General features: G+C 42.3%; 1 protein-coding gene across 5 annotated transcripts; it reads right to left on the minus strand.

Annotated features, from left to right (window-relative positions):
* Positions 1 to 5538: 5538 nt before the first annotated feature.
* pwwp2b (PWWP domain containing 2B) lies at positions 5539 to 44237 on the minus strand. Of its 5 annotated transcripts, XR_008724649.1 has the most exons (5): positions 43813 to 44237; positions 42616 to 43030; positions 38662 to 40299; positions 13008 to 13097; positions 5539 to 8602 (listed from the first exon to the last, which is right to left on the minus strand). XR_008724649.1 is itself a non-coding variant. In XM_055646647.1 (4 exons), exons 2-3 carry the CDS (start codon positions 42789 to 42791, stop codon positions 38676 to 38678), a joined length of 1800 nt encoding a protein of 599 aa, XP_055502622.1. In that variant the 5' UTR covers positions 42792 to 43030; positions 43813 to 44237; the 3' UTR covers positions 5539 to 8598; positions 38662 to 38675. The 5 variants fall into 5 exon arrangements, 4 of the variants coding, with proteins under 4 accessions (XP_055502622.1, XP_055502621.1, XP_055502624.1 ...); XM_055646647.1 differs by lacking the exon at positions 13008 to 13097 and having other exon boundaries at positions 5539 to 8598; XM_055646646.1 differs by lacking the exon at positions 13008 to 13097 and having other exon boundaries at positions 43813 to 44236.
* Between the last annotated feature and the right edge of the window lie 27852 nt (positions 44238 to 72089).

Genomic DNA, 72089 nt, shown 5'->3' on the forward strand with positions numbered 1-72089 from the left:
ATATGGATTCCCTCTGGCTGCTCCAGTTTCCTCCAACATCCCAAACGGGAATGAATTGCTAAGTTAACTGGCTATTGTACATTGTCCCTCATGTGTAGGTGGGTTTCAGAATACCAGTATGGGGTATTTGATGGGATTTTGAGGGTTAGCATAGACTCTCTGATGGGCTTAAGGGCCCTTTTCTATCATTTACATCTGTACAACATAGTTAGATGGCATGATAAAAACATTACAAAATAATGAAATGGAATGGAAAAGTGGCCCAGAGGATGAAGCACAAAAAAGGTTTAGAAACACACAAATAAAATGTAATGTGGATAATCAAAAGAAGAGGATGCCAATTGGGATCAAACACTTGAAGCAAAATGTATGGCTGCAATACAAAATTAATATTCTGTATTCACAAGGGAATTAACAAACTAGTCAGCAAGGAACAAGAGATTGAATACTTCAGCTGTTGAAAATGTGAAATAAAACAAAAAATGATACAAAGGTTCAGCAGGTCAGGCAGTAAATGGAGAAAAAAAAATATTTAGTCAATGACTCTTCAGCGCTGAAAATGAATAGATAAATTGGGTGAATCAAATGCTTTTGGAAGAATGCTTGTTAATTGTAGATGGTTTATGCATGCAACCTATAATGTAGCTACCTCAATACCACTAACCACGCCCAGTCATCTCAGTATAACTGTGATATCTTCCCCTTGCTCCTCCCTTGGTTCCATTACGCCTGAAGACTAGATGCAGTCAGTACTGGGACGTGCTTCACATGTGCCTTTATTAAAGACTCAGTAAAGTTACAGTGTCAGACTTAACTCCTTTACATTAATCATGGCCAATTTATCTAGAAGACTATGAATGAAGGTACACGATTAAGGACAGTTAGAAGGAACAGGCTGGAACAACAAAAGGCAAACTAAACTGGATTCAGATGCTGGAAATCTGAAACGGGCAATACTGAAAATATCCAGATGAGGCAGTATCTGTGGAGGCAGAAAATCAGAGCCAACATTTCAGATGGATGGATGACCTTTCATGACAGAAACAGGAAAGGCTACCAATTTGTTGTTGTTGAAGAGGGGGCAAGAGGGGGCACTGTCCCTCAAGCTTACCCATTGAAATTGGAAAATTAAAAACAATCATAAATCAAGCTCAGAATGTGGGTGGGTTGAACAATTAAAGTGGCAGGCAACTATTAGCCTGGGGTTCTCTATGCAGACGGCGGAGGTTGCAAAGTAATCATGCAACCCGTGCTCAGTTTCTCCAATGAACGCGGAGCAGTGCAGCACAGGAACAGACCTTTGACCCACAATGTTTTGCACAAAACATTGAGTTAATCTCCTTTGCTTGCATGCGATTGACATCACTTCATGTCCATTGCTTCTTAAATGCCACTCAATTTGTCACATCTGCTTCCTCCACATTGGACAGATTTCCATGCACCAATCATTGAGGAAAAAAAAAAGCCCCACATATCTCCATTAAACTTTTACACTTCCAATTTGGAGCTATGCTCTGACATTTCCACCCTGGGGAAAAAGATTCCGAAGTCTACCATATCTATATCCCACTTTATACTTTGACAGCCTTCCTCAGTCTGCAACTCCATGAATTGTGGGGTTGTCTGCCACAATATCCATCTACTAGCCCACCTGGAACCACCAGTCCCTTTGGGCCTACAACACGCATGACTAGCACTCCAGAACCCCCCCCCCCCCCTCCTCCCAAATAAAAAAAAGCTATGAGTATTTTAAAAAAATCTTGAGATGAGCCCTTTGTCCTTTCGCCTGTCAAACACCACAATGAAATAATGCCCCCCCCCCTAAAAACCCCCCCTGGGCGCGAGTCAGTCACTCTGGAAGTTCGTGAGGGAGAGTCTACAACCTGTGAGTCTGCAATGTACTTGCCCTAGCCCTTAATTGCAATGAGTTGTTTGGTCTGGCCTGCACTCCCCCCCTACTTGGCCACCACCGTGATACTGCCAGCCCACCAGCACCGAGTGGAATCGATGCCCATAGACTGATCTGCCAGGAATATTGCCCATTGGGGGATCTGCCAGCCTACCAGCCCACTGAGCTGCCGCCTGTGAACATGAGCTGCTAGCCAAAGAATCCATTTGGCCCACAATATCCATACTAGCCCTCTGGAAACCAGTCCCTTTGGGCCACAACACCCATACTAGCACTCCAGAACCCCCCCCCTTCTTCTTCCCCCCCCCCCCTCTTTCTCTCCCTCCCCCCCCCCCCCCCCCCCCCTCTTTTCCCTCTCTCCCCCCCCCCCCCCCCCTCTCTCTTTCTCTCCCCCCCCTCCCCCCCTCCTCCCACCCCCCTCCCCCCTGGCCACCAATATTGGAATCGGTGGAGAGGTGGAATATTGCATTGGGGGACGAGCCCTCCCGTGTGAACATGTCTAGTCAACATTTATACTCAAGTTATTTACAGATATCACAAACAAAAGAGTTCCCAGCACAGATCTCTGTGGAACTCCACAGGTCACAGCCTGACTAATGCTTTTCCATCACAACCCTTCTAGTCAGAAGACAATTCTGAATACATCAAGTTACTGTTAATCCTGGGCATCTTAATTTTCTTGATAAGCGTAACTGTGGGGGGCTCTATCAAATGCCAACAACATGCCCTGTTCTACCCTTATTGATCACCTGTCTCCATCCTAAAAAAAAAATCACATTGGTAAACATGGTCACAATATCGTAGTCCCGAGGACTAATCCAAGCTCTAAATTCACCTGCTTTCTTCACGATTCACTTTGTGCTGAAGTAACACACTTCAGCCCATCAGCTGCACCGTATTCCTTCGTCATTCCTTTGAGAATTACTCTCCTTAACGTTCCACCTTTCCATCAGTCCTTCCAATTGCTGACCTACTACTCAGCTTCCAACCTACTTGCCGCTCTAAGACCCCTCCCCACCCCCGCATAGCACCAGCGAACCCCTCTCTGGAAGAATATTAGACCCTTCCAGTTCAGGTACAGCCTGGTCCTCTTGTACAGGCCACCTCTGCCCAGAAGAGACACCAATGGTCCAAAAATCTGATACTCTGCCTCCTGCATCAACTCTTGAGCCGTGCATTCCATTGTTTCATCTTCATATTCCTACCCTCAGAAACACTTGGCACCAAGAGTAATCCAGAGATTACTACCCGAGATTCTGCTTTTATAACCTGTTGCTTAACTCCTGATAACCACTCCACAGAACCCCATCCCTTTTCTTATCTAGATCATTTGTGCCACCGTGCACAATCACTTCTGTTTGTTCCCCCTCAAAAATGTTCTGCAGCCACTTCCTGAACCCAGTGAGGGAACACACCATTGTGGAGTCCTGTTTGCTGCCACACAATCTCCCGTCTGCCTCCCTAGCCAACAAGTCACCAACATCCATGGCTCTGACCGACTGTCCTTCCCTACTGCGTCTCAGAACCCAGCCCAATGCCACATACCCGACTGCTGCTGCTCTCCCCGATGAGTGATTTCTGCCCCCCTCCCCCTCTTGAGCCAATGCCTCAGCACTTACCATCAAATACTCTCGAGCCAAAGCTACAACACTTACCCTCAACACTTCACCTAAATGCAGCCTCTGGCAACACAGCCACTTGGCTACACCACCTCATCTTGTTGCCAAAGAGCCAAACCAATGGGTCTCTCTTTTTTAAACCTGCTTCAGAGCTGGAAATTGACCATCTCAGCACCTCCAACCATGGGATATGATCATCACAGTCAGGAGCTGCATTTATGACCACACCAATTTACCCTGAATAGAATAGTTCGCCGAGGGCTGCCAAGACTCAACCACATTGCCAAGAGTCTGGGAGTCAGATTTCATATGGCCAGCAAATTCCACACACAGAAAGACATTGGTGAAGCTGTTAAAAAATAAAAAGATAACCAGGTAGCGAGCTGGCCGCAGTTTTATATTCCAGGCTTTATTTAACCAAGTTTGATTGTGTTCGAATTATCTGCTTGGATGGCTTGTTGACGAAATTGCATTTAGTACGTCGTACAAGAAGCCTTAGGACATTTAACAATATTAAAGGCAATATATAAATGGATCCCAGCCACCATTTAATCCACCGCGATAATCTGACAGAAGGTTCACTTATTTCCCACTCAAATCCATAAATATCCTACTAAGGACTGAATATCTAGTTGTCTAGCAATTTAAAATGAATCTTTTTAACACAGCATTTTTCCAAACATGAATATTCCCTAAAAATCTTGTATCAAACTTTCAGAATATAAAGTCACCTTTCACACGGCAAAGTGTGATACAACATAAGCAAATCTAAATCCTTTTTTTAGCCAAAGTCTGAACAAATCATAGCTTCCATCCCAATTACCGAAACAGCAGCTTCACAGCAGAAGCCACATAAGGGGAAAACAGCTCCTAGCAAAAAACAAAGCATCCTCATTTACAAAGAAATATGCCTTTGTAGTGAAATAAATTTCTGATCAGTTCACATCAGAGGCAAAGCAATGCAAAATAGAATGCCAATTGTGGACTCCAGAAAATGTACAAGATAGTCATCTACATGCACAGTAATCGATGCAAGAAGGAATCTAATCATAGATTTTCTGGCCGTTGGCTGACAGTGCAAACAAAAACACTGCATTTTTCCTGTTATCATAGTGCAAATGAGTGGGCGTGCAATGGAGATTTTACACTGAAAAGAGTCACACTTGTTCACAATTTAAGAGATACCAACGGCTACATTTTCTCCTATAGGAAGATTTTAATTTAAATTCCCAACGACACCAGCATGTTTAACAGTTACTCTTCTTTTTAAAAAAGTATTCAATACACAAGACTGTTCACTTACAGAAAGGTTTCTGGACAAGTTTTCAGCATATAAAGTTAGATGGGCAAACGTCATCAAGTTAGACTACACAGATATTTAAAAATAAGTAAACATCCTAACATTCAACCTTGGAGACGCACCAGTTGGAAAAAGCCAATGGTTCGCCAATAGGAACAATTGCCATTTCCAATATGATTACTCCCCTGATGGCCACACTAGGATGCCTCAAAGTTAAGCAGGTACTTTTTTGCTTCATTTAAAGCGCAGTTACCCCCCAGTAGAATCCTTTACATTTCACCTTTACATATAAAGACGGAAATATTTGTCGAGACGGATCAAAAAAGTTGTTTATTTCACCAAATTGCTAGGAAGCCAAATCCCTTCAAAAAGCATTAAAAACAATTTTTTAAACATACCATGTCCCATAAAACCATCTTTTAATGTATCCTACTAACCATTAAAAACTGGTGAAATGGATGTGGAGGAGAGTGGGGGGAGGGGCAGGGTAGAGGAAACGAAAAAAAAAAAATCCAGAAAACTTCTAATTGTATTTTGATAATCATGAGACTGAACCTCATCTCATTATTGAGTACCACCGCATTGAGTAACTTATTGATGTTCAACGCTTGCCCACAAGTCAAAAACCATGGCATGATGCTAGTTTACACATAGAAACACAATCAAATGGAGATCAGATGCAATATTATCAAGAATAAAAAAAATACAAAAAGTGTTTCAATAGACTTTATTGCTGATTAGCTTTTCACCTTGCTGTTGCTACTCCCAATCAGCAGTTTGTACAGTGGAAGTGCACTAGTAAATACACAAATTCAATCTGTTGGAAAGCAAGTCATACAGAGGCCGAATACAATTCACTAGCATTTACAAGTACAGCAGCGCACATTTTAAAATTAACTGATACAATCACAAAATATGTTTTCCTGTACAAGGTTTGTAAACTTATCGCTCACTGCAATTTAGTATCCAGGAAATTAAATCCAATTTAAGACTGATGATTTTCAGTGCAGGGTCTTTAAAGTTGAGGTTCTATGCTGTCCAATACATGTCACAGCTTGTTATTATTCCAGGGAATTAGTTTATGTTATACTTAAATCCATTTGGTTTGCTCATGCTAATGCAAGTGGAGAAGTTTAGATGCCTGTCTATAACTTAACACACACCTTTGATCATCACAGCATATTTTAATACAGTCGAACTGCCTTTCAGTATGCAAATAAACAAAATTATTAATGCTGGAAATACAAGTTTCCTTTAATGGTCTTCTTAAGGAAAAACATTTCAATGACAGCTTTGGTACCATAATAGTCTACAATTTGTCAGTATCAACACTTTTGTACATTCACAAAAGTCTTCTGATTACCCACCACTATAACAAGGTGTCCCCGAAATTAAGCTGCAACAGGCAAAGTGGCTGGAAAATGGTAGGTAAATAAATGCCTTTAGCACTTATTGTCTACACCAAATGAAGAGAAACTGGGTAAAATTTATTAGAGAAACCATATTCGTACACAGAGGCTTTAAATGATAAACTTCCCATGAGTAGATTACTAGCACAAGATATTAGAACTTATCCAGCTAGCAACAACCATATTTTGTTTTTAAAACACCACCATTTTGTATAACAGAAATATTTCTACCAGAAATACAAATGTCAGGGGTTACTTTTGGATAAAGAAAGAAATCAATAACTTTGCTGCATTTAATAATGCAACAACAAATCTTCAAAAAGTCTTCTGAGGAAGGTATTACCAACAATAAAATTAAATAGGACAAAAATTTTGTGAGAACAAAATATACAAATCATTTTTCTATGAACCAATTTTTTAATCCATCTGCATGATACTGATCACTCAAGTTTATTTACATACCTCATGTAGTTTTTTTTTTTATTTTTTATAAATAGAGCATGGGGAATGTGGTGGAATCTTTCAGATAAGTGTCTTCAGGTTTCCTAAATGTATAAAGAGATTGACAACTGAATTATCCCCAAAGTCCTATGTTTGGAACAAGTCATCTGCATACTTTTAAGAAAAATGGATCAGAGGGAGTCTAGAAGTGGATACCACATAGAATGTCCCATCAAAGAACAACATTTTCGATTCCTGCAAAGAATGTTTGCCGATCCCCTACTCCCACACATGCCAAGGACATTATACACAAAAAAACAGCTGCTTCTAAACTACTTCTCCATTCCATTTCTCCCTTTCCCTACTGATGACACCAGCTTGTGCTTAGAGTTAATTTAATTTTACAGAAAGCCAATCTTTGAGATCTCAAAATTCCATTCTTTACATTCTGGGCAGTGCATTTCTGACTAAGCCAATTCAGTAATTATATGTTACTTAGAGTAAATGCATTACTGCAAGATTAAATGGACTGCAGCTAGAGCATAAATTGTTTATCTCTCCTAGTCATAGCCATAAAAGGTCAACTGGGCAACAAGAATATTACCCCTGACCAAAATTTGGGCAGACCATAGAACTGGCAGTGATGTCCATGACTGAATGTTACGAAGATATGATTACTAAATGGCACATTATGAAAGTGCACAAAAAGGCAGCTCTGAAGACCATCAAAATACAATGGTAAGAAAGCATCAGGTAATCCTTTTCCAGTGGTTACAATGGGATAATTTACCAAATCCTTTAAAAACAAATCTGACTCAATGGCAAGTAGTAAGCTCCACCATACAAAATACAACTTTTGTTGGGAACCAATCGATCATTCAAAAGACGAAAACAATGCACACCATAAATTCATCAACCCCTTCAACAGGTCCGGTATTTTTATGCAAGCATCCTTAACATGACATGATTCTCAGTAAATTTTGCTTTTTCTTTAAATAAATCCTCAACATAAATGATATCATAGTTTACAGTTACTTTAGCATTGTTGTGCAAAACAAAACATTTTAGCTAGCCATCATTTTACACCAAAACCAGGTCGTTGTAGTTATAAAATACCAATTGATGGCATCATTTTTACTGATCTATGCCAAAGGGCCAACATTAAATCCCATTCAATATAGTCCTCCAGGAAACTTAATCTTTTTATTAAATAACTTCTCCACTGAAAGCTCAAATGTTACAATTTCATCTTCTGATTATACTGTGGAACTATTTAAAATCCATTGCTACTTCAGCACTACTTGTGCATTTGGAATACATCCAATGTACTGGAGGAAGAGGCAACATAAGCCTTCTGCAAGCCTTGCAAGTGCAGAGATAATCATATGCCACTAAATGCTAATGAAGTTACAAATAATATCCAATATGCCCTGCAATCATTTGTAAGACAATTGGGCAATTGAATATTTAGAGACATTTTAAACTTGCTGTATTAAAACTACTGCATTACGTAATTTAGAAAAACAGGAATCAAAATAAAAAGACTAGTCTTTTTCCATTACTCACCCTTGTAATTTTTTTGCAGTCATTTTATTTTGATTGAGACAAGTCTTAGACAAAGAGTAGTGACTTAAATAGTTACATTCCAAATTATACTATTCACTGTCCACCCATGAGAATATGGGTCCAATCAAATAACAGTCCAAAATGAAAAGTCAGACTTCCTTCTCTTCCATTCTTTACTCTTGCACATCACAGGTCAAGCCCAGTCCTTCTGCTCCTTCAAGATAACCGTCAACAGGAATTCTCCAGGATCCGATAGCCTCGTAAATACCATACAAAATTCTCCAATGATTAGCTGAAGATCAAAGCCAGTTAAATCAGAGAGGATATTGATTTTTGTTTTCTCCTGATCTTCGGCTATCTTGAAAAAGAAGAAAGGAAAAATAAGTCGATTAAAAGCAGGTTGAAAGAAATTAAGAACTGAAGCAACATTTCTTCAACTACATTTTGGTATTTAAAAAAAGTGTCATACAACACAGATATGCAAAACAAATCCTTCTATAACATGTTAATCTACAGTAGCACCAGACATTTATATTGGTCCCTTTCCTGAACCAGAGGAATAAGGAGAGCACCTTGTGATAAGGATTCAGAGTAAAATCTAAAACTAGATGAGGGCCCTAATTTCCATTTCCACACTTTCCAGAATTTATGCCATTGCTCAGCCATATTCTGAGGCAAACTTGAAGTTAGCAATTGAGAAAATCCCCCCCGATTCACACATTTGCCAGCATCACAATATGTGGCATACACACAGTTAAAGTTGAAATGGAAACACTTAGATTCTTAATATCCCTGGTCAAGTCCTTCATCTGCTCCCTGGACAAATGTCTTTACACTGCCCAGACTGCTGACACAGAGTCAAACAAACCTGGATAAAATACAGTAAGGTTACGTGGCACAGCACAACCAGATGAAGAACTAAATATCTTAATGCAGACCCCATTCAGGCTGAACAGTCAGATTCCATCAGGAGCAGGACAAATAGCCATACTCCATGGCCAAATTTAATCAACTGTGAAAGATTGATGATAAACTGCAAATATTATTCTTGAACAAAATCTATTGTCAATGTAATATTCCACATATAATCCACAATCTTGTTCAAATCTTTTCTATAATCTATTTTAGAAATACAAAATAAAATACATCAGGCAGCCCACAGGAACCATCCAAGCTTTCTTTATTCCCCTCATTATATTCACTCAACATGACATTGATTTAACATTTCACCCAAAAGTATCCAATCCATGTTCTCAACTTAAATGCTTACATAGAAAAATAACAAAATGGAGCAGATCAAGGATTAAAAATGTCCAATTTTACACCAATAGTTAGGGAAGCAACTTGGAAATGAAATACCAGCAGAATAAGCTTTGGTTACAGAAAGAGCTTGACATTTGAAGAAAATAGAAAAAACTTTCCAAGAAGAATTGTAAAACATTGGCAGAATATACATGGTTGCTAGATACTTATTTTTGTAAACTAGATCCGATAATTTCAGTAAACCATAAATGAGGTGTGGCAAGTAGAAAAGGTAGCAGATGCTTTACTTTTAGCATTATTACACGAAGACCAGTTTCTTTCCCAGAATCTTCAAATTGCACGGAAGGCCCAATGAGCATACCAGTTGGTTAACTACAGGGTTCTGCTATTAAAAAATGCATTTTAAGCAACTTGCAGTTGGATATCAAGTTTACAATAGGTAAGGACGGAATAACATACAAGGATTTGTGTTATCTACAAGGATCCTTTAACCTGTGGACCAAACGATCAAAGATATAATACAAAGTAGTGCAAAATTAGTTAGTGTAGAAGGAAAGGAAATTTAGGTTATACAAAATAATAACTGCAACAGTCAAAGGGTTTCCACAACAGAAAGTAAATTTCACATTACCAATGTTTATTTATCAAATAAATGTAAATTATGTATTTGCAGCAACAATCCAAGTTGTTGTTGCGAGACAAGGCACTGTCCAAGCTACATCATGCATGGCATGCTGATCCAGCCACCCCAATTACAGATGCTCTAAAATTCCTGTATGCCCAATCTTCCAAGTGAAATAGTTAAAATATCTACATTTGTAAACATTTCAAATGTTCAAAATAAAAAAAATTAGATTTAGAAAGTATGCGTGGAAAATTATACTTTGAGAAATTCATGAATGTGAAACTTGTTTAATCATATTAATCTCCATAAATTTATTTTTTAAACCAAATCTTTCACCCTTGCTAGACAATATCTGTGTAAATCATCATCAGATTAATAATTTACTTGGAGCCCGCAGCAAATTTCATCAAGAATGAAAGACGGTTTTATACATACTAAAAACAGCCTGTAGTTTGTATCATTTAAGAATGAAAATTCTTCCAATACCAAAATCATAAGGTATAAAATTAAGTTGGAGGTTCATCAGCACATTTCAAATATTAAATAGAATATTTACTCATATGGCAAATGTGACCCGACGTAACATTTGGAAAGTTGCATAAGGCCACGTCTACCAGTTGAAAGGTGGCAAAAGAGGAAAAAAAACCTGGGCTATCTGTGACGTGCAGTTCCAAAGGAAACTGCCGGTATTTGGCTGCTCTTAGGAAGTTATGCCCAGGTTTACAAGGACCAGACTTTACAAGGACTTGAATGTGGCAAATGAAAGATGATGCCAAGTGAATTAGAATACTCCAAAATTATGCTGGGGTAATCACCCTCCAACCTTATCGCACACAGTTCTGGTGTACGACTGAAATAATTATCTATTCATCGAATCTGCAAATTAGGGAAGTCAAATTAAAAATGATGTGCCTCCTGAGGCTCTTATTTGGATGCTTTTATTTGGACACATTTAAAACCTAGTAAGAGTGATGTAGCTTAATATTTTATAAAATAAGTGCTATATTTAACATCAAAAGCGCTCCATCACTCTTACTAGTTTATAAATGTGTTATAATAAAAGCATCCAGGCAAAGAACTTCAGGAGGCACATCATCTGACGTCCAGAGGGGAAACTCAAAAGGCAAAGCTCATTTATTGTCACATACACCAATTGGTGCAGTGAAATTTTGAGTTGCAATTGCAGCACACAAATAAAATAAACACATTATAGAATTTAACATTAAACATAAAAAAACATCCCCTCACAGCTGGATCAACACTTCCCACTGAGGGAAGGCAGTGAAGTTCAGTCCACTTCCTCAATGTTTACCCGTGCTCGGGGCCTATAGATGCCTTCACAGTCACCACTACGACGGCCCGATGTTTCAGGCCCTCTCGCCGGGAATACTGGCGTCGGAACAGAAGAACACTACCAGCGGCTTGGAGTTCCGAAACGGCCGCTTCGAAGTTACCCGTGTCAGACTCCACATCTGACCCAGGTAACTGGGGGCAAGAAGTGCAAGTGGGCCAAATCTAACACAATCAGCAGCCCAAAGATGCTCTCCTAGTGCACCATAAAGCTTTTAAAATAAGCAACTAATTTAAGGGTCAATATTTTTTTTAAATGATAAATCAATGGAAACATTTGGAACAATTTATCTGCACGTTGTTGAAAAAAAATGGCATGTACAAACTTGCTAACTATGGCCAAGCTTAACATAGTTTTGGCAGGTCAATGAGAAATGTTTTACAAAAGCTAGGCCAAATTCATTATAATGGGTTAATTTTCTCATTCTTCATGAAAGCAGGACGTTTTTTTGCTCAAGCCAGATAAATGAGAAGTTGAACATATGACGTGGCATTTACTAAACAAAGCATCGATTTCCTCTGGAAAAATCATTGGACTGGTTTTAAAATACAGATGAGAATAAAATGAGGAAAATATGAGTATATTTGATGGCCTTCACACCCATTTTATAATTTACAACTTCTTAGAATTGTTGCTAACCCTTTAACTGAACATTATTTTAAAAATAGCTGAATTTACTGACAAAATAAACTGGACATTTTAAAATTAACACTGCGATTTAAAAAGGTATAACATACTTGCACCAATAAAATTCATTTGGCTGCATCTGATCGGCAATTCAAACAGACTATGGAAGAAGAATCTTAACAATGGAGACAGAATAGGAACACTTGATTCCAAAAATAATATTTTGGAAAATTACTAAATTCCAATGCAAAACACTCCAGTTTTTACTGTGCAGAGCCCAGCTGCAGCAGAAAATATTAATTTACGATGCAATCACGCGGAGAAACATTTCAAAGAAAGTGATGTAGAATGAATAAGACTACAAAGAGCAAATAAGATATTGGGGGTAACAGCATGCGTAAAATGCCGATACATAGGATGCTTAGTTCGCACCCAGCTGAAAATACATGTCCACTACTGTATGTGCAAACTAATAGGATTGGCAAAAAGTAATGCTGGCAAGGCCATGAAAATTTAAATAGGGCGAGAAATTCAACTTCAAGACTTTGTGTGCCAGGATATGTACATGGTACAATATATTGGTCATGAGAGCAAATATGGCAAGACAATTTGCACAAGGTTATGAAGAGTAGACAGGGTTTATGAAGAGTAGTTGGGATACCCAAGTAGAAAACATTAAACCCCAAATGTGTTAAAGGACATGATCAGTGCTTCAACAATAGGACAACTTTACAGGCAGGAGCAAACACTGATGGGTCCGAGTCTCAGCTCATCATCAAACTGAAAACAATGTGCAGGGAGAATGACCAATGAGGAATGCAATGTATAAATCTGTAGAAGACCCAATCGTGTTGCTTTGGTCTTACCAACGTGACAAGAGGGAACACTGTAACTCACCCAAAACAAATGCAAAAGGAGGGATAATGGAGTGAATAAGTGGTAATCAAAACAGAAAAAGCTGGAAACACTCAGCAGGTCAGGCAGCATCTGTGAAAAGAGAAACAGAGTTAGCATTTCAATCAAAGGCTCTTCTTCAGAACTGGGAAAGAACAAATGCAAGTTAGTTCTAAGTGTAGAAAAGGTAAGGGAAATTATGGATCAGACAAGGACTCACTACCTCCCATATGAAAGATTTACCCCTCAGGATCTTTTTCATTTCACCTTAAATCCATGACCACTGGTTTTTGATTATTCTGGGTAAAAGACTGTCCATTTGCCCTGTTTATTCCCCACATGACCTTATACACCTAACAGATCACCTTTCAGCCTCCTGCACACTAAAGAAGAGTCCTACCTCGCCTGCCCAACCACTCCTGCAGGCTCTCAAGTCCAGACAAAATCCTTCTAAATTTTCGCTCCACCCGTTCCAGCTTAATGACATCATTCCTACGGCACGGTGACAAAAACTGAACAGTTTCCAAATGCAGCCTCACCAACATCTTGTACAACTATAACATACTGCGTGTAGGAAAGAACTGCAGATGCTGGTTTAAATCAAAGTGCTGGATGTAACTCAGGGGGTCAGGTAGCATCTCTGGAGAGAAGGAATGGGTGACGTTTCGGGTTGAAGGGGGTGGGGGGGGGGGTCCTTGACCCAAAACGTCACCCATTCCTTCTCCACAGAGATGCTGCCTGACCCGCTGAGTTAAGAGGCTTTCTCGCGGGGCGACTTGACGCAAGAGGTAACCAGAGTTGAACATCGTGGGAACCTCGTACGATAACCGTATGGCATTCGTGGACCACCGTGGCGTTAACGGCAGATACTCGTGTAACTTGTTGACTCGGGAGATAATTCAAGCAAGCTTGAATTTCTCCAAGAGTGACTTGTACACTTGTGGTTGAACATTGAAACATTATATGGACGTAGTGGCCAGTGCGATATCTGTAATAACTCTTGCGTTTACCGTGGGAACTCCTGCGAACGGTGAACCCGGAAGCTGGACAGAGGGGACAGAAGGCGAGTAAAAAAGGTGGTCTCAATGTATGTTAATGTGTGTTTTTTCCTCTTGGGCATTACTTTGTTTCTGTTGGAGGCTCCACATTTTATTATAGCCTGAAGTGTGATAAAGCTTTTAACTCAGCAGTTTGATTGTCAGTGCTTGTTTACCTCATTGTTAAATAAATATATTTTTTACTATCAGATTGATGTCTGCAATTCTTCATTAACACATCACTACAAGATGAATGTCTCTAATGTTACAATCCCTCTCATGCTGAAACACAAAATGTTGAAGGGAGGTGATATAATCACATTTTCATTCTTTTTCATTTTTGAGTGCTCAGGTCCCTCAATTGCTGAGCTATTTAAACGTTTGAAAGTTTCACCTCCCAATAGATAATAAAATAAGACAATCAACGCGGTCAATGTGAGACAAAGTCTTTATTCCTATTTGACAATATAAAAAGACGACTTCTTGCACATATTGAGAGAAAGTGCATCACACCAAACAACATTTGTCTAAAAAAGGGCTCCGCAAACATGAAAATCAACAAATGAAGCACGCTAGATTTTGTTAAAACAGATTCTATTCATTAACCTCCGCAACAAGCCTAAACTCAGGCAATAAAAGGGTCAACCAAGGGAGGATATTTATAGTGTGTGAAAAAAAAAAGTGACATCATTTGTGCCACGTGATGATTTAACAACACTTCACAGCTCACAATGTGCATTCAAGATTTAACGGGGAAAGCTCGGGAGACGGACAAGTCATTCGCACAAATAACAGAAATGCCGAGTACCCGCGGGAACTCTTTATCTACCCCCCGTTATATTGTGTTATATATTGCTAGACCACGACCACTTCACTCTGGTTACATCTTGCGTCAAGTCGCCCCATGAGAAAGCCCCATTACTCTGCATTTTGTAACAAATTCTTCCAAGTTCTCAATAGCCTGACTGATGAAAGCCAAGGTACCAAAAGCCTTCTTGACCTGCTGCCTGACCTGCCGAGTTCCTCCAGCACTCTTTCTTTTCTCATTAGTTTGTTGCTTGGGGATTGGAGTACTTTAGTTAAGAGGATAAGAGGAAATTGGATAGGCTGCATTTGTATACGTATACAAGATCCCAAGAGACATAAATAGTCAAAATCTTTTCCCATGGAAGGGGTATTAAATGACCATAGGTGTAAAAGTTAACATAAAGAAGATTTAAAGGCCATCTAAAGGTCATTTAAAAAAAAATTCAATTGCAGTTGATATTTGGAAGGTGCTGCCGGAGGTGGAATCAGATACAAATTATGTTTAAGCAGTGGAGAGGAATTAGAAATATAGAAATTCAGCATGGTCATATGCAAATTTAGTCCCAGTCCCAAATAAGTATCAGAAGAAAGATTTTTCAGTGCCTTGGGGAAGGGACATAGGGGAAACCAACTGGAGAGTAGAGGTGCTGACAGGTGCATTGTTCGTACATGGATTTAGTACAGAACCAGAAGCAATGGCCTCAATGACATAACAATTGTGTTTTTCCATGGAATCTAATACTGCTGGAAATACTCAAAGTATCGTAGTATCAATGGAGAGAGTAAATGGAAAACAAATAAATGTCATCTTATATAATTTCAGCTCGTAACACACTGCATTAATTGGTTCTTTCCAAATGTTTCCCAACTGACCAAGTATTTCCAGTATTTCCTGCTTTATATCAGAAAGAAATTTGGTCAGTAAATGGGCAATAACAGTGAAGATGAACGAGGGAAATTTCTCAAAATCTGGGAATTTATACAGTACAAAACTGACAATTACAAGATTACAAAGGGATCTTAAATTAACCAAACCAAAGGACTGATGAATGGGGGATGGAGTTTATTTCTGATAAGAGGTATTACATTTAAGCATGACAAACCAGGGCTGGACTTTCAAATTCTTAAAGTACTCTGAGACCATGTACAATCAGGTCATCCACAAGTTTCCATTACTCTATCACTGTACAAGCTTAAAATTGTTACCAAAACACTGCTCACACAGGGATTTCACCTACCCCCTCCCCCAAAGTTTACAAAGGAGGTTTGATACCTCTTAGTTCTGGGAATATATTGCAGTGATTTTACCTAGAAAAGCCACTGACTTTGCATAAGGGCGAAGTGTCTGACCAGCAGTGGTAATGTGAGAGCTAATTAGTTTTGGATGCTGTTCCACATGCAAAAAGGAATGAATAGCAGTCAGCAATTTCTTACTAATACCACATTATAACAAACACAAACTGTCTGGAAAAGATTAGGAGAAATATCCATTACCTCAGTCAGCACCTCTCCAATGCAAAAAACAGTGGCCTTGTACATGAAATCAGATTAAACTTGGGGTCAAGAGAGCTTACGATATTTTCCCTCTTGTATTTGAGTGCAGTTTCATTAATACTATTAAAAATAAGATTTTAGAAACAGTCTTCTCCTTTGTAACTCTAGACTCTAGTTTAGAGATACAGCACGGAAACAGGGTCAGCCCACCGGGTCAGCGCCGACCAGCGATCTCCACACATTAACACTATCCTACATCCACTAGGGACAATTTTTACATTTACCAAGCCAATTGTAAGGGTAAAAAGGCCCTAATGGGACATCTGCAGGCCCCCAAAAAGTAGCCTGGATATAGGGTGCCAGTTGAATCAGGAGTTAAAATTGGCTTGTAGTAAAGGTAATGCTCAAGTTGTTATGGGAGATTTCAACATGCAGGTAGACTGGGAAAATCAGGTTGGTACTGGACCCCAAGAAAGGGAGTTTGTGGAGTGCCTCCGAGATGGATTCTTAGAGCAGCTTGTACTGGAGACTACAAGGGAGAAGGCAATTCTGGATTTAGTGTTATGTGATGAACCAGATTTCATAAAGGAACTTGAGGTTAAGGAGCCATTAGGAGTTAGTGACCATAATATGGTAAGTTTAATCTACAATTGGAGAGGGAGAAGGGTAAATCGGAGGGGTCAGTGTTACAGTTGAATAAAGGGGACTATGGAGCCATGAGGGTGGAGCTGGCCAAAGTTGACTGGAAAGATACCCTAACAGGGATGAGAGTGGAACAACAATGGCAAGTATTTCTGGGAATAATACAGAAGGTGCAGGATCAGTTCATTCGAAAGAGGAAGAAAGATTCCAAGGGGAGTAAGGGGCGACCATGGCTGACAAGGGACATCATGGACAGTATAAAATTAAAAGAGAAGTACAACGTAGCAAAGATGAGCGGGAAGCAAGAGGATTGGGTAATGTTTAAAGAGCAACAGAAGATAATTAAAAAGGCAATACAGGGAGAAAAGATGAGGTAAGTTAGACAGGAATATAAAGGAGAATAATAAAAGCTTCTTTAGGTATGTGAAGATGAAAAAATTAGTTAAGACCAAAGTTGGACCCTTGAAGACTGAAAAAGGTGAATTTATAATGGGGAACAAGAAAATGGCAGATGAGTTGATCTTTGGATCGTCTTCACTAAGGAGGACACAAACAATCTTCCTGATATAGTAGTGGCCAGAGGATCTGGGGTGACGGAGGAACTGAAGGAAATCCACATTAGGCAGGAAATGGTGTTGGCTTGACTGATGGGACTGAAGGCTGATAAAACTTCAGGGCCTGATGGTCTGCATCCCAGGGTACTTAAGGAAGTGGCTCTGGAAATCGTGGACGCATTGGTGATAATTTCCCAATGTTCTATAGATTCAGGATCAGTTCCTTTGGATTGGAGGGTAGCTAATGTTATCACACTTTTTAAGAAAGGTGGAAGAGAGAAAACAGGGAATTATAGACCAGTTAGCCTGACATCGGTGGTGGGGGAGATGCTGGAGTCAATCATAAAAGATGAAATAGCAGCACATTTGGATAGCAGTAACAGGATCGGTTTGAGTCAGCATGGATTTACGTGGGGAAATCATGCTTGACTAATCTTCTGGAATTTTTTTGAGGATGTAACTAGGAAAATGAACAAGGGAGAGCCAGTGGATGTAGTGTACCTGAACTTTCAGAAAGTATTTGATAAGGTCCCACATAGGAGATTAGTGGGCAAAATTAGGGCACATGTTATTGGGGTTGGAGTGCTGACATGGATAGAAAATTGGTTGGCAGACAGGAATTAACAGATGCCTTTCAGAATGACAGGCAGTGACTAGTTGGGTACTGCAAGGCTCGGTGCCGGGACTGCAGCTATTTACAATATACATCAATGATTTTGATGAAGGGATTCAAAGTAACATTAGCAAATTTGCAGATGACACAAAGCTGGGTGGCAGTGCAAACTGTGAGGAGGATGATATGATAATGCAGGGTGACTTGGACAGGTTGGGTGAGTGGGCAGGTGCATGACAGATGAAGTTTAATGCGGATAAATGTGAGGTTATCCACTTTGGTAGCAAAAACAGGAAGGCAGATTACTATCTAAATGGTGTCAAGTTGGGGAAAAGGGAAGTACAATGGGATCTGGGGGTCCTTGTTCATCAGTCAATTAAAGTAAGCATGCAGGTACAGCAGGTAGTAGAGAAAGCGAATGGCATGTTGGCCTTTATAACAAGAGGAGTTGAGTATAGGAGCAAAGAGGTCCTTCCGCAGTTGTACAGGGCACACATGGGAGTATTGTGTGCAGTTTTGGTCCCTTAATTTGAAGAAGGACATTCTTGCTTTTGAGGGAGTGCAGCATAGGTTTACAAGGTTAATTACCGGGATGGCAGGACTGTCATATGCTGAGAGAATGGAGTGGCTGGGCTTGTATACTCTGGAGTTCAGAAGGATGAGAGGATATCTTATTGAAACATATAAGATTATTAAGGGTTTGGACACGCTAGAGGCAGGAAACATGTTCCCGATGTTGGGGGAGTCCAGAACCATGTGCCATAGTTTAAGAATAAGGAGCGAGCCATTTAGAATGGAGACGAGGAAACACTTTTTCCTAACAGAGAGTTGCAAGTCTGTGGAATTCTCAGCCTCAGAGGGCAGCGGAGGCCGGTTCTCTGGATACTTTCAAGGGAGAGCTAGATAGGGCTCTTAAAGAAAGCGAAGTCAGGAACAGGGTATTGATTGGGGATGATCAGCCATGATCACATTAAATGGTGGTGCTGATTCGATGGGCTAAATTACCTACTCTTTTGTCTATTGTCTAATTAACCTACAAACCTGTACATCTTTGGAATGTGGGAGGAAACTGAAGATCTTGGAGAAAACCCACGCAGGTCACGGGGAGAAGGTACAAACACCATACAGACAGCACCGGTAATCGGGATCGAACCCGGGTCTCCGGCGCTGCATTTGCTGTAAGGCAGCAACTCTACTGCTGCGCCACAACTGCTCAAGAGTGAGAGTAAAAAAAATATTTGAGAGAGCAGAGTTTTGATGGATCTTTTTGAGCTTAACATTTTTTGGTGCATAGTGACAGAGGGTAATGGAAAATGCAGGACTAACCAAATGTACGTGTTCTGGGAATATTTTCAATTTTCTGTTTTTGACCATATGAGCTTCTGCTGTGCTCTCTGGTTTCCTCTTAATCCCAATGACAGGACGGATTGGATGCTGCCCTGGGATAAGCGACAGGTAAGGGAAATAAGTGGTGAAAAGAAATTAATGGGCCCAAAGGGCTCCTACTTCGCACAGAAATATGAAAACATTCAATTGAATGTGTTTAGAGCATCTGTCATGTTCGAAAAGCAGATTCCCCAGTGTGACTGTTGGGGAATTTCAACAACTTTCTGCTTTACTATTAGACTAAAATGATTTAGTAAGCAGACACAGGGGAAATCACCAAGATCCTCGGGAAATTTGGGACTGCCATAGTCACACAGTAATTCTGAAACTTGCCAGCAATTTACCTGAAAAAAATTACTGGCATTTTAACTAGCAACTTTCCGCAAAATCCAGCAAAATTCTGGCCCCGAGTCTGAGCAGCATTATTTGGGAGATACAAGATTGATATGCTGTCAGTTTACAAGAACCTTAGGGGCTCTTGCAGTTCAGACACTATTTTAAGATTCAAGTACACAGAAGTCGATGATTACCAAATCACATAGAATAGATCCACGCTGGGATCATGATCCAAATATTTCTAAGCTTCAAAGAGTCATACAGCGTGGAAACAGACCCTTCGGTCCAACTTGCCAACATGTCCCAGCTACACTAGTCTCACCTGCCTGCGTTTCTATCAACCAGTCTCTTCCCCACTTTCATTGTGTATGAACAATCATCCATGGTACCAACATCAGTTAGTTACATCTATGTTGGACCTCAATATAATATTGAATTGAATCCATTCTAAAAGATGCCAATTAAAAGACCTTAAAATATTGTCTGAACAGCAAGATCCAAAGGTTCCTACAATCTGATGACATAACAATCTTGTATTCCCCAAGTAATGTCGCAAAGACACAAAGGGGCAGACTTTTGCTGGATCTTGCAGAAAGTAGCATGTTAAAATGCCAGGCTTTCGGCACATTGGCCTTCATCAGTCAGTATATTGAATATAGAAGTTGGGAGGTCATGTTGTAGTTGTATGACATTGGTGAGACTGCATCTAGAGCATTGTGTTCAGTTCTGGGCACCATGTTATGGGAAAGATGTCGTCATGCTGAAAAGGGTACAGGGAAGATTTGCGAGGATGTTGCCAGGACTAGAGGGTCTGCCAAAGAAAATTCGCCAAAGAAAAAAATCACCAAGGGCAAAATAGAAGTCTGCTAACCACCTTTAATCTCTCTGGTGCTCTTTAAAAATAATGTATACTAACTTACATCCAAGTGTTCAATCAGAAATTACATCAGACAATTGTGATGTGCCCAACACTTGCACAGATTCAATGAAACATTCATGTTTCACTATTATATTCAGCCTTTGGATTTCAAGTAGCCATTGTAGCGGCAAATTATCTGCTGCCCCATTTCCTCACGTCTAAATTTAATACGTCTCTCCCACAAACACATTCACTATAACTTCCTGGTTAACATCCCAATGTGTCTCAGTAGTTTGTGCTGTACAGGTATGCAGGGCATAGATTGCAGCATAACCGACACTTGGGTTTGTATCACCACAACCGTTGCTTTGAATGAACTATAAGGACCACTCCGCCCAAGCATAAACTGCCCATTTACTCAGAACCATTGGGAGAACAATCTTCACACTCATTCCCTCATCACCAACCTTCTCGTCATTAGGGGAGCACAGTTTCAGGATGTTTCCAAGCTAAACCTATCATTACTAACCACAACTACTCCCGAGCAGACCATGAATCTAATTTACCCATACACCAAAGCTCATCTCCACAATTACCCACAGGTAACTCTGCTTCTCACCCTTCTACTATTATGTTTCATCTTAGTCACAGGATCCACCACCCATGTATCCCAAATGGGAAATATCCAGCCTTTCTTCTTGGTCACTTGCTAGCTTAAATTTGCAGTGGTTTCTTCTCCTCAGTGAAGAAATATGTGCACTGCTTAAACTTGGTTTGTGAAAGAAGGACATGGACAGAATCTGTTTAAAAGTAGAAAAGAGCCCAAAGATCAAAAAAAAGTCCACAGTACCAACTTCATAATAGCAAACTAACATTTTGCTAAAGACAAAGTGATAAGATAAATGTGTATTTAAAACAAAACATACCAGAAACACTTTACAGGTCAGATGGCATTTGTGGATGGAAAATGTTAGGCATTTCATTTTTGGAGATAGCTCTCACAATAGTGGATTTGTCATGAAGGAATTTTGATGAAAGGATCTGAAACCTTAACTCTCTCTCTCTTTCTACTGAAGTACCAAGTATTTACAGCATTTTGCTTTCATTTCAGCATCTGAAATTTAATTTATTGAAGTATTGTGAAAATGCTATCTACTGAGCACAGGTGGAACATTGGATATGTTGAGCCATGTAAACTCACCCAATTCCCTCTAATAACAACACACTAGTTAGGAGCATGCAGAGCAATCTCCTTCACTTTCCTGGTCAGAGGCGGCTTCAGCCACATTCAAGCCGCTTGACACCAAGTGGAAGGAAGCATTCAAACTTGACTGCACCTCGTCAAGCAACATACACAATCATTCCCATCACTGGCGCACGGTCCAATACGGCCCATCTATAAAATTACAAACAGTGGAGAAGCCATTTAAAATCTATAATGCATAAAATTCCACATGCAAGTAGGAACCAATTCCAATATTAAAGAAATTATGTAAAGTCTAGAGAAGGTGAGATTTTAAAATGACCCAATTGATTAAGGAAACAGAAAATGCCCTACCTCTATTGCACCACAATGGATGCATTAAATTATCACCTTGTGCCTAACAAAGGTTTTGGTCATTGTTCCTAAACATAAATCAGGCATTGATTATTATTGGGTATACATGCTGGGACTGACATTGCAGGAAGTGGGGTTGGATAAATAAGAGCTGGTGGTTTGTGGAGATGGTTGAATGGGGGGTGGGGATAGGGGGAGAAGAGTGGGGAGTTAGCTAGCATTTTTAATTTTGGTGGGAGCAGCTAGGGACTGATGGATGAAGGCAAAAACAGTGATTCGCCTGGCTGGCACTCCCATCTGTTGCTACTCTGGTAAGATCACATTGCCTCTGGTGCTTGATAATTGATGTTCCAAATTCCTTTACAATGCTCCAAACGAGAGCTGCATGCAGAATGATGTCATCCAGTATTCCCCCAGATACAGAAATAAGAGGCAACAATGCGTTGCACTTGGAAATCCCAGCGATATGGAATGACTGGAAGTAGTCTATATCAAATTCTACTCTGGGGCAGGAATAGAGGGAGAAAATTATAAAGAGCATAATGCAGCGGAAAATATTAGGCAAAAACATGTTAAGTGTATTCAAACATTTTCTGAGATAACATCAAGAGAATGGGTCATACTAAATTTACTGATGACTAAAGTTCCAACGAATAAAAGATAAAGGGTGGAACCCACGACAATTTTTTTGGCAACTGCCGGCGTCATATCAGTGTCGCCAAAAGACTGAACATTTCAAAATCCAGCTGCGACAAAAAAAAGTTGCACCACTTGAAAAAAAACCACCACGCGTCATTCGTCATCAAGCCGCATCACGCCGTGAATTTTTCGGTGACCTGATCTGTCAGTCAATGATGCCGGCAGTCGCAAAAAAAAAAACAACAAAAAAGCGCCAAGTGGGACAGCTTGGGACAGGCTCTTTAAGTGTGAACTATCTATATCAGTGATGCTTGTTAAAGGAAGAATCCAAACACTGCTACAGAAACACACACAATAAAGAAAATCAGGAAAAGGGAGACATTAAATCCCCAATTTAAAAAAAAACTGCTATGTAAACGGCTGAGGGGGAAAATGGCTGCAAATCCAGGTGGGCACAGGAAAGGGGGGGGGGGGGGAAAGAGAAGGGATTGTTTGAAAGTTAACCAAATTGGAAAAAATCAATGTTCATACCGTTAAGCTGTAAGCTACCCAAGTGGAATAGGAGGTGCTGTTCCTCCAGTCTGTGTGTGGCATCACCCTGCCAATTACAGGTGGCCCTGGGAGGGAAAAGTCAGTTTGAGAATGGGGAGTTAAAATGGTTAGCAGTCGGAAAATCCAGCAGGCCTTGTCAAACCAAGCATGTATTCAGCAAAATGGCCACCTGGTCTGCACTTGATCTTGTCCATATAAAAAGACCATGGCAGAAACACTGAATGCAGTCCAGTAGGCCTTAGTGGACAGAGACCAAGTGTTCAGTGAAAGGGTCGGCTAGTCTCATCGATGTACAGGAGGCCACAATCGGGACTGACGTTCCCAAACGCCCCCCCCCCCCTCCCTCCAGTTTTCCTCCTTTTCCCTGGATTTGCACTGTTCCTGAAACGTCACCCATTCCTTCTACCCAGAAATGCTGCCTATCCTGCTGAGTAACTCCAGCATTTTGTGTCTATCTCCAGAACAAAACTACAAAACTCGTTCTTTAGGAATCCCTTGCTCTGGAGGCAGTCTAGGGCAATTTTCAAATTGGCTTAGGGTGAAAGGGTAAACTCATGGTAAACTGGCCACATGCTCAAAACATTGGGAGGTGTTCACACAAGTTGCAGAAGGGAACTTTTAAAAAATAGTTTCCAAATGAATGCACCCCTTGCATGGGAATCTAGATCCAAGGGCATTTTCAAACTAGAGGTTCATCCATTCAAGACAGAGAATGGATTTCCTTCTCCATGATATGGCTCTTTTTAGTGATGAAGGGCGAGGTGTCATGAAGAACAGGCAGAAAAGTGGAACACACACAAACACACCCCCGTTTGCCATTCTTCAACACACTTACCCAGCCGATCGATCATTCCTCTAATTTTGTTTTAGTGGATGTTGCTACAGTCCCGGCCTTACATTGACCTTATATACAACAGGGGGAAGTTTGGAACAGATGAAAATTAAAATCAATTGTCAAGTAATTTGCTCATAATAAATGGAGATATGCCAGATATATTAGCAGCATACAGCTGTAGCTAACTGAATAATTTAACTGACATACACAATAGTATAGCAGAAACTGAGTAAATATAAATAGTTCTCATCTCACCCATTCCAGGATTCAACTGTACATCAGCCCTGAAGATATAGGAGAATCATCCCTACCAAAGGGACCCTTATTTCCCCTAAACAAATTTTACTGCAGCTATTGCGATTCATTTATGACTACCTTCATTCTTATTGCATGAAGCAGCACAGTTGATCCTTGTTGGTGAAAAGATTTAGGGTAGGTATTTAGCAATAAACATATAGAAACTGTAAGAGATTTGATTTATGATGCACTCCTGGATATATTTGGGGGGTTTTCGCAACCAATTCAACCATTTATCATTGTAGTTGATAGGTCATCATAATCATACTTTATTAGCCTAGTATGTTTTGCAACATACGAGGAATTTGATTTCCCAGTCATACCAATAACAGCAGCAAAACACACAATATACATGACTTTTCCACATTCCTCACTGATGGAAGGTGAAAAAAAAAGTTTAATCTCTTCCTTTTGTCTTACCCAAATGACACTTAATTGATCAATAAAGCATGGGAAATTATTTTACTTTGTAGCATTGATCATTTATTTCTGTACTCAGTGCAAGAGCAAATGCACAAAACAATTGACATGCTTAAAATGTTCCAAATCAACACAGTTGCAATTCGTTGATTCTCCATTCGAGCATACTTTACGTAACCAACCCCTGTTCAGCAATAAGGTGCTTGCACAAGATCAGTAAAACACATAATCATAATCATACTTTATCAGCCAATTATGTTTTGCAACATACAAGGAATTTGATTTGCCATACAGTCATTTTACATAGACACATAGAAAATAGGTGCAGGAGTAGGCCATTCGGCCCTTCGAGCCAGCATCACCATTTATGTGATCATGGCTGATCATCCACAATCAGTACCCCATTCCTGCCTTCTCCCCATATCCCTTGATTCCGCTAGCCCCAAGAGCTCTATCCAACTCTCTTTTGAATGCTTCCAGTCAATCGGCCTCCACTGCCTTCCGAGGCAGAGAATTCCACAAATTCACAACTCTCTGGGTGAAAACATTTTTCCTCATCTCAGTTCTAACTGGCCTACCCTTTATTCTTAAACTGTGGCCCCTGGTTCTGGACTCACCCAACATTGGGAACACGTTTCCTGCATCTGGCGTGTCCCATCCCATAATAATTTTATATGCTTCTATAAGATCTCCTCTCATCCTTCTAAATTCCAGTGCCTACAAGCCCAGTCGTTCCATTCTTTCATCATATGACACTCCCGCCATCCTGGGGATTAACCTCGTGAATCTACCTTGCACTCCTTCAATAGCAAGAATGTCCTTCCTCAAATTAGGATACCAAAACTGCACACAATACTCCAGATGTGGTCTCACCAGGGCCCTGTACAACTGCAGAAGGACCAGAGATCACAGAAATAAAACATTGTTTGGAAAGAAGCATTTTGAAAGCGAGCTTCTGCTGAACTGGGGAGGGGGCGCATCATGGACAAGTGTACTGGGATGAAAGGTGAACAGAGTATTGTAAGTCAGTCAGACGATAAATTACAACATATTTAGGAAAAATGTGTAACTGTTTACCTACACCTAAATATGAATTTTTATATCGCTTGTGTTATATCACAATGCGCTTTAGTCTGTAAAAGAATTAACGATGCATGCACTACCAATTAGCGAGATACTGGACCGACACAAAGGTCCAAGGTTGCCTAATTGAAGTGAATACATTCTGAAGACATGAATAGGTTGTGCAGAAATACAAAATTGTAGTGATGTAAAGTCATGTTGAACATAAGAAACAGAAGTAATACATTTGGATCCTTGTACCTGCTTGGCCATTCAACAAGATTTTGTCTAATTTTCACCTCAGCGCCACTTTCTGCATCAATATAATAGCTCCTCATATCCAAAGAGCTTTTGTTCTCCACCTCTAGTACATTCCGCAACTGGGCTAGCATAACACCACTGGGCAGAAAATTCACCTCCCTTTGCAATACAAAACTTTCTTCTCATCTCGGTCTGAGTCCTTAGTTTGAAATTGGGGTGTCATTAGACACCAGAGTTAAGAGCCTGTCCCACTTGCCGTCATTTGCGCGACATCATTTACGCGTCACGACACACGGGTCACGATGTGCATTACGCGCGCATGGTGCGTGGTGACATAGGCAGTGACACGGGTCGCGCTCGGCATCCCAAGATTTTGTGATATACAAAATCTTCATGCGCCATGTGCGTGACATGCAAATGACGGCCAAGTGGGACAGGCCTTTTAGGAGTAACCATCCTTGTATCTACCCTGTCAAGCGCCATGTTACAGCGTACAATAACTTGACAACAGCAAGCAAATGAATAACAATGCAAAGTAACTCGGAAGGGTCAGCAGTATCTCTGGAGAACATCGATAGGTGACATTTTGGGTCAAGACATTTCTTCAGATTACTGTAGCAGGGATGGAGAAATTTGAGAGGTGGGGGCAGGCCAAAGCCAAGTAAATGATAGGTTGTACTGGTGAGGGGGGAGATTTGATAGGTAGATGGTTGGACAAAGGCCAGAGATGAAAAAAAGATAAGGGTAGAAGAGGCGTGAAATATGAAACAACAGGAAGCACTTTGGGTGAAAGGGGACAGGGAAAAATTGTTGCACATGCAGAGTGGGTACAGGAATGAAAGAAAGAGGGGGTGTTCACCCAAAATGGGAGAATTCCATGTTCATACCATTGGGTTGCAAGACACCCACATGGAATGCCAGGTGTTGTTCCTCCAGTTTGCAAGTAGCCTCACTCTAGCAATGGAGGTGGCCCAAGACAGAAAGGTCAGTTTGGTAATGGGAAGGAGAGTAAAAATGGTTTAACAACCAGGAGATCAAGCAAGGGGACCGAGCGCAAGTGTTCAGCGAAACAGTCTCGCCAATAAAAAGGTCACATCGGGAGCACTGTATGCAGTAGATATGATTAGAGGTGCTGCACATGAACCTCTAACTCATCTGAAAGGACTGCTAGGGTCCCTCAATGAATGGGAGGAGAGACAGGGGCAGGTGTTATACCTCCAGCAGTTGCAGGGGAAAGTATGAGTGAATCAAGGAGCAGCAGAATGAATGGTCTCTGCAGAAAGCAGAAAAGATTGGGATAAGACGATGTGAATGGCGGCGGGATCATGTTGAAGGTGGCGGAAATATACGAGAATGATGTGCAAGAAAGAACTGCAGATGCTGGTTTAAATCAAAGAGTTACTCAGCGGGTGAGGCAGCATCTCTGGAGAGAAGGAATGGGTGAGGCTTCAGGTCCAGAAGACGTTTCAGTCTGAAGAATGGTCTTGACCCAAAACGTCACCCATTCCTTCGCTCCAGAGATGCTGTCTCACCCGCTGAGTTACTCCAGCATTTTGTGTCTACCTTCGGAGAATAATGTGTTGAATGTGGATGCCGATAGGCAAGGACCATGAATCTGTCCTTGTTCCAGTTGTGGGAAGGAGAAGGAACACAACAACAGAAGACATGGTGTGGGATCTATTTACAATAGCTGGGCAGAAACCACATTTACTAAAGAAAGAGGACATTGCGGATTTCCTCAATTGAAAAAACTCAACTTGGGAGCAGATGTGGTGGAAATAGAGTTAAGAATAGAGGATGGCATCTTTGTAAGAGGCAGGCTGGGAGGAGGTATAGTCCAGATAGGCGGTAGGCGGCGCGGCTCTGGCCAGCAGCGGCCTCTGCAGCCTGTCTGCGTTTTTATTATTTTTTGTCTGTGTTTTTATGTAGTGTTTGTTATTTTATGTTGGGGTGTGTGTGTGGGGGGGGGGGGGTGGGGGTGGGAGGGGGGGGGGGGGGGGGGGAAACTTTTTAAATCTCTCCCTGCACTGAGACCCAACCTTTTCTTGTCGGGTCTCAGTCGTCGTTGAGGCCGCAACGAGGAGCGGCCTCCAACAGGAAGAAGCCGGGGACTCAGGTGTCGACTCACCGTTGCCGTCGCGGAGCTGGCCGGGTCCGGAGCGGTGGAGGAGCGCTGCTGCTGCTGGTGCTGTTGCTGCTGCTGCTGATGCTGTTGCTGCTGCTGGTGCTGTTGTGCTGCTGCTGCTGCCGGAGAGTCGGAGGCTCTCTGCGGGTCTGTGGTCGACGGCGCCGAGCCCACGGCTCCCTGGGGGGGAGACCGCTTTTCGGGGCTTCTGCGGCGGCGACTTCTCCCGCCCGAGTTGCGGGGTCGAAGAGCTCCTGGAGCGGGGCCTGACACCGCTGCCCCGCGCGGCTGGAATGGCCGCGGACTTTGCGAGCGCACACCGGGGGCACCGACATCAAGACCCGGTGTGCGACCTCGCACCACCCGGCGTGGCTTTAATGGCCGCGGGACAATCGCCATCGCCAGCCGGGGGCTATGACTTTGACTCTGACATCGGCGGGGGGGAGAGTGCAGTGGAGAGATACGTTTATTTGGCCTCCATCACAGTTATGTGATGGATGTTTATGTTAAATGTAATTATGTTGTGTCTGGGGTCTATTTGTGTGTTATGTATGGCTGCAGAAACGGCATTTCGTTTGGACCTCCAGGGGTCCAAATGACAAATAAATTGATTCTGATTCTGATTCTGAGATAACTGTGGGATTCAATGGGCTTTACATGGACATCAGCCAATAGTTTGTCCTCTGTGATGGGAGACAGAAAGAGCAAGAGTGGCGTCAGAGATAGTCTAAGTAGATTTGAGGGGAGGGTGGAAATTAGTGGTAAAGATAATGAAATCAACTAGTTCTGTACAGGTGCAGGATGCAGACTTTTTACAGTCAATGTAGTAGAGGAAGAGTTGGAAGATGGTCCCAGCCCAGTACCAATCTAATCACCCAAAGCGGAGATTCGTATCAGTCTGGGATATGGTGGCCCATTGGTCGTCCACGGGATAGGTATGTGGGGGTGTCTGAGGGCTGGCACCCGATAATGAACTTGTTTTGCGATTTTTCTTAGTTTCTACTCCGATGTATCAATCTGAGCAATGCAAAAGGTGTTATTGGGCTCTAATATTTTACCCAAACAATCATGGTTTGCAAACTTTTTTTACTGCAAAGAACGATGGGTTATTCAATAATAACAATTATTATTGATAATATGGATTCAAAAATAATAGTGTGTAAACACCTAATGGGTCTGGCAGTATCTTTGGGGGAAAAAAAAAAAATCACGATTTCTTCAGAACTGAGAAATGGAGCAAAACAAATTTAGATTGCAGAGAAAGGATGTGGGTGAGCTAAGACAAAGCCCCAAGCATCTTATAGGGCGAGCCCAGAATTGCTGAGGCAATTCCACTGTTTATGGAGACATCCGGTCACTAAATTAACAAGAGCAATGAGAGAAGAAAGGGGAAAGTAAAAGCTGTGAAATGTACGTCAAAGTGGTCACCAAGATCATCTCCAATGCCTCAGGTCTTTCTCCCTCCAAACCAATTCGATTGATCTATTGGACATTTCCAAAATTAATCTTTTAGTTTCAAATCCTAGCAACAACTTGACCTGCACTTTATAGCTTATACATGATCATCCATTTGCTTTTTCCTCCAACTTTCCTTATTAATCTATCAACCAGACAGCTGCATAGACAATAGAATCAGCCGAGTAATTGTGACTTTGTCCATTTATCTTTGTCATCCATCCCTAAGCCACCCATCCTGTAATCGAAAACTAACTGGATTTTTCTCATTCCCAGTTCAGAAACATCATCAACCCAAAACATTAAGTTTCTCATTCTCCAGGCACTGCCTGATCTGGCGAATGTTTTCCACATTTTGGGTTTGTATTTAACCAGCCATTTTATTTTCAAAACACCACGCAATTTCTCTCTTTGTGCAATTGAATAAGTAATGATGTAAAAACTTCATTTTCATGCAAACATTTAAAATGCGTTAGGTTTGGATTATGCCGATTTTATGGGTTGTTTTCATTATTTTTGATAGGAACAACTAATTTCAAAAGGTCAAACATAGCAGGCTTTTTGGACAGATTTATAAACTAAATAATTATCCCATACTTTAAACCTGGCATTTACTTTCCTGAAAGACCACAAATCGACCCCTTACATGGCAGCATATTGGTGGAGAAGGCAGCATATTGGATACCTGCCAAGACACAGAATAAAAGTGGGCGGAGAGAAGTAAAAGAGATGATACAGCTTTGTAAAACATTGGTTAGGCCATACTCGATGTACATTTCTGATGGCCACACTCTAGGAATGACACGAGGAGAAACTGCTTAGGATAAGGCATTGATTCCTTGCATCAGAATAAGCTGAGGGGATTGGTAGAGGTATGCATAATTATAAGGAACACTAGACTGTATGAAAGATTTCCCTTCAGCAAAGAGCGCATAGGTTTGAACGAAGAAGGGATCCAAAGACAAACTATTGCCACCCTTGGTTGCAATCTGGAATGCACTGTCTAAAGGGTTCATGGAGTCAGAGACTTCCACAGCATTTAAATACCTAGATAAGTACCTGAAGTGTCAAGCAGAAGGCTATAGACCAAGTGCTGGAAAACAGGATTAGTATAGATAGGCATTTACATAGTTGGCCAAAGAGATTAGTTGTGCAGCACAGAAGGAATTGGAATGGATGCTCCATGAATTTAGTTTAAAATTTATACCCAGTATTTCCACCTATCAACAGGTCTTTATACAAAAATCAAAAGAAAACCAAAAGCATAACTGGGATTCCAGGCCCCAGGGCAACTCTAGCCTTGCATTGTTCAGGAATAATGGATTCCGGAAGTGGTGGCGCTGTGAAACGGCTGCGGCTCGCCTGCAGTCTGTCTGTTTTTACTTTGTGTCGTTTTTTTTTGTCTTGTTCAGTTAAACCTTTGGTCATTAGGTTGTGTTATGTGTGGGGGGGCTGAAACAGGGCTTTCTGTCTCTCCCTTCGGGGGAATGCAACTTCTTTGTCGTATCCCCCTTCTCTTCCCCCGCCTGAGCTGAGGCGTAATGGCGGAGCTGGCAGCCTCCAACCTGCGACCGACCATGAGGCTCCAGAGCTAGAGCCAGCCAGGACTTACCAACACGAGGCTGGCCGTCTTCGAGCTGCGGCTGCGTTCAGGCAGCGGCACGACTCGGCGCTCTGGTGAGTGCGGACGGCGCGGGGCTGAGAGACTCCCATGTGGGCGGCCTGGCTCCCGGCTGGAAGGCGCTCCCATGAGGGCGGCCTGGGTCCCGGCTGGAAGGCGCTCCCGTGTGGGCGGCCTGGGTCCTGGTTGGAAGGCGCTCCCGTGTGGGCGGCCTGGGTCCCGGCTGGAAGGCGCTCCCGTGTGGGCGGCCTGGGTCCCGGCTGGAAGGCGCTCCCGTGTGGGCGGCCCGGCTACAAGGCGCTCCCGTGTGGGCGGCCTGGGTCCTGGCTGGAAGGCGCTCCCGTGTGGGCGGCCCGGCTCTCGGCTGGAATGCGTTCCCGTGTGGGCGGCGCGGTGCGGGGCTGAGACGCTCCCGTGTGGGCGGCCCGGTGCGGGGCGGAGACGGTGCTCCGGTGGCTGGGGCGGCGTTATGGTGGCGGCGACCTGAATCCGGGGCTCGGCCGCGGGCCAGTGGACGACATCGTCGGGAGCTCGCAGGTCACAGGCTGGTGCCTGTTTTCCAGAGCTCCCGTGGCAACAGCTGCGTCCGCTGGACTGGAGGGCGGCAGCTTCGACCACCCTCAGGCCGCGCGGAGCTTGGACCGCGGGACTGACTTGCCATCGCCCAGTGGGGTAGCGCCTCAGCGCAGAGGGAGAGGAGGGAAGAGACAGTAACCCTAAGACTTTTGCCTCCATCACAGTGAGGAGGTGCTTGGTGAACTCACTGTGGTGGATGTTAATTTGTGTTTGTGTGTTGTTATTATTACATGTATGGCTGCAGGCAACAACATTTCGTTCAGACCGAAAGGTCTGAATGACAAATAAAAGGATTCAATTCAATAAGACAAAAGATATTCCAATTCCAAGATGCCAAATTTCAAACAACCTAAGGACTACTTAATCATTCTCACTTGCATTATAGCCAAGAGTGTTTAATTGTCATATGTACTGAAGAAAGAACAGCAAAATTTCTACTTGCAGCAGAACAGGCATATTAACAGCACTTTAGATAACAAATTAAAAAAATAAAAACAATATTGCAAAAAGTCCAAAAGTGCTCAGTGTAACCAAGACAGTTTGTCGTTGATAGTTCAGTTAGTATTTTTCATGTCTAATGAGTGGTAGTTTTTAGGAAGAGTCAGTTCTTGAACCTGGTTACAGTTTTCAGACTCCTTTACTTTCTTCCCGATTGCAGGAGTGAAATGCGTTGAGCCAGGATGGTGCAAGTTCTTGATGATGCTGGCTGCCTTTACGAGGCAGCTATTGCTATAGAAGCCTTTGATGGTGGAGAGGTCAGTAGCTGTGATGGTCTGTGCGAGGTCCACCACTTTTTGTAATCTCCTTCATTCCTGGGAGTTCCTATATATAAAACAGGCCATGATGCAACCAGTCAATATGCTCTTGATCCGTACACCTGATTTATCGCAAAATTAAAACAAAAACCTGAAAACCTAATTTGTATCTTAGCTTGTATTACAGCTATGAGCATAGAATTTTATTAAATAACAAAGCTGAGCCAACCTAAATGAGTATGCCACTGTCAAAGAGATCATCAGCAAGTGTCAAGGAATATACACCAAAGGCGACAACAGGAGTGTTCGCCATGGTAGTATTTCTTAATGACTACCACCCAGTGACTCAAATATGAACCATAATGAAGTGCTTTGAGGTTGATCATGTCACACCAACCCCCCAGACAGCCCAGATTCACTGCAGTTTGCCTACTGTCACAAGAAGTCTACATATCCCTGGTCTTACATACATCCCCGAAACATCTGAACAACAAGTATACACATGTCAGACTTCTATATTTGTGCGTGTAGATCCTTCAACATAATAATCATGACCAAATTAATCTCCAAGCTCCTGGACCTAGGAGCCAATGTCTCCACTCTGTCAATGGATCTTGATTTCATGACCAATTGACCACAATCAGCAGGGATTGATGACAAAACATTTTCCATAATTCACAACAATGGAGTGCAGCAAGAATGTGCTCTTAGTCCTTTACTATATTCCCGACACAAGCATGACAGTGAGGCCAAATTCTGTTCCCACTCCATTTACAAGTTTACATGCGACACCACTGTGGTGGGCCAGATCTTGAACAATGATGAGACCAAGTTCAGGAAAGAGATAGAGCTTGCTAGCATGATGTCAATACAGCTACCTCTACCTCAATGTCAGCAATATGAAGGAGCTGGTTACTGACATCAGGAAATGAGATGTATACATCCCAGTCAGCATCGATGGTGCTAAAATTGAGAGCTTCAAGTTTCTAGGCATACATATTGCCGACAGTGTGCTGAAACGCCTCCCTTTCTTGAGAAGACCAAATTGGGAAGTCTCCAACGACTATTACCAATTTCCAAAGAAGCAATCTAAAAAGCATCCTACTGGGATGCATCACAAAAGGGCATGTATGGCAGGGTCCTCTCAATCCAACGGTATAGTTCCAATTTACCTCATTGCAGCCTTTGCACTTAAAAAAATCTTCACTTCCTCTGCAGCTGTAATGCTGCAAATGATACAACACCATATTCTTCATTCTGGTGTATTTTTCTTAGCACTACTTGTTGTATGTGTGTACGACTTAACCTAATTAAACTGGATGGAGCACAAACAGAGTTTTCCATTGCATCTCAGTACAGATGACAATAATAAATGTAACGAGATCTCAATCCACAAATATGTAAAAACTCCCTGGAAGTCTGCATGGAAAAAGGATTTTAGAACACCAATAAAACTTGATGCCAGCCATGCAGAGTTTGCATTTGAAGAATGCCATATATGGCTTTAAAAATCTTATCATAGACTACTAACCATTGCCATTTGTATTCATAACACACTAGTCATTGGGGAGATGCTGGTTTAGAGAAGACTGAAGATTAAGAGGAAGGTGGATTGAAAAAAAAACAACACACAATTTTGCAAATCCATGAAATAAATCCAGTCTATCAAGAAAATGATTAAGACGAAATCTGTACTACTGAACATTTGTTCTTTAATTTAGTTGCACTGTGAAGATTGAAAAAAAAATTAAATGGCTTAAAACACTAAAAAAAAGCAAACGTAAAATTAACAACTTTAAAAATTCAAGGTCGACATGTCAAGGTTTATAGTACTCAAGGAGGCCATCATTCAGCCTGCAAGTTACTCTTTGCCAAATTAATTCAAAAGTAAATTTACCTTCCTCATCCTGCAGCCAAATATTTGACCTTTGATTCTTTCTAAAAAAAGCCATGGAATTTAAAGGGGCCATTACATGCCTCTAACGAGCAGCGAGTATTGCTCTCTCACTGTGTTAATTGTGAAGCTATATTCTTATCACCAGAGGTTTCCATCCACCTCCACACCAATCTAGTTGCAAAAATGTTTTGTTATTCTTTTAATTTTCTTTTTTATCCCCTTGCATCATTTTGTGAAGTCTCTATCCTTTTGTGATAAAATATTTGAACTGCGGCAAAAAATAAGTTTAATACAAATATGTTATTACTCTATCCACACCCCTAAACACTGGATTTATACAACGAACCCCCAAAAGTATCTTATGGAATAACATTTACCCACAAACACAACCAGAAATAAGTTAACTAAAGATATGGTTAAAGGAACCAGTAAAGTGCATCTGTTCCTTTTCAATTGGCAGTAACACTCCAAATATAGGCATATCTTTATAGTACTGAAAGGAGACCTGAATAAATGATTTACAAAAGCACATTGAAGGCAAGGCCTATGAGAAAGTTTACACTGGACAGGAGAATTTTTGTAAAACCCCCAGTGTCAGTTATTCATCGCAACTGACAAAATGACAATATGTCGCATGAATAGAAATTTGCAGCATTAGTTCAATGCATCCAGTTGGTATAATTTTTGATTTAGTCATAATTTGAACTAAAAATCTGGTTTAGCAATGATGCCAAGAAACAATTTAACAATATGGAGTAGTGTTTCTTTGCATCAACTGCTACTTACCAAAAATAAAAATATTACTCCCCACATTTCACCCACTCACCCCACTCCCAAAGAAGCCCAGTGAATAGGAATGTTTAAGAAAGAACGGCAGATGCTGGAAAAATTGAAGGTAGACAGAAAATGCTGGAGAAACTCAGCGGGTGAGGCAGCATCTACAGAGAGAAGCAATATTCCTTCTCTCCATAGATGTTGCCTCACCCGATGAGTTCCAGCAATTTTTGACTACCAGTGAATAGGAATAGCTTTTTCTAAAAAGTACTGAGAAAGTTGAAGTGTTGTTAAATTTAAGGATGGATTATCTTGTACTGCAAAAGCATCCTGATGTTAAAGCACTGGCCAGACGTTTTCATTGCAAGCCTATTTAGAGAGATCATTCTAAATATAGACAGAACATTTTTAAGGCTATTCAAGGCCGCATCCATTACAAATCACTGAACAAATGCTGTAAAGCACAAAACATAGAGTATGTTGTAACAGAGGCACACCAAGTCCATTTAGTTCAAAAACTTGGAAATGTTTAAAAAAGTATTTGCAGCTGAAGCGATTTAAAAAACATTTATTTTTTTAAGACCAGATATTTCATTGCCAGTTTCAGTTTGAGATTTGTGATCACTAGTTGCTGTGCTATTTCAAAATCATGGCATTTAAACCCATCATAAAACCAAACCAAGTAGAAATCCTGGGTATTACAAGCAGCAAATTTATAAAATAATCAGAGAAATTTTGAAGTACAATAATCTTAATCAGTTATTTATCAAAATATTAACAAAATACTTAAGTCAGCGAATTAATCAAAATGAGAAAATAGGTCTTAACTGGATGTTTATTGCATTAGCATAAAACGAGATGAAATGTAACATTAATAAACAGAAGTTTAATTACAGCAAATCCTTTGGACGATGTTACTGCACCAGTTTAAATTCATGGAAGACTGTATTAAAAGCATGAGGCACAAGCCAAATTAATTGTGTTAACAAGTCTGAAAATTATATGACAACATCAAACAACCTGAAAATACATGTAGCCCCATAAATATATTCCATGAAAGGTTTATTCAAGTTTACTTTGACTTCCAATTATATGCAAAATGCGATGGCCCATATAATGGTGACTCATGACCATGGCAATCATCACTCCTTTGCAGCGAGTGTCAGGAACATGACATTTTCTATAAACTGTCCCGCTGAATGCACAGAAGTCATCAACAACAAATTAAGACTGTACAAAATACCATATCAAGAAATTTAACATTGGAACAGCAGCTGAAAATTTAAAAACTTAATTGGATAAGAAAATTAATTGGCTGAGAAATTAATAGCAAGGAAGAGCTCACAAATCATTCGATGCAAAACTAAAAGCCATGACCAGTCTCAAGGTTGGGCAAAAAAGTCCCAAAATTGCACATTAGCTATATGTATAAGCGAATGCTTTGGAACAATTAAACAAAGATAACTAACAACTTTCATAATTAAAACCGAATTAAAAATGAGCAGTAAAAAGGAAATTTACATGGAATATACCCAACTGGAGGAGTAACAGCAAAGCATTTTTAGCTTTGATGTGGTGGATTTAGATTTAACAGGACACGTAAAAGACACCTTTTAAGTACACTGAAAATTGATTCAATATGGACAGAATGAGAGGCGTTTAATTTGCATCAGTCTTCACTCGTGTGGCAATTACTCAATCACCTACATTTGAAGATAATTATGTCTTTAGTAATTGCAGCTTGAGTTTTGAGCAAAATAAAAAAAATTGAAAGCCGCCGTCTAAAAAACAACCTGGACACCTGAACTGGGAAGATAGGACATGTTTTGCAAATCCTTGACAATACCTTTAACAGCTCACTGGATCCATGATTGCTCTCTTGAGAAGGACGATCAAAACAAGGGAAACAAGTCAGATTCAAAGTTGAAAAGATCCTATAGGTTGGACATTTGGCATTAGCCAAGTTTAGCAGGATCAAAAAATATTTTATCAATTGATCATAAAGATGAAGAGGCAGATGCACAGAAATGCCATGATGCTGAATGAATTTACCCATAATCTACCTACCTAACGAGCAACCAAACAGTAGTGCTCTCACGAGCGTAGTAATCCCAAAATGCTCTTGCAACACAATTAAGTGGAAACCTTTTAACATCATCAAATGCTTTGCCAAGGAAGAAAACACAGAATTACACATCCTTTGACATTTATTAGTTTGCTTCACAAATTTCACATACTACTCAACAAGGCATCTGTCAATTTTATATTGTAGTTAGAACTGCAACTTTTAGCTACATTCACTTTTCAACTCTTGATATTGGGACTTTTGATCCTGTCAGCAACAGGAAGCCACATCCACTGCCTATATAGATTTGAATTATTATATGAAAATTTATGGGCAATTCATTTGCAATGCCGATGGCAAAAGCTCTAAGAGTCATCTACATCATTTTTATTTTCTACCTCTATCTAATGAAAATAAAAATAACCACAAAATTAAATACTGAAATTCAAGGCAGTTGAATTGAAGGCTCTCTCCCACTGAGAGCCAGTGTCCACTGATAACCACCCATGAAAGCTGTAGAAAAAGGTGACCGATAGAATAAGCACCCAGTAACATCCAATGCACAAATATGAAAACTAATTGTGTCCCATCCCGAACTAATACAATGTATTTTAGAGGATAGGCAAAATAACTGGAAATATAACGTTGCCTCCTGTCTTAAGGCTGTCTAAGGGAGAAAAATGGTTACAAATTTAAGCCCAACAGCTGACCATACCTGGTCTGAACCGATCTGATTTTTGGTCCAACCACCCAAAGAAATTACTTTGCTGTTGGCATGGAGGTGGTATCTAATCACATTGCTTCATATATAATTCGCTGGGGCAAGCTTCAAAAATCTTTTTTTTTTGCATTTCACCGCATAATTGATTACCCAATGTCGGAGTCAGAAACATACCATTCTACAATTTTCTCCATACTACTGAATTATCGATTTAAGTGATGGTTAAACAGCAAACAAATCCCCTGGAGTCAGCCAGCTTACTTACAAAATATTTGAATCATACATGCAATAAACTTGAAGTTTTAACATCACTCACCTGCTTTGGCTCAGTTAACTGTCATATTGCGAAAGAAGAGATCGGATTTCAGGTGTCAGGTGTTGAGCTGCCTTGGCAGCTTCTGTAATCGCCCTACGGTACACTCCTTTCTTCTTTCTGTTAAACCTCAACTTAAAATACTCCAAAAATGGAGAGACCTTCGACACAGAAAGCAGTGACGTTGTAGGTGATCCAAACCAAGACACTCTGGCTTCCTGCCACAATGGTGTCCCATTTTCCTTCTTGTTAACACTAATGCCAAGAATGCACGCAGGCCACCAGGGAAAGCCATGAATTTTCCCCCATACAATATCACCAACAGATATAGTCCTGCCTTCGGTTGTTACACATTTTGTGACAGTTTTGGTATGAAGTCTCACAGTTAAGGGTGGCACAGTCTTTTCTTCTTTGGAAGAAGATGACACAGATGCATCATCTCCAGGTGCAAAATCACATATTTCTGGTGAAGTTATTTCTGAACTAGAAGACTTTGATTCATCTAGACTATCATTACTACAGACCGATAAACTTGATGAATCTGCTCTTTTTTTCCTATAACTTAAATATACAGTCAGATCACCTTGATCCTTGCTCCGACGACTTCTTTTGTACCTCCATTGGTCCTCCTCTCCAGAACTCCCTGATGTCTCTATTGAACTTTTTCCTGTAGATTCTTCAGAATGAAGTGCACTACTATCTGATCTCCTTGTAGGTAGCACATCGCTATTTAGATTATCTACAAGCTCAGCCTTATAAATTGCAACATTGTCCCCGTTACTGAGCCGATGAGGTTTTAATCGAATTCTAGGTGGTGGGATGTCTGCCATGGAATGCAAAGGCCTAGTTAGTTTTAACTTTGGAATGGTTCCAGATGGACTAGAAAATGACTTTTCTGGAAGAACCTCCATCTCATCACCATTTGTATTCTTGTCCTGGTCCACACTTTCATTTTGCATTAACCGTTTAGGACAAAAAGGCTCAACTGAGCCATGTACCCGTGAGGGAATTTTCACAACCTTCCCTTTACCTTGAGGAGTGCTATATGATATTTTAATCACTGGGCTTCGATGCACCATCTCAGTAGAACATTTTTCATCTTTCTTTTCCTTTTTTAATTTCCTATTTTCACAGCACGTGACCTCAGGTTTCCTCTTTTCATTTTCCTCCACACTAGTTTTTTTGTCATTCTTATTATTATGTCTATCTTTGTCATCATCATCATCATCCTCCTCCTCCTCCTCTCGATTTAGTGTGTTTTTGCATTTTTCGCACAGCACCTGCCTAGGTCGCAATCTAATGGTGCTCATTATAAGCTTACCAGGATCGCGATTCCTTGACAGGCGTCTTTTTGTGCGTTTGATTGTCCGAGGTGGTGGCTGCGGAACCCACTGATTATAAGTCTGTCTCAATACCAAAGGTTGTGGCAGAGGTACACCTTCACAATAAGGTGGCAAACAAGGCACAGTTTTTGGTAATGGCTGAAGAGGTGAAACTTGTTCTCGGTTTGACATCTCGGTATGTTGCAAGTTGCAGGGCTGAGACTTAGTTTGACAGATGGACTGTTCTTTCCCGTCAAGGACTTCACTGGTGCATGATTCTGCAGGAAACTGGTTTGGTAGCAACCCACATAATCCTGACCTGGTGGACACAAGTATTCAAGAAACAAAGAGTTAACGGACACACCGACTCAGAACAAATGCAAACGTACACTCTGTTGCATTACTTGCACACCTTAAGTGGTTGAAATTTTAAACAGTATCTAATTATAAAGACTTGTGCAGATTATAATTAGAATACCAAATTCCATGGAACCTTGTCACTGCAGATGGCTTTTACTTGCAGTCTAAATTTTCAAATTTCACCTTAATGGTCCAAATTTTTATTTTCAGTTGGAGAGGTTAAAGCAAAGCAGTACTAGAAACATTTGCAGAGCAGAAGTTTTAATCAAAAGTTATGATGGCACTTTAATTATTTACCAGATTCAACATTGTATATTTAAATATATTTCCAAAGTGGACCTTTCTCAATTAAACATGGCAAATCAGTATATTCAGAGCAAACTGCAGAGTAACTACAATACCTTATTTAAACTTCCCTACAATGTCTCCTGCAAACAATGAGGAAGCGGAAAGTGCACAGGCAACAGATCACATTTGCAAATAAATTTCAAAGTCCTGTTTGTAGTTTATTCCATTTCATTGGCATAAATAATTTAACATTGCATATCAAAAAACCTTTCTTGAAATGTACTAAATCAAATATAAAAATTGTCAGGTAACTGGCTAAAAGTTTGATTAATCCCGGCAAAACAAAAAACAACTGGTTATTATGGGGCAGGGGGAAAGAGAGAGAAACACATTGAATCTCCAATTTTTCCCTCACCCACAATTTTAATCTTGATCCAAAATTAATTCCAATGGAGAACTGCTTTCCAGAAAGATTTAGGCAAGTGTTAGTCTTTGCGAGGATAGGCACTTGGCATTTATTGGCAGCACAGTATCTTAGCAATGATCTCCACCAACAAATAAAGGTACTGAAACCTGTTTATTTTAATGCATAACAGCTTATTTCCCTTGTTGCCACACCAGACAACATCAGCCTTGCACAAATTGACATAGAGCCATGACACAGGACCTGCATTTCATTTTAATGGCATGGACTCACCAGGGAAAAGGGTTGCAACTACATTGCACCTGCTCCACGGCAAATTAAAGCTCTAGGTTTGATTCTGTGGATTTTATCCAGGCCTTGATTATTTTCCTTGTTTAAAAAAAAAACGAAGACGCAAGAAGATGCTTGGTACAGAATGGTCATCTTCAACAGTGTGAAGCAGAATGCATGAAGGTAATTACCACCTTATTCCACAAAGATAAACACAAAATGCTGGAGCAACTCAGCGGGACAGACAGGCAGCATCTCTGGAGAGAAGGAATGGGTGACGTTTCGGGTCACGAAATGTCACCTATTCCTTCTCTCCCGATATGCTGCCTGTCCCACTAAAAACTTAATTATCAGACAATGAAGAGGAGCAGGTTGTCAACACCTCTTGAGCATCTAATCAGGCATAGTTATCCATGCTCAAGTTGGAACAGAGCATTCAGCCAATGAGAACAAAAATCCAATCAAGATTTTACTACAAGAAAACAAGCAGATAACTTTTATCTTATGACTGCCAGTGTGATTTTAGGTTAGGGCAATCCTGACACTCCAATTAAAGCACATGATTTGAAATGAAAGTAATAATATGGTGAACCAGGGATCCTTTCTGGAAAATGCACTAATCACACATAGATATCTATTAGGGAGAGCATGGTCAACATCCTGTGCATGACAATGTGTACAATTGCTAAAATTGTAGTATATCAACTACTTCAAGAAATTTTGAATGGAAGTTGTGGTGTGTGCAATGCATTTCGTTGTCTCTGTACTGTACACTGACAATGACAATTAAAATTGAATCTGAATCTGAATCTGATTTTTATAGAAAAACAAATTTAGTGCTCAACACCCCAAATTGATAAACAGGCACCAACATGCCAAAAATAGTTCTGGTAAAAAAACATTGCAAATGTGCATTTCTTCTCTTCTCCCCCACCACAAATGGTTCTTGACTGGATGGCATCTGAAATATGGGACTCAACGTGCCAATAACGTGGGGATGCCCATTCAGAATGGTGGTATTCGATGGCATCTGATAGTTCCACTTATTACGAACCAGGTCACATTGGGGGCAGCACTGAAAATAATTCATCCCTCAAATTTTGCAAAGCAGGGTCACTCACCACAGATTGTGTGTTTGATCCGAGGCCAAGTCCCCATCTCCCTTGTGCTGGAGGGGGCCTGGTGCTTGTTTGCAGAGCGCGGGTGCATGGGTGGCTTCAAACTCAAGTTATTGAGACCATCTAAATTATTAACATAAAAGGTGTGCATTTATTTTGTTAAGGCGAGACTTACTTCTTGGCCATGTCTATCAGGATGCCGGTGAAGCTGCTCCCTCCGAAGTTGGTGGACACCACCACGGTGCCGCTGACGACGTGCTCCACGGTGACGGTGAGCTGGGCCCCGGCTCGTAGCCCCGCTGTGGGTGCGGGTGCAGCTGCGGGTGGTGGTGGCGGGCTGAGCGCCGCCATCTTGTTGTCGGGGCAACGCCGGGGGCTGCGGGTGGGGGAGGGGGTGACGCAGTGGGGAGCGAGTGGACGGGCGCACGTGCACGCGCACGTCCCCGCGGGCTCCGTGCCCGCGCCTCGCCCGTCAATCACAGCCCCCCGGCCCGGTGCACGAGCGCCCGGCGCATGCGTCCCATCTCTGGCAACACACTGAGTGCACAGAAGATTCACACGGGAGGCGAACAAAATGCACCCTTCCTTCCCTGCAAAATAAAGCAGAACATATATATGTGTTTAATTAAAAAGCAAATAAACACCCTCTACAACTATTTGCAACTAAATCCCACTTCCCTCGCACGTGCGACCGAGTCCAGATTAAACAGAACTTGATCTACCTCCTTAGCATCCCATTTTCAATTTGCAGCATTAAAATATAATCTCATCCATGCAGAACTGTTTAGAGAGAATTGGGGAGGTGCTTAATTAAGATTCAATCATGCCCTTTGTTTTCATTATATGGAAATCTAACGCACTGGCCTTAGCAGCTTTCCAGCATTTGACCATGTTGCCTTCTTTCAATTCTGAATTACAATTAACATTTCCAGGATCTTTATTTTAAAAAAAAACATTCCAGACATCAAAAAAAGTGGTTTATGCATAAGCTGCAGGCCTACTAAATACTGTAAGGTTAAACAATTGTGCAGGCAACCATCAACGTGATTTAAAGTACCCACGTAGATCCTTTTCCTGAGCAGAAATGCAGCACTTCTACATTTTTTCAACCCATTTAACATAATTAACCTTAAAATAAAGTCACGACGCTTAGTACAGGACAATAGCCTAATACATCATCCCCGTTGGCCTACGAAGTACGTAAACCAAGTCATTTTAATTAACAAGAAACTTTACACTGTCCGTTTTAAGATTCTGATATATATATATCTGCAACAAACCAAGGGATATAAAAGAGATTTTCTTTTCAAAAGACACATCAAAACATAGTCTAAAGCATCTCCCTATTTAAAAAAAGAGCAATAAATAATACCTGAGAATGCACCGACTGAATACAACACGTAGACGGTTTCCTGAAAGTACACCAATTGAAGTCTTTAAAGGTTCCAGAACCAAACGCCCCACAGTGGCCTAATGAGCAGGATGATTAATATAGCGATGCAAAGGATGGATTGCGGAAGCGCTAGACAGCGTCCTCTTGCGGGTCGATTATACGTGTCTCAATATTGTCAGTTACTTGCTTCCACTGTAAGTGAATCCATTTATCAGTGCCTTTATGCTGTTTTTCGCATTTCGACGCAAACAAAATTTTTCTTAGAATTGTAAACTTTCCAAAGAGAGTAAAAACAAAGGCCATACTTATACTTTCAGTATTTTCCTTCCTGATCCTCCAAAGGGATTTGCCTTTGCTCTCTCTTAATAGCACCCCCAGTCTTCACCTTCAATCGGCCACCCTTGCCATCTCTGCCACATCTACCACGAAACAACTCTTTTCCCCTCCTTATCCCTCTCGAAATGTTAAATCAGCCTCCCCCCGCTGACAACCTCTTCCATCACAACACGCCCTCCCCTTCCAGCGCGTCAAACTGGAACGCAACACTTTTACCTTCTCCACAATGGGCCTAAAACGCTTCTTTGTTGCTCACAGCGTTATCTCCTCCTTCATATTAGAGAGAGCAATGGTGGAAAAAAGTGGCTACTTTGTGACTGAGCTTCTGGTCACCAGGTGCCGTCATCTCCATTCCCACCTCAGCCTCTGCACTCCCAACACCCACATGCAGAAATATCATTAAACTTATACTCTGCCGTTATACTCATCCCTTCCATTTTTACTTCTATTTCCATTGCAGACAATTACTCTTTCCAACAGTGCACCCTTTCACAGAATCATCCAATTATTATTTTCTCCTGCCATCACCACTGCCCTTCCAACCCCTCTCAGCCCCAGTCTCCACATTCCTTGCACTCTTTGTATTGTTACTTTCACAGATGGATGCAAAACTGAGACATGTTTGCATAGCCTTGCCCTTGCATCGGAATTATTGTGCAATGGATATTTAATTAAAGGTTCGTGACTCTGCTGAAATGTATACAAAACCTATATGTGCACAAAACTAATATAGCATGAGCTTATTCTTTGGTTCATGTTCCTTGGTTCATTGGTATATTTTCTTTCTCATTTTTGGACAGGATTTTTATTCCCCCGACACTTTCCTTGCCACCCAGTACAAAACTCCCTGACATTACATCACCGGTAATATAAAATTCAAAATACATTAGCAACGTGGCTTTCAACATCATAAGATCATATTGATAGGAGCAGAATTAGACTATTCAATCATGGCTGATCTATCTCTCCCTCCTAACTCCATTCTCCCTTCTCCCCATAACCCCTGACACCCATGTTAATCAAGAATCTTTCTATCTCTGCCTTAAATATATCCACTCATTGGCCTCCACACCCTTATAGATAATAGGTGCAGTAGGCCATTTGGCCCTTCGAGCCAGCACCACCATTCAATGTGATCATGGCTGATCATCCCCAATCAGTAACCCGTTCCTTTCTTCTCCCCTTATCCCCTGACTCCGCTATTTTTAAGAGCCCTATCTAACGCTCTCTTGAAAGCATCCAGAGAACCTGCCTCCACCGCCCTCTGAGGCAGTGAATTTCACAGACTCACCACTGTGAGAAAAGGTGTTTCCTCGCCTCCGTTCTAAATGGCTTACTCCTTATTCCTAAACTGTGGCCCCTGGTTCTGGACTCCAACATCGGGAACATGTTTCCTGCCTCTAGCATGTCCAAGCCCTTAACAATCTTTAGCAAAGATATCCACAAAGAAATCTTCTGTGGCAAAGAAATCCACAGATTCACCACCCTCTGATTATAGAAATCCCTCCTCATCTTCTTCCTAAAGAAGATCCTTTAATTCTGAGGCTATGACCTCTAGTCCTAGACTCTCCCACTAGTGGAGACATGCTCTCCACATCTACTCTACCCAAGACTTTCATTTGGTTCTTTAAAAAGATTATTTATTTAAAGTAATGGTAGTTTTTCTTTCTTCAGAGATGCCGCCTGACCTGGTGGAGATTTCCATCATTTTCTGTGATTTCAGAATTGTGAGTGTGACCTCCATTTGTTCTTGCTCTTTAAGATCTTATTTACTGATAGAACCACAGGGACACATGACAATAAACTCACTTGAACTTGATGCAGAGAGATAAAGAACAATGAATGAAAGGTATGCAAAAAAGTAACAATGATAAAGGGAACGGGTGTTGGGTGAAAACAAGAAGCAAGTGCGATGTAGCTGAGGGAGGGATGGAGTTAGAGGGAATGCTGGGGTTACTTGAAGTTAGAGAAATCAATATCATACCACTGGGCTGTAAGTTGCCCAAGCGAAATATGAGATGCTGTTCCTCCAATTTGCATTTAGCCTCACTCTGATAATGGAGGAGACCTAGGACAGAAAGGTCTGTGTGAGAATGGGAAGGAGAATTAAAGTTTTTAGCAAGGGTTGATTTGTTCTGGATAGTGTCGAGCTTCTTGAATGTGGTTGGAGTTATCTACGCAAGCGCAGAGTATCCTAACACTCTGAGAAAGTGGTCTCAGACCTGAAACTTTTAAATTATTTCACAGCTACTGCCTGATCTGCTGAATCATCAAGCCAGCCACAGTTATACAACAGAGAATGGGTCATTTGACCCAACTAACTTGCCTACCATGACAATTAGTGAAGTGAACTAGTAGTACAGTAGTAGAAGTAGTGAATATTGCTGAACAAGGGTCTCGACCCGAAACGTGACTCATTTCTTCTCACCAGAGGTGGTGCCTGTCCTGCTGAGTTACTCTGGCATTTTTTGTCTGCCATGATAACTAGGTTGCCAACCTGAGCCACTCACTCCTATTTACCTGCCTCTGGCCCATAACCCTCCCTAACTTTCCTATCCACGTACCTGTTTAAATGTATTTTAAACATTATAATTGCACCTGCCTCTACCACATGGTCTGGCAGCTCATTCCATATACCCACCACTCTCCATGTGAAAACATCCCTCTCGGGTGCATTTTAACTCTTTCCATTATTACCTTAATCCTGTGTTCTCCAAATTTAGATATCCCTACCATGGGAAAAAGATAATGCTCATTAATTGTATCTGTCTATCATGATGTTATATACCTCTATAAAGATATTTTGTCTCTTATGCTCCATGGGGAAAAAAATGATCCAGACTATCAAATCACTCCTTATACTTGAAGCCCTCCAGTTTCAGCAACATCCTTGTAAATCTTTTCTGTATCCTTTCCAGTTTAAACATATTCCACAACATCTTGTACAGCTGTAACATGAAGTTCTTGAATGAATATTGATTTGTCTAACTTCAAATAACCCCTGCATTCCCCTTCTCTCCACCCCTCTCCCACCCAAATCGTACCAGCTTCAAAGTTATCTTGTTGAGCCTCATTGTTAGCTGTTTGTTCTCACCTAACAAACAGCTAACAATGGCCTGGTTCCTTTATCGTTGTTACTTTTTTTGCAAATCTTTCATTCATTTGTTCTATATCTCTCTACATCACCGTCTATATCTCTCGTTTCCCTTTCCCCTGACTCTCAGTCTGAAGAAAGGTCTCAACCCGAAACATCAGCTATTCCTTTTCTCCAGAGATGCTGTCTGACCCACTGAGTTACTCTAGCATTTTGTGTCTATCTTTGGTTTAAACCAGCAACTGCAGTTCTTTCCTGCACATCTTGTATTCAATGCCCTGAGCAATGAAGGCAGGCATGCCAAACAATTTCCCCACAACCCTGTCCAACAGTGTCATAATTTTGAGCGAACTATGTACTTGTACCTTGAGATGTCTCTTTTCTACGACATTCTCCTGAACCCTGGAGATTTAAGGGCCTGTCCCACGGCGATTTTCTTGGTGACTGCCGGCATTATATCAGTGTCGCCAAAAGATTTAGAACATTTCAAAATGCAACGGCGACAAAAAAAATGTTACGACACTTGAAAAAACACCGTGCGCTATACATCATCCCACCGCGTCATGCTGCGTCACCGCCGCATCACACCGCAAATTTTTCGGTGACCTGATACATCAGTCAATGACGCTGGCAGTCACCAAAAAAATCGGCAAGTGGGACAGGCCCTTTACTTGGTCTGTCCTGCCCTGGTTTGACTTCTGAAAGTGCAACACTTTATCCAAGTTAAATTTCATCTATCATTCATGGGAAGAGCTGTATAGGAGCAGTTAGAAAGTGATATAGGAGTGTTATGTGCTGCAAATAGTAGGTCAGGGCGTGCTAATGGAAGCAAACAAAGAAGCAATATCTCAAATGGATGCCCTCAATTAAAAATGGACATTTCTCACATAGAAAGAGAAAGAGAAAACACATGATCAGAAGTTGGATAATTTGATATTGAGTTGGGAAGGCTGCAATATACCCATATCGAAAATGAGATGCTTGCCTTGGGCCTTGTTATAGTACAGGAGCTGGGTCAGTGTGGGAATGGGATAGGGAATGAAAATGGCAGGCAACAGAAAGCTCAGGGTCACCCCTTGGTAACTAATTTCCCTCCTGGGATAAGTAAAGTTCTATTATATTGTATTGAACACAATGGCTCTGCAAAATGGCAAGTCAAAGTACATTAGATTTCTCCAATGTAGGAGAGATCATTTAGCGAACACCAAATGTAGATGTTGGATGCGTTACAGTTTCAGTCCCTAGTTGGTGGGAAGGTTGATCGTCTGCAGTTCCACGAAAAAGTGCCACAGGAGTTTGGTGGGAACAGAAGAGAGATCTGGAAAGTTACTACCCTTTGAAATGCTGAAAGGAGTGGAGAAGGGAGGGGCGAGGGTGGGGCAATGGGGGCAAGTGAGTGTCACGGGTCTATGTGTTTGCTGGGGGAATCCAGTTGGAGTGATCAGAAATTACAAAAGGGTGGTCCATTAAATGTGGAGACTGGGAGGGATGTTTGGTGAGCTCTGTCTTGCTCTGGCCTTATCGGATGCCAGATCATGCTGGATGTGCATGGTGCATTCCTGCTCTTATGCCTTATTAATAATTTTAAATTAAAAAAAACATCAACATGTGCCTGAGTGTCATTATTTATGACAGTGATTAAGTGTGATTGTAACATTTACTGAATTGGTGGTTTAAAGTTGTGACAATATCAGGAGATATTTCACAAAGTGGGGTCAGTTTACTGAGGGACATGAACTGGAAGTGGAGTCGTCTGTGAGCAAAAGGTTCTGATACTGAAAGAGGATTGAAGATGGATGAGAAAACTGCACAGTGGATCAGATTGCAAGCAAATGTTCATTATTAAATAATTACAGGTAGGAACACAGTCAGCAGTACCATCAGATCATTTAGAAAAGCTCAATATTTTAGTAAACAGCTTACACTTAATTTCATTATATTATCGTGTGTATAATTCATCATTTTAGCAATACAGAGTGTCAGATTGAAGAATTGCTTGAGATAAAAACGATAACTGTGTAATAAATGTTATTGCTAATAGCAATCCTATCAATTAATGATGGAAAAAAACATTCTAACTGATCCCAGGCTTCTGATGATGGTTTTAAATTTATGCTCCCAATTACTGAATCAGCAGAAGTACTTCTTGTCATTTAGATTGCAAAATACCATGATTTTTAACATAAGGGAAGCCTTTTCTTTAACTCCCTTATTCTTACAAAAAGACACATGTGATTATACTCTGGTAACAAAAAGTCCATCACTCTATCATGTTAGGGAATTATCTGCACAATTTTAATACAATTCTAAAAGTCTTTAGCCTTTCCTTATTTTTGAATTGAGTAACAATTATTGTTACTGTAAGTCCTGGCCAATAGCGCTGCTCCCAAATTCAAACTATAACCAATGGCAGGGGACTGCATCACAGCAGCCCCCCCCCCCCCCCCCCCCCCCCCCCCCCCCCTTGGGAACAAAGTGCTATCAGCCGCAGACTGGCGCGTAAAGCAATACACAATGCTACAGACTTGGCGCGCAAATGAATACACACAGCACCAGACTTGCCGTGTAAAGGTCATACACACAGCGCTACCGGCCTTTAAACATAGCGCTGTGGCCACAGTGCTATGGGTCATAGACTGTTCGGGAAAATTCTCGTATAACAGGATGCCAAACATCCCTTTCCTGCATTTTACCAAGTTATTTCAGATGTGTTATAAAGCCTTTGGCTGGAACAAGAAATTCTATATTTGAACCCCATTTCAAGCCTGAGGGTACATTTTTAGTTTAGTTTAGTTTAGAGATAGAGTTCCGAAACAGGCCCTTCAGTCCACTGAGTTCGTACCGACCAGCAATCCCTGCACATTAACACTATCCTACGCATACACTAGGGACAATGTACACTTATACCAAGCCAATTAACCTACATACCTGTACGTCTTTGGAGTGTGGGAAGAAACCTTAGATCTCAGAGAAAACCCACGTGGTCACGGGGAGAACGTACAAACTCCATACAGACAGCACCCGGTGTCAGGATCAAACCGGGGTTCTGGTGCTGCAAGCGCTGTAAGGCAAAAACTTCACCTTTGCACCACTGTGCCGCCCTTAATGGCCATACCGTACATGGTCTAAGTTGACTCTTCAGAGTGGTGCAGAAATAATTGTTGTAAGTATCAACATTTTCTTCCTTTCTATACTGTGGCAACCAACGCCACACACAATATTCCAGACGTTGCCTCAGCAATATTTCATGAAGCTGTACCAAACCCTTCTGCTCACAGCCTACGTAATGTGATCAATTTCTGCTGGTAAGAAGCTTAGCACCACTGTGAATTTCACCTTCAAAGATAGACCGGTCCAGGCATAGACTGGATCTCTACCTACAGAAGGTTTAAGATCTCAATGACAATTGGTTTAGATCATTTTAGAAATTTAACCTTATCTCTGGATTCAAGAGTCACAAGTGTTTTATTGTCATATGTCTCAGATAGAACAATGAAATTCTTGCTTGCTGCAGCACAACAGAATATGTTCCAGAGAGTGGTGAATCTCTGGAACTCTCTGCCACAGAGGGTAGTTGAGGCCAGTTCATTGGCTATATTTAAGAGGGGGTTAGATGTGGCCCTTCTGGCTAAGGGGATCATGGGGTATGGAGAGAAGGCAGGTACGGGATACTAAGTTGGATGATCAGCCATGATCATATTGAATGGCGATGCAGGCTCGAAGGGCCGAATGGCCTACTCCTGCACCTAATTTCTATGTTTCTATGTCTATGTTTCTATGTAAACATAGTACATAACGGGAGAAAAAGAAGTTCAATGTATGTATATACACATGTACACATACTCAATAAATAAACAATTATAGTGCAATAATAATAATAATCGTCTATTGTAGTTCAGAGCTTATTTGTTGTTGTGTTTAATAGCCTGAAAGCTGTAGGGAAGAAGCTGTACCTGAACCTGGACGTTACAGTTTTCAGGCTCCTGTACCTTCTTCCTGATGGTAACGGTGAAATGAGTGTGTGGCCAGGATGGTGTGGGTCTTTGATGATGTTGGCCGCATTTTTCAGGCAGCGACTTCGATAATTCCCTTCGATGGTGGGGAGGTCAGAGCCGATGATGGACTGGGCAGTGGTCACAACTTTTTGCTGTCTTTTCCGCTCCTGGACATTCAAGTTGTCGAACCAGGCCACGATGCAACCAGTCAGTATACTCTCCACTGTGCACCTGTAGAAGTTCAAGAGAATCCTCTTTGACATACCGAATCTCCGTAATCTTCTCAGGAAGTAGAGTCGCTGATGTGCTTCTTGGACTGATCAAGGCATCGGAGGTTTTTGCTTGAAGATTTGGATGGGGAATAAGCCCTTTAGGACATAGCTACTCTGCCTGCACTGTATTTCATAATTATAGGCAAAGCAGAGCAAGGGGGCTCAGTAACAATGAGGCTTGTTGCCTGGTCAGGAAGGATTTGTGTCGATCCCAGAAGGACCAATGGACAAATTACTTTGAGGCTACAATTGAATTAAGTCGTCAGTATTTACCCATAGTACCTGTTGATGATTCTGTGATAAATACTGTCCCATAGTCATTCAGCTTGAGACTGTCTGAGGCTCAATTTTAGTTGCCAGATTGAAAAATGATATCTGGTGTTGCATCCAGATTTTGAACCATGTTGCCAATTTCCCCACTTAAACATGGGGTTACAATTCTCATATTGAATTATCGTGAACTTAATTTTTCTCTCGTTCTTCTTCTCTCACAATATTTTGGTCTTGGGCTAATGAGTGGACTGTAACATATGATCCACAGCAGTGGTTACCACATTATGGGAGAATCTCCCATATGTACTGCTGCAAAAAATAAAAGTAATGATCTCATCAGAAAATTACAGTGATACTCAATTCCTTATGTCACCTCAGTGCAAGTGTCTGAAATCCATTTATAGACCAAATGAAGAAAGGGACATATGTGCAGAACTCCTGAAATGTAGTTAATCATTAACAGAGTGTGCAACAAATTGACTCTGGATATATTTGCATGTTTTAAAATTAGGTACAAATAATTCTATGCGTATGGACTAATTACAACAGTAGTGCCCATTACTCTTTCATTGCTGCCCCAATATGGCACAGAGTTGAGGGTTGAGGAGGAAGTATGAGTTGGCTGTTCAGCACAGCATGAATGAGTTTTGATATCTTTGCTGATCCTTACGTCTCAGATTCACAAAGACTGTAATCTTAATTTCAGAATTGTGTACCAGAGTATGCAATGTGGCTCATGTAACATCAATTGGAATTTGACCAATGTTATTTAGATATCCAGAAATCGTCAGAGGGCAGAGCCCCACAGAAAACACAATTCTTGACGTAAAACTCTTGACAATTCGCCACCCTTTCGGCTCCAATAATGCTTGTTTGTCACGCAGATTTTCCAGACTATTGGATGGTATTTCTACTAATTCACAAAGAGATTTTTAATTGACTCTTTTTTTCAATGTTACATCTTATTATAATAGTTTTTTCCATGAACTGGTTACGTTTAAAGGTAGTACAGGAATTGCGGTCGGAGCGAGTGGGACACGAGAATCATGGCTCAAATGATTTGAAGAAAGCACAGGAACTGGGGGTCAGGTGAGTGGGAAGGCAGAGCAGCAAACATCATCTTGTGAACCATTTGTTGCACCATTGGCATTTTTGAGTCTATGCGAAACACAAAATGCTGGAGTAACTCAGCGGGTAAGGCAGCATCTCTGGGGAGAAGGAATGGGCGACGTTTCGGGTCGAGACCCCTCTTCAAACTGATGTCAGGGGAGGGGGCGGGGCAAAGATAAAATGTAGTCGGAGACAGTAAAGGGCCTGTCCCACGAGCATGCGACCTGTATGAGGCAAGCGCGACCTAAAGGGCCAGTCCCACCAACATGCGCCTGCATGCGGCAAGCGTGACCAAACCAGAAGCGGGAGCCTCGCGGAGGTCGAGTGAGTGACACAGCGTTGAGGCGGCTGCGGGCCGGCAGGCCGTTGCCGCGCGGAATTTTTAAACACAGTCAGTTTTTCGGAGCCCCGCGCGATGTCAGGACCAGCTCCGCACAACTCCATACGGCTCCGGCAATCGAAGTGGGACCGGCCCCGCGAGGCCGTACGGCTCAAGCGACCACGTTAGGGTCACGCTTTGCCACATGGAGTCGCATGCTCGTGGGACAGGCCCTTAAGACTAGTGGGAGAACTGGGAAGAGGGAAGGGGATGGAGAGAGAAAGCAAGGGCTATCTGAAGTTAGAGAAGTCACGTTCATACCGTTGGCGTGTAAACTACCCAAGCGAACTATGAGGTGCTGTTCCTCCAATTTGCACTGTCCTCACTCTGACAATGGAGGAGGCCCAGGACAGAAAGGTCAGTGTGTGAATGGGAGGGGGCGTTGAAGTGCTGAGCCACTGGGAGGTCAGGTAAATTAAGACGGACTGAGCGGAGGTGTTGAGCGAAACGATCACTGAGCCTGTGCTTGGTCTCGCCAATGTAGAGAATTTGACACCTGGAAAAGCGGATACAGTAGATGAGGATAAAAGGAGACAAAAAGTAGAAAAGGAGACAAAGGGGTGTCAGGCGAGAAGAGAAGAGGAGTGAGAGAGGAGAGAAATATATGCCAGAGGAGGCAACATAGGTGGAAGGGAATGGAGGAAGGGTGATGGGATCATGTGGGTGTGCACCAGGGTGGAGAGGACACAAAAGAGAGGGGTAAATTATGGAGGGAGGGGGGGATGTTATCCAAAATTGGAGAATAAAAAACTACATGGTAAATGGTAGGGAATTGAAGAATGTAGGTGAACAGAGGGATCTGGGAATAACTGCACAGTTCCCTGAAAGTAGAATCTCATGTAGATAGGGTGGTAAAGAAAGCTTTTGGTGTGCTGGCCTTTATAAATCAGAGCATTGAGTATAGAAGTTGGGATGTAATGTTAAAATTGTACAAGGCATTGGTGAGGCCAATTCTGGAGTATGGTGTACAATTTTGGTCGCCTAATTATAGGAAGGATGTCAACAAAATAGAGAGAGTACAAAGGAGATTTACTAGAATGTTGCCTGGGTTTCAGCAACTAAGTTACAGAGAAAGGTTGAACAAGTTAGGGCGTTATTCTTTGGAGCGCAGAAGGTTAAGGGGGGACTTGATAGAGGTTTTTAAAATGATGAGAGGGATAGACAGAGTTGACGTGGAAAAGCTTTTCCCACTGAGAGTAGGGAAGATTCAAACAAGGGGACATGACATGAGAATTAAGGGACTGAAGTTTAGGGGTAACATGAGGGGGAACTTCTTTACTCAGAGAGTGGTAGCTGTGTGGAATGAGCTTCCAGTGAAGGTGGTGGAGGCAGGTTCGTTTTTATCATTTAAAAATAAATTGGATAGTTATATGGATGGGAAGGGAATGGAGGGTTATGGTCTGAGCGCAGGTATATGGGACTAGGGGAGATTATGTGTTTGGCACGGACTAGAAGGGTTGAGATGGCCTGTTTCCGTGCTGTAATTGGTATATGGTTATATTATATGGTATGAGGTTGGAGGAGGTGCAAGTGAACCTTTGTCTCACCTGGAAAGACGGTTTGGGTCCTTGGATGGAATCGAGGGGGGAGGTAAAGGGACAGGTGTTGCACCTTCTGCATTTGCAGGGGAAAGTACCTGGGGAGAGGGTGGTTTGGGTGGGAAGGGACGAGTTGACCAGGGAGTTTCGGAGGGAACGGTCTCTGCGGAAAGCAGAAAGGGGTGGAGATGGGAAGATATGGCCAGTAGTGGGATCCCGTTGGAGGTGGCGAAAATGTTGGAGGATTATATGCTGTATGCAATGGCTGATGGGGTGGAAGGTGAGGACAAGGGGAATTCTGTCCTTGTTACGAATGGGGGAAGGGATGGCAAGAACGTGCTGCGGGATATCGAGGAGAGCCTCATCTATAATGGAAGCGGGGAAACCCCCTTTCCTAAAGAATGAGGACATCTCTGACAGTACGGAAAAACTCATCCTGGACACAGATGCAATGTAGACAGAGGAATTGGGAATAGGGGATAGAGTCTTTACAGGAAGCAGGGTGGGAAGAAATGTAGTCAACATAGCTATGGGGGTCAATAGGTTTGTAGTAGATGTCAGTCAATAGCCTGTCTCCTATGATGGAGACGGTGAGATCTAGAAACAGTAGGGAGATGTCGGAGATGGTCCAAGTGAATTTGAGTGCAGGATGGAAATTAATGGTGAGGTTGATGAAGTCAGTGAGTTCTGCATGGATGCAGGAGGTAGCACCAATGTTACAGTCGTCAATGTAGCGGAGGTAGAGTTCACGGATAGCGCCTGGAACAGCCTGGAACAGGGATTGTTTGATGTATCCTGCAAAGAGGCAGGCATAGCTGGGGCCCATGCCAGTGCCCATCGCTACTCCATGGATCTGTAGAAAGTGAGAGGTGTCGAAGGAGAAGTTGTTGGGGGCAAGGACCAGTTCTGCCAGGCGGAGATTGTCTGGTTCTGCAGTCGAGGAATAAACAGAGGACTTTAAGACCCTCCTGGTGGGGGATGGAGGTGTAGAGTGACTGGACATCCATAGTAAAGATGAGTGAGTGGGGGCCTGGAAAACGGAAGTCATTGAGGAGACGAAGAGCGTGTGAGGTGTTTTGGACGTAGGTGGGGAGGAATTGGACCAGGGGGGATAGGATGGAGACGAGGTATGTGGAAATTAATTCAGTGGGACATGAACAAGCAGAAACAATGGGTCTGCCAGGACAGTTCTGTTTGTGGATTTTGGGGAGAAGATAAAATCGGGTTGTGCAGGGCTGTGGAACGATAACGTTGGAGGCTGTAGAGGGCAGAGAACCGGAAGTGATGAAATCAGTAATGGCGCTTGAGATTAAGGCCTGGTGCTTGTCTGTGGGGTTTCCGAGGATAGGGCCAGTGTACACATGGATTTGGAGGAAGTGGAAGGAGTATCTGAGTCAATAGATTGTGGATTAACGGAGTTTTACTGTAAATTGCATTGGCCAACACAGCATGAACAAGCTTGCTCATGTGGCACCTCTTAGCAACTATACCTACAAACAAAGAAGGATGAGAAAACACGCACCAAACGACAAGGTTAAGCAGCTGTCAGAGATGTTCATGATCCTCCATCACTTGTCTTCAGGAATTTAAACACGAAATTGACATCGACAAGTGATGGGAGATGAGCATACAAGCAGAATGATTCATTACAGTGCAGCTTCCGAGTGAAGAAATACTGTCTCTAAATATGTTGCATCAAAATTTACATAAATGCTACAAATAAACACAAAACTCGATACTAATGGGATGTCAGCAAAAAGGGCTTCAGTGGCCCAGCGTAATGTCATCAATCACTTTTTCAAGCAGTCAAATTCACACTCTGTAAATAAAATATGTATTCACATCTTTAATTATAATTAAGTATTAATTAAGAGTACAGCGTTTCAAAGTATGAAAATCTTAAGCACAATGCAGCAGAAGGATGTCTTCAAACTGTGGTCACTTGAAACACATATTTATCATTGAATTGGCACAACTCGTGACAGTTGTCAAACAGTTGTCTGGCTTTTCCTACTTTCGGGAACAGTGCGATGTAAGTTTCTAAGAATGATGGCATCAAGTGAAAGTACTTTGGGCATTGTAGCGGGTTGGGTACTATGCCAGCACCCACATGTCTATTGTGGCATATTTCCACCTTGTATAGTCATTCCCTTTGTCTTCGGCTTCCTTCTCTTAAATGCTGGACTTCCAACCTAGTAAAGTTCATTAATGAACAGCATACCTTTTGACATCTCTGACATCGTCTTCTGATGTCAATGGTTCAATGGTGCTTTAATATCACGTACCTAATTACAGTCAAATTCTTTTTTTTAATTATAATTCCGTGACAATCCTACTATACATCAGGCAAATCATACTAATTATAAGGGGGCACCTAAGAGTCGCCAAATTTTAGACGCCATCTTGTACCTTTCAAGTCTGAAAAGTAACAATATGTTGGAGCCTTAACTTGGCTACAGAGGGGCAGATCCTGGCAGTGGCACTGGGTCATTGTTACAGGAATCGGCTTGGCTGATTCACACAGTGGGTGTATGGAACAAGCTGCCACAGGAGGTAGTTGAGGCAGGGACTATCCCAATGTTTAAGAAACAGTTAGACAGGTACATGGTAGGACAGGTTTGGAGGGATATGACCAAATGCAGGCAGGTGCAACTAGTGTAGCTGGGTCATGTCGGCCAGTAGTGGGAAAGTTGGGCCGAAGGGCCTGTTTCAAAACTGTATCACTCTATGACTCTCTACCTATGGCCAGGCAATGTGTTGATGTTCCCCGCCGCTGATATCACCCTACTCTGTTACTTAAGGGCCTGTCCCACTTGGGCGTCATTTGCACGTCACGCAGATGATGCGTGAAGATTTTGTACATTCCAAAATCCTGGGGCGCCGCGCGCAACCGCGCGTTACAGCCTATGTCACCACACACCATGCGCGCGTGCGCGTCGTGCGTCGTGACGCGTAAATAATGTCGCATAAATGACGTGCAAATGACGCCCAAGTGGGGCAGGCCCTTTACATTTTATTCGTTCCATCTCATAAGTCCATGCACAATTTTCCTTCACAGAAATCTGCAGTTGGAAGAAGGGTCTCGATCGGAAATATCACCCATTCCATCTCCACAGATGCTGCCTGTCCCGCTGAGTTACTCCAACATGTTGTGTCTATTTGCAGTAAGATATGTAATTAGTTGACAAATATCATGAGAAATCTGGATGCCATTTGGATGTTAAATTTCTAGCTGAATGGCTGAATGAGATTTTGGCTTCTCCAGACTTAAGCTCATGTATATTTTCTTACATATGTTATTGACAGTGTATTGTCAGTGTATAAATCTGTTCACTTGAAATCTGTGCAGTTACTTGCAATCAGTATGGACGTCTTTAATAGTCTACTTTGCGAAGATTAGAAAATAATACCTGATGCACTCAGATATTAAAGGGCCAAGTGTATCCTTAAAATAGAATCATCCTGGCACTCTTATCCTTGAGTGAAACATCATGTAATAAATCATCGGAAATGCAAAGAGACACCATTTAAATACATATACTGTAGTAATTACAAGACTAATAACATTGCAGCCCTGCTGTTCCAATAGCTTTACACTCGAAGGAACTCAAACTATGATGAACTCACCTAATAAAACAAATAATAAAACTTTGAAACAAGGTAATGGCAGATATTTATCCACATGTGTTATGAAGGATGCAGCATTCAGCTTATTAAAAACATATACCATTTAGAAAGCTACAATGGACACACATCCAAACCTGCAACCTTGTTTCCTCTTCTGCCTCTACTTCCTGTCCCACAGGCGATTTATGCCTGAAAATCCGGCGACTGGAACCTCGACTGTCACAGTAGAACATGCACACATACACGCACTGACACAGGCACACACACACACACATACACGCACACACACACGCACACACACGCACACACACACACACACACACACACACACACACATCGCTTACTTCACAAGCCCGTTATGCAGGCGGGGGACAGGGCAAGCGGGGGAGCACTGTCTGAGTGAAATTCACACGGTGCAAAGCCAATGTGAAACACACACACTGCGATGAACAGGAAGGTTGTCTCTGTAATTAAGACGGCTAAAGCACAGTGTACGGGAAGGGTCACGTAAGACCTTTAAAAGGGGGGAGGGAAGGAGGGGAGAGGAGGGGGAGAAGTGGGGAGAAGGAGTGGAGCCAACTTTTAAGAAGCCAGAGATACATGGCTGTGAAGCTCGGTGGACATTTAACATTACCGGTCGGTTATTCTTGGTTTTGAAAACTACTGCTTATGTTTTTTCCCCCCAATTAGCCAATGAAATGCACTGGTCAGCACTGGCTACAACCTAAGAGAACATACAACAACCTTTGAGCTCCTAGCAACCCACTACCACTGCACCTACGGCACGAGAATTCTCGCTAGTCTCCATGGCAGCTTAATTCTGCTTGCCGCTAATTTTTCAACATGTTGAAAAATTTGCGGTGACCATAATGAGGCCACAACTAGTTCCCAGAATGTGGGAACTCCTTACGACCATGAAGGTGACTGCCCGGTAACCACCCGCGAACAAGTGGCGACCGCATAGTCTCCTGCAGTCGCCTAAAAAGTCGCCTATGTGAGACAGGCCCATTAGGATGTTTGACATGTCCCCAACAACTCTCATTGTGCTTTGAGCCCTCGTCGTAATACCCCTGATAATGAGACCCAACAACGAGCATCCTGTTTACAAAATAATGTGGAGATTTATACACCAACAGGTCAGAAAGAGTTTTTCATTTATATTTAGCTGAAGTTAAATGAGTTGTTCGTTGCTTGCGGATTCCCTTAAGTTTTTAATGTGCATTTGTATCAAGTTGCGTCATTTCAGGTTTCACATTTGGAATGTATTTTGGAGCTGGGTTCAGCTGGGGGTCCACGGAAGTTGGAAGAATTCTGCTTACTGGGAATAAAGACCCGAGGCAGAGCAGCGCGGACACTTCCCATCTCTCGGGCGTGCACGCTGGCACTAACTCACGGCAATTCACATTTACTCACACACACGCGGACGGACGTACGCAGGTGTGATCTAATTTTATGCACGGGCAACGCATAATGCTGAAGAAGGGTCTCGACACGAAACGCCCATTCCTTCTATCTAGAGATGCTGCCTGTCCCACTGAGTTACTCCAGCATTTTGCATCTATCTTCAAGTTCAGAGTTAAATAAAAAAACACAGAGTGCTGGAGGAACTCAACGACCACCAATCCAAGACAGGTGCGGGGAAACTAATACACCTGCTGGCCGGAATGTCAAGTCAAGTCAAGTCACATTTATTTATATAGCACATTTAAAAAACAACTCTCGTTTGCCAAAGTGCTTTACATTTGTTATAAAATAGTATAAACAAACAAACTACATACGTATATACATATAGCCCTCACTCAGTGGACGTCAGGAAAGGCTTGGGAGTATAGATAAGTTTTTAGTCTTGACTTAAAGGAGTCAATGGAGGGGGCAGTTCTGATGGGAAGGGGGATGCTGTTCCACAGTCTAGGAGCTGCAACCGCAAAGGCGCGGTCACCCCTGAGCTTATGCCCAGACCGTGGGATATTCAGCAGCCCCAAGTCGGCCGATCTGAGGGACCTGGAGGTGGAGTGGTGGGTGAGAAGACTTTTAATGTAGGAGGGGGAAAGCCCATTGAGGGCTTTGTAGACATAGAGAAGGATCTTGAATTGTATTCGGAACCGCACAGGGAGCCAGTGGAGAGAGGCCAGGATCGGGGTGATGTCGTCCCTTTTTCGGGTGCCCGTCAAGAGTCTCGCTGCGGCGTTTTGGACCAGTTGCAGGCGGGACAGGGAAGATTGGCTGATGCCAGTGTAAAGAGAGTTGCAGTAATCTAGGCGGGAGGAGATAAATGGGTGGATGATCTTTTCGAGGTCATCATAGTGGAGGAATTGTTTTATTTTAGCTATCGTCCGAAGCTGAAAGAAGCTAGCTTTTACCATGGCATTGACTTGTTTGTCAAATTTCAGTGCGGAGTCAAATATCACGACGAGGTTTGAGTAGTGGGGCGCGTTGAGCAGCAGGCACTGCAGCCGCTGCAACTACACTTTTAGACGCGGGAAAAAAAGAATACGTCTGCGGGCCGGATGAATGCAAAAAAAAAATCTACCTGCGGGCCGGATGATTTCGGGTTACGGGCCGCATTCGGCCCGAGAGCTGTAGGTTGCTGGCCCCTGGGGTAAGATCATCTCTGACCCCTCTCAACCTGGCCACAAACTCTTTGAAACACTTCCCTCTGGAAGGCGGCTCCGGACTGTCAATGTTGCCACAGCCAGACATAAAAAACAATTATTTTTTTCCACGAGTAGTAGCTCTACTCAACACCCAAAAGTCTGTAACCTCCTTTTGCTCTGTTATTCACATGTTTAAACAAGAATGTTTTATTATTAATGCTTAATGTTTTATGTGTCATTCTTAATTGTTACTATATACGTTGTGTTGCTACTTGCGAGCGGAGCACCAAGGCAAATTCCTTGTATGTGTACATACTTGGCCCATAAACTTATTCATTCATTTCAAATAATACAAAAATCTATTCCCAATTCCTTCCCCTGCACCCCACCTATACTGGTGAGCTCACATTTCTCCCGGATTCTTTTCCCTCCTCTAAACTACCATCTCCTATCACAGTGTCCCACCTTTCCCTTTTACCCTTCCCTTTTTCCTACCCTGCTACCCGTTCATTCCACCCATATCCCCGTCTATGGTTTTACGTTTCACCTCTCCTCTTCCCTTATGCGACATCCTTTTGTCTCTCTTTCGCCTCTAGTCTTTATCACGCACTCCACCAATGTGCCTCATCTCTTTCCACATATTACTTGCCAGGATTTGCCCCATCACGACCTCTCTTTTCCAGCTCCCCCCCCCCCCCCCCCCCAACATTCTTGACCCAAAACATCGTCGATCCATTATTTTCTGACCCGTTGAGTGTCTTCAGCACTTTGTGTGTTGCTCAAAGTTCCAGCATCTGCAATTTCTTGTGTCTCCATCAGGATATTCTACTGGGAAACACACTAATAACGAGAAGAGAGGAAACAAAAATGGTTCTGCGATCCATGGTATTGTGTATATCATGGGTGCAAACGTTGCATGGAGGTGGAATACCACTCTCCGCTGCCCCCTGCTGTTTCATAATGAACATCACAAGAGATTAAGCCATCGGGCTGTCTCAACTCGAAACGTCACCTATTCCTTTTCTCCAGACACTGCCTGACCCGCTGAGTTACTCCAGCCTTTTGTATTTGTCATTTACTCTGTAGTCTTCCTGCCATAATCTCCCACTCATCCCCACCACCTAACGTCTCATCTATGCCAGTCCTTTTTACCCACGTTTAACCTTAAACACCAGGTGGCGCCGTAAGAGTCAGCCTTGCCACCAGCTTGTCTTGTCCCTTCTTTGTTGTTTTTAGCCCGTTTTATTGGTGTGTTTTAGTTGATCTTTAGATCTTGTATTATGTTGGGAGTGCGGGAAACTTTTTTTTAAATCTCTTCCTCCAACGGAGGTGCAACTTTTTCTGATCGTATCTCCATGCGCATTGCGGCCTAACATCGTGGAGCTGGCGATCCCTTTGTTGGGGACCGACTTCGGGAGCTCCAGCTGCAGGAACTTTGACCGCCCCGATCGCGGGAGCCTCGATCGTCCCGTTGTGGGAGCTTTCTTTGATCTCCCCGACCGTAAGAGAAAAGGAGAAAGGTAAAAGTTATTTGTCTTCCATCACAGTGAGGCATGCAAGGTCACCGAAAGCAAGATGAATGTTGTCTGCGCTGGTGGGGACTCGGAGGGATTGCCGTGAGTGCGGTGGTCTCGGTGTTTACGTAGACGTAGCGCCACGGAAGCGTCACAGTGGGAGAGCGGACGGCTTTTGACTGCTCGGGGGACAGGGTCCACAGAGAGAGCGACAAGTGTCGGTGCTAATCTGGTCACATCACGGTGAAGGAGCGTGTGTGTGGCCCGGACATTGGACTGATGGCTGTGGATCTCCACTTATGCTGCGTGCCCTGGGTTTCCCACACGCCGCTGTGGTGGCTGTTTATTTTTAATTTTGATGTAATATTGCGTCATTGCTTTTTTTGGTATGACTGCACGGTAAATCAAATGTCATTGTACCTTTTTGTACACGTGACAATAAAGGACTATTGAACTATTCATCTGAACATTTTCTATCCATGTACTTGTCCAAATGTCTTTTAATGGTGTTTTTGTACCTGCCTCAACAATGTCCTCGGGCAGTTATCTCCATGTAATCGGCACCTTCTTTATGCAAACATTTCCCCTCGGGTTCCTAGTACTCAATCCCCTGTTACTTTAAACATATACCCGTTAGTTCTAGATTCCCGTACCCTGTGCATCTATTCTCTTCATGATTTTATACACTTGTGTAAGATAACCCTTCAGGCTGCTGTGCGCCAACAAAATAGTTCCAGCCCGCCTGGAATACAGTATGTACTTGTACTCCTGGAGTAATCCGTTCCACAACAATCCCCAAGGGGCCTATCGTTCACTGTGAATGATCAGCCCCAGTTTGACTTTGCAAAATGCAGCACTTCACACTTATGTGAGTTAAACTCCATCCTGCCCACCTGTCTAACCGATCAAGATCCCATTGTAATTCTTGATAACTATCTTCAGTCTATGACACCACCTATTTTAGTCATAGTCATGCAGCATGTAATGCTGATGAAGATGCCTCACCTACACGAATCTCACCTGTTTGCAATTGGACATATACCTCTGAACCTCTCCTATCCATGCACCTGTCCAAATGTATTTTAAATAGCATCTGCTTCAACTACCTCATCTAACAGCTCATTCCACACCCACCACCCTCGCTGTGAAAAAGTTGTCCCTCAGATTCCTATTAAATATTTCCCCTCTCACCTTAAAGCTACGTCCTCTGGTTCTTTACTCCCCTATTCTGTCGTCGTCCAACATGTTGACAGGCAATGAAGAAAGCGAATGGTATGTTAGCTTTCATAGCAAAAGGATTTGAGTATAGGAGCAGGGAGGTTCTACTGCAGTTGTACAGGGTCTTGGTGAGACCACACCTGGAGTATCGCGTACAGTTTTGTTCTCCAAATCTGAGGAAGGACATTATTGCCATAGAGGGAGTGCAGAGAAGGTTCACCAGACTGATTCCTGGGATGTCAGGACTGTCTTATGAAGAAAGACTGGATAGACTTGGTTTATACTCTCTAGAATTTAGGAGATTGAGAGGGGATCTTATAGAAACTTACAAAATTCTTAAGGGGTTGGACAGGCTAGATGCAGGAAGATTACTCCCGATGTTGGGGAAGTCCAGGACAAGGGGTCACAGCTTAAGGATAAGGGGGGAATCCTTTAAAACGAAGATGAGAAGAACTTTTTTTCACACAGAGAGTGTTGAATCTCTGGAACTCTCTGCCGCAGAGGGTAGTTGAGGCCAGTTCATTGGCTATATTTAAGAGGGAGTTAGATGTGGCCCTTGTGGCTAAGGGGATCAGAGGGTATTGGAGAGAAGGCAGGTACGGGATACTGAGTAAGATGATCAGCCATGATCATATTGAATGGCGGTGCAGGCTCGAAGGGCCGAATGGCCTACTCCTGCACCTAATTTCTATGTTTCTATGTTTCTAATTGGTCGGCTGACACGTCTCAGAGTGCATCGTGTCATCGTTTCCGGGGATCACCATGAGGAGGCTTCTGTCATGATCCCCTCCCTACAAGGTATGACATTATCTTATGCCCTAAACGTGCCATCAGCTTTGCTAACTTTTTTGCAACTGTGGAGAAGCATGTTACCATTTCTTCTGACTCCTACATATCTCATAGAACTGCAAGGGCGAGGGTGGCATGGTGGCGCAGTGGTCGAGTTGCTGCCTTACAGCGCCAGAGTCGAGGGTACGATCCTGACTACGGGTGCTTGTCTGTACGGGGTTTGTACGTTCTCCCCTGACTATATGGGTTTTCTCCGGGATCACATTTCCTCCCACACTCCAAAGACGTACAGGTTTGTAGGATAGTTGGCTTGGTATCATTGTAAATTGTCCCGTGTGTGTAGGATGGTGCGTGTGTGCGGAGATTCCTGGACGGTGCGGACCAAAGAGCCTGTTTCCATGCTGTATCTCTAAATTAAACTAAATTAAAGTAATGTGTTTGAAATATAGACAAGCAGTTATCCAAACATAATTCCATGCACTATACATTTTATACTAGTTAGATGCTCTTCTGCTCTCTAGACCCAATACTTCAAATGTATTTCAATATTTGACTGGCTGCTTAGGCTGATGTTTTATTTTCTATTTATTTTAAGAGATTGCATATTGATAATTATGTAAGGGGGTCTTTCAGTGAAGAAACATCTTTAACGTCTATATCTTTGATTTATGGAAATCAAAAATGAAAAGATCTAAACAATTAATTGCAACCCATTGTAAATAAAGTGGAGGACTTAAGAGCAAGGCTGCTTTACAAAAGAGAGCTGAGGGAATGCTCTGTGTTCTGTTTCACAAAGACATGGCTCATCCCAGCTCCCCAGACTCAGCAGTCCAGCCTGAAGGTTTCTCCATCCATCGCATGGACCGTACACTGGCATCTTGGAAAGGGCGAGGAGGGGGCGTCTACCTCATGGCCAACGCTGCGTGGTGCTCAGATGTGGCAGTCTTATCCAACTCCTGCTCTCCACACCTGGAACATCTGGCGGTGAAGATGAGACGGATGTTCGGCGACTGTGGCAGGGCTTGAATGCAATCACCTCCTACAAGGCGAAATCAGGAGGCAGCTCAATTGTCAGCGAAGCATCACTCCCTGATGAGCTCAATGCGTTTTACGCACGCTTTGATAGGAAGAACACTGATGTGCCTTCCCGATCCCCCATTTGTTGTGACGGTGTTACAGTCACAGAGGCCGAGTCAGTAGATCCTTCAGAGGGGTGAACCCTCGGAAAGTGTCTGGACCTGATGATATACCCAGTCGTGTTCTAAAAACCTGTGCGGACCAACTGGCTGGAGTTTTTATGGACATTTTCAACCTCTCACTTCTGAGGTCTGAGGTTCCCACCTGCTTTAAAAGGGCATCAATTATACTGGTGCCCAAGAAGAGTAAGGTGACGTGCCTCAATGACTATACACCAGTGGCACTAACGCCAGTGGTGATGAAGTGCTTTGAGAGGTTGATCACGGCGCATATCAACTCCTACCTCAACAAAAATCTGGACCCACTGCAGTTCGCTTACCGCCACAACAGATCAATGGTGGATGCGATCTCACTGACTCTCTACTCTGCTCTGGACCACTTGGACAACAAAAACTCACATGTCAGGCTGTTATTCATTTACTGCAGCTTGGCATTTAATACAATCATCCCCTCCAAGCTGGTTACCAAACTCTCAGATCTGGGTCTCTGCGCATTCTTCTGCAATTGGATCCTCGACTTCCTCATTCACAGACCACAGTCTGTCCGTAATGGTGGAAATGTGTAATCCTCGATTACAATCAGCACGGGAGCACCTCAAGGCTGCGTGCTCAGCCCCCTGCTGTACTCACTCTATACTCATGATTGTGTAGCCGGACATAGTGCGAACTCCATCATCAAGTTCGCTGAGGACACCACTGTTGTGGGACGTATCACTGATGGGGGCAAGTCAGAGTTTAGAAGTGAGATCGACTGATTGACCAAATGGTGCCAGCACAATAACCTGGCTCTCAACAACAGCAAAACCAAGGAACTGATTGTGGACTTTGGAAGGGGATGGATGGGGACCCACAATCCTGTTATATATATGGTGGAAAGGGTCAAGAACTTCAAATTCCTGGGCGTGCATATTTCCGAAGATCTCTCCTGGTCCCAGCATACTGATGCAATCATAAAGAAAGCACATCAGCGCCTCAACTTCCTGAGAAGATTACAGAGAGTCGGTATGTCAAGGAGGACTCTCTCGAACTTCTACAGGTGCACAGTATAGGGCATACTGACTGGTTGCATCGTGGCCTGGTTCAGCAACTTGGGCGCCCAGCAGTGGAAAAGGCTGCAAAAAGTTGTAAACACTGCCCAGTCCATCATCGGTTCTGACATCCCTACCAACGAGGGGATCTATCGTATCACTGCCTCAAAAAGGCTGCCAACATCATCAAGGATCCACACCATCCTGGCCACGCACTCATCTCTCCGCTGCCATCAGGTAGAAGGTACAGGAGCCTGAAATCTGTAATATCCAGGTTCAGGAACAGCTTCTTCCCCACAGCCATCAGACTATTAAACACAACTTCAAACAAACTCTGAACTATAACAGCCTATTGCACTTTATCTGTTTATTTATGTGTATATATAAGGTCTATGGTATATAGACACACTGATCTGTTCTGTATTTATTCCTACAATATTCTGTCGTGCTGCAGCAAACAAGAATTTCATTGTCCTATCTGGGACACATGACAATAAACTCTCTTGACTTGACTTGATGTTTTCAAATCAATAAAGGAAAAGTAAACAAAGAGCTTGTTTCCTTTATATGTTAAAAAACAAATGTTAGGTTGAAGAGTGGGACATAATTTCATGCGAATACACAGACAGAGGTCATTTCCTGAACCCCAGATCAAGGATCAAGCAGCTTCTTCCAAAATCATCCACTGATTTTCGATGAAAAGATTTTCACCCAGTTCACAATTTAGGATCTGCTCATTACAAATGTTGCAGCATTCTCTTCTAAATCGCTTGATGAACTGCAGAAGTGAACAAGTTATTTAAGCACACATGGTCTGGCATGCAACTGGTGTTATAAAATACAACAGCCATGTCAAAGAGTGCAAACATCTATGTTAATAATGAAGCTCCACACAATTTAGGTCCCCTCTATCACAGCTCAATTCCTCTTTATTCTTAGACAACTAGTGCAAAATCAGCAAAGCCTGTCCCCTTTGGTCAACTTAGTTGTGTACCTGGGAATGAAAAACTATTAATCCTGAATGCAAAGGTATCTGTCTATCAGGTTTATGGCCTCAGTCCTCTTACCTACGGTCTTTCTTCAGGCTTCTCCCCGTCCCTTCTTTGTGGTTGTGAAAGTTGGGTTGCATCCAGCAAGAATATAGATTAAACATCTTCATCCTTGGATGTCACACAAAATGAATGTTGGAGTCACTTTACCATGTTTAACACTACTATGTTACCACTTTATCACTACTATGACTAGAAGTCATGAAATCAAATTATCTTCCAGCAGTGATTAAGTTATCTCTCTGTGATTTTGCATTTCTAACAACACATCCTCAACCACAGCAACAGAAGTTTGGATATCACCAAAAGATCTTGTTTTAAACTTGATGCAAACTTGAAAATGGCCTGAATTACCTTGTGTATCAGGGTGCACTCTGCCCACCAACGTTTCATCCCTGAGGTTTACAGGTAGAAGTTACCATAAGCATGCAAGATTCCAATTAAATGTATTGGGTTGCCTGTTACGTTCTCAACGATGCTTAAACAAGTGAGTTTATTCAGAGCTAATATGCCACTGCTCATGGAAGGGACAATGTCAATACACAGATTTTGTTCTCAATTCAAGATACGGAAAACAAAAGTATATTTGCTCATTTGTGAGATGAACACCTGTTTGCCAAGGACACCATTTATAAGTTGTAGACACAAGGAACTGCAGATGCTGGAATCTTGAGGACAACACAAAGTGCTGGAATAACTCAGCGGGTCAGGCAGCATCTGCGAAAGGAATGGACAGGGGATGTTTCAGGTCGGCCCCTTTATCAGACTGATTGTAGTAGGAGGAAGCCGGAGAAGAGCTAGGGATGGAACACCTGGCAGGTGAATAGTGGACACAGGTGAGGGGAGGGGGGGCAGGGTCGTTTGGCAGATGGGTGGACAAAGGCTAGAGATAAAAAGAAGACAATTGCGGCATAAGGAGAGAAGAGGCGTGAAATGTTAAACGAGAGGGAGAGATATGGCCAGAATGGGAAAGGAGAGGGGATGGAAGTGAAGAGAAAGAGTGGGGCAGTGGGAGAAATGGGGTCGGGGAAAGGGACCAAAGTGGTGTTATTTAAAATTGGAGCATTCATTGTTCATACCATTGGGCTGTCAGCTAACCATGTTCACAAGCTGTACACTAGCTCCACTCGATGAATAATTCTGCTCTTGTTAACTGGTCTCTCAACTGTTTTTGTTCTGTTTAACTTACTTCTGCCCTGTCATCCGGGAAAACAAGAGCTTCCTGGACAGGACCTACAATGACATTGTTATACCAGGGATACTAGAAAAGTGAAGGTGGGTGACAATGAGGAAGGGAATTAAGCGTGGAGTGCAGGAGACCACGGTGGTTGTACCTGATGACACTTCCACTCCGAGTGGGGGACAGGTCATTCAATCAAATCCTGGCGCTGTGGCTCAACCGTAGAGACCTACGTCAGGTAACACCGTAGTGGTAGGTTGCTCAATAATAAGAGGCTCTGTGGCAACAGGCAAGACTCGAAGATGGTGTGTTGCATCCCTGGTGCCAGGGTCCACGACGTCTCAGACCGATTGCTGTGCATCCTCAAGGGGGAAGGGGAGTAGCCGGAAGTGGTTGTGCATGTCGGCACAAATGACGTCGGGAAGAAGAGGAAGGAGATTCTGCAACGCAAGTTTATAGAATTAGGAAAATGGCTAAAAAGCAGGACCTCTAGGGTGGTTATCTCTGGTGAGGGCAGGAACAGGGAGATAGGAGATCTGAATATGTGGCTGAGGAGCTGGTGCAGGGAGCAAGGATTTCGATTTATAGACCACTGGGATCTCTTCTGGGATAGGGTGACCTGTACAAAATGAATGGGTTGCACCTTAACTGGAGGGGGACCAACATTCTGGAAGGCAGGTTTGCTACACGGGTGGGTTTAAACTAAATAGCACAGTTGACTCATGGCTATTCCTTAAAATTCCATTTCAAATAGGGTGCAAGGCCACCAAATTCAAGTGCAGTTTCATACCACTTCAAGCAGGATCCAAGTCCACTAAACTCAAGTGCAGTTTCATACCACTTCAAGCAGGGTGCAAGGCCACCAAATTCAAGTGCAGTTTCATACCATTTCAAGCAGGGTGCAAGGCCACCAAATTAAAATGCAGTTTCATACCATTTCATGCAGGGTGCAAGGCCACCACATTCAAATGCAGTTTCATACCATTTCAAGCAGGGTGAAACCACCATAAAACCACACAAAACACCACACTCACAGTTCAGTAGACATTCAGTGTGTTCAGTTGATTCACAGCTCAGACAGTTGTGACCTCTCCCTCCCCCATCATGCAGAGACTGAACCACACCCACACTTCTGGGTTTTATAATCCCTCCCCGCTCTGGCATTCATGGCATGATTGACAGGAGAGAGATTCTCAACATTTTTTAAACACTAATAACACTTTTATTCATTGATGAGCGGAGGGGGACTGAGTAAGATGGCCAAAAATCACAGCCGTAAGTGGTAGCGTTTTATCTAAAATCAATATACAGTGCAAACAAGAAGTTGTCAAGTTTAGACTTTCAACCATTTGCAGTGCTTTTACTTCAACCCAACCCTCACCAACCATTTGCAGTGCTTTTACTACAACCCACCAACCATTTGCAGTGCGTTTATTTGCCTCTGTACTCCATAATTTGAGATTTGTAATAGAAAAAATCACATGTGGTTAAAGTGCACATTGTCAGATGTTAATATAGGCCATTTTTATACATTTTTGTTTCACCCTGTAGAAATGACAGCAGTGTTTATACATAGTCCCCCCCCCCCCCCCCCCCCATTTCAGGGCACCATAATGATTGGGACACAGCAATGTAATGTAAATGAAAGTAGTCATATTTAGTATTTTGTTGCATATCCTTGGCATGGAATGACTGCTTCAAGTCTGCGATTCATGAACATCACCAGTTGCTGGGTGTCTTCTCTGGTGATGCTCTGCCAGGCCTGTATTGCAGCCATCTTTAGCTCATGCTTGTTTTGGGGGCTAGTCCCCTTCAGTTTTCTCTTCAGCATATAAAAGGCCTGCTCAATTGGGTTCAGATCGGGTGATTGACTTGGCCACACAAGAATGGTGTCCTCGGTGTCTTTTTGGTTTGCTTTCCCATTTCCACCAATTCTTGCTTTAGCACATGCACTTTCCCATTCAATCCCAGGAGATACAACACTGCCATTTCACCTCGCCCATTCACATCATTCAGACCCTAGAGTTTTTGCAACACAATCACATGTACTTTTTCCGATATAATATATTACAGTCAGCACACATAATGTGATGCCCTCTACATTGGAGAAACCAAATGAAAATTGGAAGACTACTTTGTAGAACACTTTCATTCAGTCCACAGGTGATATCCAAATCTTCCAGTTGCTTTTCCTTTTAGTTTTCCCTCTTACTCCCACCCCGATACTTTAAACATTGGCTACCCACACAGTTCCAACAAAGTTCAATGTAAGATTGAGCAACAATTCCTCCTCTCTTTGGGGCACAGAATTGAATTCAATAATTTCAGACAACCAGTCTTCCTATTTATATTAGAAAGTTCTGATGCAAAGTCTGATGCAAAGTTATCCATCAGTAACAATAACAAAGTTCTTCTCTGTCCACTGATGCTAGCTGTCCAGCTAATTATTTGTAACATTCTCTTTGCAATTAAAGCAGAGATTATTGACTCAGCTATGGCTGAAGCTGTGCTCAATATCCAACATTATAAATTGACACGTTCAGCACAGCAGCATGCGAAACACTGTGATGAATCAGTGGGTGAAATGGACCATTAGTGTCGAGATGCATTGATGTATTCAAGAGCTTTATTTAGAATGGTTTTTCAATCAATACCAATTGTACTTTTGCCTTTTTGTGAACTGTCATATTAGATGGTCTGGGAGATATGTGCAGCACATTTAATAGTACTGTAATATCTATTCAGCAGAATTCCTGCACACTAGTAAAACTGAGTATAAATCAAAGCCATTTTCTAAAGCATAATTGAATTTGGAATCAGGTTTCATGTGTTTGAGTAGAAAGTGCATCCATTTACTCAATCATTTACCATAGTCAGTACTTAGTAATGGGCCTGATTCCAAGCTAAATAGTTTAAACACGTTTCTTGTGCTTGCCCTTATTCATAGTATTTGAATTACAACTAGACTTATCAGGAGAGCAGGAATCAAATTGCTGCAGTAACTCACCTGGGCAGGCGACATCTTTGGAGAACATGGGTAGGTGATGTTTCAGGTCGGGACCCT

This window comes from Leucoraja erinacea, chromosome 15, assembly GCF_028641065.1.
Source record: "Leucoraja erinacea ecotype New England chromosome 15, Leri_hhj_1, whole genome shotgun sequence".
NCBI classification, from domain to species: domain Eukaryota; kingdom Metazoa; phylum Chordata; class Chondrichthyes; order Rajiformes; family Rajidae; genus Leucoraja; species Leucoraja erinaceus.

Bases quoted from the DNA above. Each gene is read 5' to 3' on its own strand.
- pwwp2b (XM_055646647.1), bottom strand. From the start codon at position 42,791: ATGGCGGCGCTCAGCCCGCCACCACCACCCGCAGCTGCACCCGCACCC. The intron at 40,300-42,615 runs GTAAGTCTCGCC...TGTGTCCACCAG, and splicing joins CTGATAGACATGGCCAAGAA to GTCAGGATTATGTGGGTTGC.